At 35.2% G+C, this 60948-nt stretch overlaps 1 protein-coding gene and 1 pseudogene across 44 annotated transcripts; both read left to right on the forward strand.

The window, feature by feature from the left end:
• The first annotated feature begins 5517 nt into the window (after positions 1-5517).
• LOC114264449 (pyruvate dehydrogenase E1 component subunit beta-1, mitochondrial-like) lies at positions 5518-9553 on the forward strand (annotated as a pseudogene).
• Positions 9554-21210: 11657 nt separating this feature from the next.
• Positions 21211-50301, forward strand: LOC114264538 (uncharacterized). Of its 44 annotated transcripts, none has more exons than XR_014330942.1 (7): positions 21211-21562; positions 23358-23415; positions 28602-28780; positions 28953-29010; positions 30677-30769; positions 38810-38924; positions 39053-39360. XR_014330942.1 is itself a non-coding variant. In XM_082871335.1 (6 exons), the coding sequence occupies exons 1-5, from the start codon at positions 21495-21497 to the stop codon at positions 38811-38813; spliced, it is 339 nt and encodes a 112-aa protein (XP_082727461.1). In that variant the 5' UTR covers positions 21284-21494; the 3' UTR covers positions 38814-38924; positions 39053-39360. The 44 variants fall into 44 exon arrangements, 8 of the variants coding, with proteins under 8 accessions (XP_082727461.1, XP_028060988.2, XP_082727472.1 ...); XR_014330962.1 differs by having other exon boundaries at positions 21266-21562; positions 28602-28827; XR_014330951.1 differs by having other exon boundaries at positions 21282-21562; positions 28562-28780.
• The last annotated feature ends 10647 nt before the right edge of the window (positions 50302-60948 follow it).

The raw sequence follows: 60948 nt of genomic DNA on the forward strand, positions 1-60948 counted from the left end.
ACAACCCCCAACATATCAAAATGCCAAAATTTAAAGACAAAGCTCATAAGATGGAGTAGGATATCCCTACCTCGAAGTTAGAGCTCAAACGGAGAAGAAGACCAAACTTCAAAGTGCTCCAAGCTCCAAACTCCAAACTTTTCGGATCAAAATGTAGCCCTCAACGATCAACACACTTTTTACAAAGACACCAAGGGAGTGAATCACTCTAGCTAGATCAAACCCTAGAGAGAAGGGAGATCCTAGAGAGAGGAGCTCTCAAAAGATATTTTTAGGAAGTAAGAGAGAGAGAGAGTGTGTGTAAAAAGTGATTCAAAATATCACAGCTGCCAACTAATATACGACTCTCCCGCTCGAGCGGATAACAGGAAGCTCGAGCGTCAAACACAAAAACTGGACCTGCTCGAGCGCAAGAAGGCCAGCTCGAACGCCAAGACACAAGAATAAAATACATCCGCTCGAGCGCGAAAACCAGTTCACTCGAGCGTAGATTCTCCTCTCCTAGTATTTTCACAGACAATGAACACCCTGCTCGAGCGCCAACAGACCCACTCGAGCGCGACCCGCTTGAACGTAAGGAAACCCGTTCGAGCATGAAAAACACATCTGCAGAAGTTTTGCAGAGGCACAGATACTGGAAGTAGAAAAACTCCACTCGAGCGTGAAATGGTCCGCTCGAGCATACAACCAAAAATCCAACTCCGCTCAAGCGTACCACCAAAACTCTGGGTAACAAGGAAAGGGGTTAACGCTCAACCAACCTGTTCGAAACACGCCCAACACATCCTAAAACTCAGACATATGGAATTAAAGGATGACAACAAAACATACAACCACCAACTCCATGGAACCTAAGTCCGGAACACTGCACATAAAGGGATCAAACCCGAGATCGCTATAAGTCACACAAACACTAACGCTCACCACCTCACCGTCGGTAGCCACCGTCGCTCACCACCGCCGCATATCACCACCACCCGCAAATCGCCGCAAATCACAGGTTTCTCTCTCTTTCTCTCTCTGTTGCTCTAGGTCTCTCTCCCTCTCTGTCGATCTTGGTCTCTCTCTCTCTCTCTCTTTCTCGCTCTATCGATCTCTCTCTCCCTTTCTCTATTTCCCCATTCCTCACGTCAAAAATCATATTAAAAGAACACCCCCGCCTCTCACACCATTTTGGCCCTAATCCCTCATATGTTTCTCATGCCTCTCTCTCTCTCTCACACACACACATAACTACTTCCTCTTATTCCTCCTCCTTCACGGACAATTTTGTTGGTCCCATTCCACCGTTGTACCGCTTGAAATCTAAAGTCAACACCGCCGATTCACGAACTTCAACTATTTCATTCTCACCAGGTAAGTTGATTTATCTTTCTCTCTCTGGATCTTATTCTTTGCCCTAATTTCTCACAAATCGACTCCCTCTCTTAACAATCTCTACCTTACACACTTTCACCGCCCTGTAATCACCACCGCCAGCCAATCCAACCTGTAAGCCCACTTTCCATTGCTTTTGTTGTCCCTCTACATCCTCTCTTGCTTCCTTCCATCGTGCCCTAATCTCTCTCTCTCTCTCTCTCTCTCTCTCTCTCTTAGCCACCATATTTCGTTTTGGGTATATGTTAATTTCAAGATTTGGTAATTCGAGGAGTATTTTGTGTTGATACTTCACATTTATGTTTCTTTGATCAATTGCAAATTCAGTTAAATACACAATATATTTATGTTGGATGTACACATGAATTATTGGAAGAAAAAACCTTGTGTGAACTAAGAATTTGGGTCTCATGTTGTAGTCTATTTAATCAATTTATTAACTTGCACTGCTATAATGTGTGTAATTTCTTATGTATGATTGGTTTTGTATATTATTTGAACAAGAGGAAAAGGACTAACAAGGCACCTCACAACAGAAAAAATGTATGGAATTAGTCCACCAAAACAAACATTAATCATCTTAAAACCTCTTCATTAATGTTTAAGGGTAAAGGGGTAGTAGTTCAAACCTAGTTTCAGGTTTTAAGTTTTAGTTATTATTATTATTATTATTATTATTATTATTATTATTATTATTATTATTTGTTTTGGTTTATAGTCGATCCAATACACACGTTAGCCACTTTGGAATTAGCAACACAACTTAGCCAGAGTGAGTCAAAAGGCAGTGCAAAAGTTGCGATGCTTCACGCCGGAGGTACAATGGGCATGTTTGGGTTAGCACAGAGATACAAGAATTACTTTGACACGCTCAAAGGAACTATTGTTTGAGAGCTTCAAATTACACATCAAATGAATGAATTAAATGGAAATCCAAATATATTCAATTTATCTAAAGTTTTTTTAGCCTAATTATTTGCTACCTTTTGTTTTCCTTTATGCTCTTTTAAACCCATCCAATGGTTTGTTATTCAAGTCTTTCCTTCAAATTTTTAGCTCTGTAAAATTGGAATTGTGGGTAAAACGTTTTTAGGTACATACCATAGCAAACTCATATATCTTTCAAAGTATAAGACAACATATGATGATGAATCTTAGGCCTATGCTTTTGTTTAATATAATATTCTTATTTTAAAAAAATTAATTTTTTTTAATAACATTTATATTCGTATTTTTATGTGAGAGGGGATAAACTTGGAATAAAATATACCATCATAGAGAGGAGAAGAAACCTTAGTTTCAAATTTATAAGGTTCACCATTCACATAATAAGTTTTAAAAATGAAAAAGAAGACAATATGCTTCAATGAGAAATCTGTCTTCATGTGGGAACTATATCCCGAGATGTAATTCGCACACGTACATTGGGAGTCAGAGTCGAAAACGCCTTAAATTTGGTCGAAAAAAGGCGTTCGAGGGGCGAAAATGCAAAACAAACCCCGAACTACTATATGGATGTCACGGGCAGCTTCCTCATGACAAATAGGACTAGTAGGGATAGACGGGATGTAATTAGCTCACGTACATTGGGAGTTAGAGTCGAAAACGCCATAAACTTAGTCGAAAAAGGCCGTTTGGGGTGCAAAAATGCAAAACAGCCCCCGAACCACTCAATGGATGTCACGGGTAGCTTCCTCATGACAAATAGGACATGTGGGGATAGATGTCATGTAATTAGCATACGTAGGTTGGGAGTTGGAGTAAAAAATGCATTAAACTTAGTCGAAAAAAGACATTCGGCGTGCGAAAATGCAAAACAGCCCCCGAACGACTTTGTGGATGTTACGAGGTAGGTTCCTAGTGACAAATAGGACCTGTGGGGACAGACGGGATGTAATTAGCACACGTTCATTGGGAGTTAGAATCGAAAACGCCTTAAAGTTAGTCAAAAAGGCCGTTTAGGGGGGTGAAAATGCAAAACAACCCCCGAACTACTTTGTAATTCGCCTTTTAGTTTACATAGGTCATTCGTCCTTTAATATACTTTTTCTAGTTATAATTTATGTGATTTTGAAGTTCATTTAAGCCTTGATAGAGTTGTTTCTGTGTTATTTTAATGTTTTGTGGCTGAATCTATGTTGCCCCAGTTGCTTTCTATAGGCTTGGTAGGTCCACTACTTGGATGTGTTGGATGATATTTTATAAGTGCTATTGAAGTTTTGTTACTGTTATCATTATCGTTATGGTTTTATAAAGGAAAATTTTGATTGTTTATGTGTTGTGGCAACTTATTGCCTTTTGTGAATATTTGTGTTCATAAGAAGAGTTTAAATTTAGCTTGGTTGATTGAATCGTGGACTGCTGAAACAATTAGTCAAGATTAAAATGACTATACTATTTGAAACTAATTAATGGATGTAATAGGTGGTCATTATTATGTACGTGGTTCCTTTGTCATGTCTTATGTTTGCTAGGTATGTACTATGTTTGCTAGGATGTGTGATCCTTTTATTTGGCTCTAGTTTTTGGAAATTATTTTCTCTCTTGTTTTTATTTTTAATTTTTTTTCGTTGATGCTTGTGACTCTCAATAGTAACTTGGGTTATTTGCTCTCAAGGAACCACAAAACACGCCGAGTCATTCAATGTCTCTCAACTACCAAAGTTTAAATTCTGTTTTAAATTTTGTAGTAATGAGTGACTTTATATTGCCAGAACTTATGTTTAGAAACAAATGTTTCTTTGAGTGTTGAAGTTCATGCATAGTTGACAGAATTGAACTTAAAACATAGGAAACCCAATTGAAATAGTTGAAATGATGATGAATCAATTTGTGTAAAGAAGACAATTCAAATAGTTGAAATGATGATGATTTTCAATTTGTGTAAAGAGATATTCCTTCCCCACACGCTTTTACTGATCCAAAGAAGAATCAAGTATCTAGGGAAGTGTCAAAACAATCCATGGACCACTCTCTAATCTCAGAACTAGAATCACCGCTGATTACAAACATTTCTTTTCCCAGAGTCCAACCTTTTACTTTCATGGCTAGCCTTTCCAAGAACTTAAGTGGCTGGAGATAATGGCTGAAAACCAATAGCTTCTCACCACCTAATTCGCACAAGCCTAACAAATTAAGGAAGAACTTTGCCTTCACTCATTCTCTAATATCCAACTTCTCTAAGACCTAGTCCATCTGGGCATTGTCAAGCCCCTCTCTTTCTCTGGTTGACATGTCTCTAGGTGAACTCTTTAGGAGAGATCTCAATTGTGGATGCACATAAAGTGCGCTCCCATCCGAGCTGATTTTGAACTTTTCCCTTCACTCATTCTCTAAAGTCTCACAAGAAAAACAAAACTTCCAGCACACACTCTGATCCAAGCTGAATTTGAACTTCCTAACTAAGTTCTTCAGTTCTTCAACTTCACGCTTCTGTCTAGGGCTGAGGTGAAGAAATACAGTAAAGTCAACAAGTCCAGGAAATTCATCAAGAAAATCTCCTTTGTAGAAATGGAGAACCTTGCCTGTCATTTCACGTAAGTCTTGAATGACAGTTACCTTTCTCTTGAAATTCTCATCTTTCTGTAGTGCTTGCTCTACTGATTCATAGAACACATTGTCCAAGCCCTTTTCCTTCACATGCTTCCTCACGCTCGACACTCTGCTTAAGATCCGCCTCATAATCATGCGAGAAGTATCCATCCTCAAAAATTTCGAGAATTGTTTGTTGTAGTCAAAATTGCTAAGACTGGTCACAATGCATGTCACAGTGAAAACAAGTTCAGAATTAAAATAATGTGTATTAGGCTTTATGAGTATCTTATGAATACTTGAGATGATCTGGTTTTTTCATTTGCTGCTTTTTACATTTTTTATTTGTTGGTTTTTACAAAATAGACAATTATGCTTTTCAATCTAAAATGAGGGAGACAATGCATAAACATGGTTCTCGAATGTCTATGTGTTATTTTCCTAACATTCAGTGCTCTGCTGCATGATGTCCTTGGTAGATTATTTGCAACCTTGTTAAGTTATGGTTTCATGCTGCAGGTTGTTGAGGTTGCTAAGACTGCAGCAAAGAGCATTGCGGATATGCAGAATGTGGTTGAGGAGGACTCATAATCTTTGAAGGAGGATGATATGGAAGGATCTGCAATTCAAGGAGAAAATGAAGATGAGAATGATAAACGGTGTAAGGCTACTTTGGATAAATTGGAGAAGGCTAGTGAAGATACAATCCTTGGCCAGGCATGTCACAAATATGAGAATTTAAATAAATTGTATCTTGGGATTGTCTTTTCTTGGATTTCAGAGGTGCATAATTTCCTTATTCATACCCTCCATATTTGTTTACAGAGGTCATTCGTCCTTTAAATTCTCTCTCCCTAAACTTGTGTTGGTCTCATCAATCCATGATTATGGGAGGATGGACTGTGTATTGATTTAGGCTTTACTCTTTTTTTTTGCCTATCCTCAGATTTCTATCTCATTCTTTTTCTGAGTTAAAAATTAAACTGGGGCACTAGTTCTACCTCCGATTAGGGATTGTGATTAGGGATTGTTTGGGAATATGTTATTTTAGTAACTTTTTTACTTTTTATGAAAAGATGTGCAGAAAAAGTAGAGAGGTGATGTGACCCAAAAAATATAAAAAGTCAAAAAGTATGCTATTTTAGTAGCATCTCAAATTTTTTGACTTTTTAATAAGATTTCACTTTGTTCTTTCTTTATGTGCCCTTTTCTTATTGTAGGTTGGGGAGTACCAAGGTGCATACATGGTTAGACCCCTCTCTCTCTCTCTCTCTCTATTAAGAATATAGATGTCCATGGTCATATAACCATCAATTTATACTACCTTTGTATAGATTTCCAAAGGCTCTTGGAGAAGTATGGACCCGATAGGGTTGTTGATACTCCAATCACACCTATTATTAGACTTGTTCTGGCTTGCTCCTTTTGTTAATTTCCATGCTTAATTTACCAAATTATTTTCATTCTCTCTTCTTAGGTAAACTTGCAAATTTGAATTCTTGAATTTCTACAATGATGATTGACTTTTGTGAGTGTATATACATATGCTTTTTGTTTTTCCATAATTCTTCTATCTCATGTATACATGCTTGTTTTGCAAGCATCGAAGTAGGTGCTGCTTATTATGGTCTTACGCCTGTTGTGGAGTTTATGACATTTAATTTTTCAATGCAGGTCAAAGTTGTTTTATATTTTTGTCATCCCCAATACCTTGCAAAGAGAAATTTTTTGATATTCTATTTATATTTGTTTTACTTGGTTACGATGGTCAAACTTACTTTGGAGCTTTAACTAATAGTTAATTAATTTAAAATCTTGTATCTCAGCTCTTGTTGCATATAAGTTTCTCTTTATAATTTGTTGGGCGCCTTTCGATCACAGTTAATGTCTCCAAGGGATCTTAATCTTCATTTTGTTGCAGGCACTTGACCACATCATTAATTCGGCTGCAAAATCAAATTACATGTCTGCTGGCCAAATAAATGTACCTATTGTTTTTAGAAGACCAAATGGTACTGCTGCCGGTGTAGGTGCCTAACACTCCCAAGTATGGTTCCTCAAGCTTCTTTTGCAAGTGATGGTTCTTTACTCGCTTGGTTGTTTTCTAAACAAATGACACATTATTAAGCATCATTGCCTTCAGCTTTAACGTAATATGAGAGATATATAGTAACTACATATCTCTAAAGCACTATGTATAGATGATAATTGAAGAGTATTAAATTAGTGTCCAATTTGGAGGTTGCAAACAGTTGTATCAATAAGTTTCAACCTACCAATTGTTAATACAGAGAATGTCAGATTTCTTTTTTTCTTTCTTAATTTTCACTAGGTATTTATTAGGTTTAAGGTTTGAGTATCTCCAAGTCTAATATTTGATTTACACAGTATCGTTTCTTGCTCTGAACATGTTGAGTTTCTTCATTACTAATATCAAATATGCTTTCAATGATAAAATTCTAAATCAGCGACACACATAACCATTGAGGACATATATGGAATGTCATGTAGTGTTTCGCAGCATGGTATGGTGCCTGCCTTGGTTTGAAAGTGCTGGCCCCACGACGCCAAAATTGGCTTTAGCGACGGTTTTTTACCGCTGTTAAAGGCTGTAAAACCGCCATTAAAGCCTTTAACGGCGGTATTAACAGCGGTTTTGTTACCGCCGTTTATGCGCGTGTCAGAAAAAGTACAACCGTCGTAAAAAGATAAATTACCGTCGTTAAAAGTCGACCAAAAACGGCGGTAACATAGGACCAAAAACAGCGGTTTTTTACCACCGTAAATAGGTTCAAATTTTTTAAAAAATAATTCTTTCTTCTTGCACTCCCCAAGTCTTGAACCCTCAACCTCTCATCCACCCACACTAACCACTCTACCATAGCCACTCTTCATGAAATATATTCCCTAAATAAATATTTAAACATTACTTTTACTTTATTGTAGATGGTTTCGCCGGAGCTCGCCGGAGTTTCGCCGAAGCACGCCGGAGTTTCGTCGGCAAAGACCGTGTCATTAACGGCGGTAATGATTGGGCATTAGCGGCGGTTTTGTTACCGCCGTTAAAAGTGGGCATTAACGGCGGTTTTTTTAATGACGATAACAAAACTGCCGTTAATGATACCTTTAACGACGATTTTCGTTACCGCTGTTAATAGTACCTTTAACGACGGTTTTCGTTACCGCCGTTAATGCCCTGTTTTGACGTAGTGCCCCATACTAATTTGAAGATGCTCGTGGGCTACTAAAAGCTGCCATTAGAGACTCTAATCCTATTGTTTTCCTTGAAAATGAGTTGTTGTGAGTACTCAGTGCAGCATTAAGTTGTAATATATCAACCTTATCCATATATATCATTATTATTATCCTATGTGACTTTTGTGCTTCAGATATGGTGAGTCTTTCCTTATTTCGGCAGAAGTTCTTGATTCTAGTTTTTGCCTCCCAATAAGGAAAGCTAAGGTACTATTCTTTAAGATTATGATAGTTTCTGCGGCTACTTCTGCTGTCTTGTGTTGTTATTTATTTTATCATGATTCACTATTGTTGTTATTTAAAATTTATTACCTTCTGTCTCCTAGGTTGAGAAAGAAAGAAAGGATGTCACGATTATAACTTTTTCAAGGATGGTTGGCTATGCTATTAAGGTTTGTCTATGAAACTTTATATACCTTTTGAGATGTGATCTTTGTCATTTAGATATATAACCTAACGTTGCTTGTTCCATGGGAGGACAGTGCTTTTGCACAAGAAGTGATCTTAAGTTGAGAAAATGAAGCTATAGTTTGAACTCGAAAAATTTCAGGAGCATCTCTGTATTTGGTATAGTATGCTAATTAGTAATTACCCTGCATTCTACAAGGTATAGCGGTTTTGACTATCACTACCACGCGAAATACAGAGTTTTAAGGCTTGAATTAGTCTCTATGATATTGTGACATTGCTTTTCGCTTTGTGGATGAAATTACTTTGAATTGCAGCTAAGCATTCTCATATAGTCTTGCTGTAGTTCCTTAGTAAACACTTTTGTATTCATCTTCGATGAGAACATTAGTGATCTCTGTTGTTTGTTGACATTGCGTATCTTTCAAATTCTCGTTCTTATTGCCTTTGGTTACAGTTAGTCAATTTTGTGCCCCCCTTTTAAATGTAACTGTGTAGTGTGATGTTCAAGCAGCTGAGATTCTTGCAAAGGAAGAGATCAGTGCTGAGGTATAAAATACATTAAATGAATATGGTAATGTTGGTGTAAGACCTAAAATCAATTCAAGTATCAGTTTAAATATGGTAGTGTTGGTTTACTGTTTAAACAGGTTATAAATCTTTGCTCAATTAGGCCACTAGATAGGGCCACAATCAATGCTTCAGTTTGGAAAACAAGTAGACTGGTGACTGTTGAAGAAGGGTTCCCTCAACATGGTGTTGGTGCTGAAATCTGGTGTGTAACTCTTCCCACGTGCTTTCCTCGTGCAGAATTTGATTGTGATATCTAATTTACTTGTACATAGATGGATATACATATACATGCACACACACATAATATTGTTGTTTTGATTATGTGCTTGTTATTTTAAATAGTGCATTAGTTGTAAAGGAAAGGTTCATGTATCTTGATGCTCCGGTAGAGAGGATTGCTTATTTTTGAAAATTTAAATAGTGCATCACCTATTTATGTGCCATTGTGTTATAGAGTGGAAAAGTTTTTACTGCAAAGGGAATGCAAGTGCTTGAGCTTGTAGACAAGGAGACCATGGATCTTTTGAGTACAAAAACTGGTATTGAAGTTGATAAGAAGGAAGCTCAAGCACAAGATGATAAGGATGAATTGTTTGAAGAAGTGACATTTGATAGATGCTTCTACATATACGGAGGTCTAGAACAGTTGGAGATCACCTTCTTTATCTTCTTGGTTGAATGTCTTTCAATTCAATGCCATCTGGAATAATAGTTCTGGCTTAAGATTCTAAATTGCTATTATTTGCAGAAATTGGAGTCTTTGTCCAACCACTAGGCTTTGTTATTTAACCAAAGAAAAGCGAAGCAATTATCTAAATAAAAGTCCTTTTATGATGGAAAGCTAAAACAAGTGCAACACTCAGTTCAAGTTCTGAAATTGAAGGAAGTGCCACAACATCAGAAAAAGGAAAGAAAATAGAGACTGGAGTTGAGGGAAGTGCTAATGAGATAAAGTATCTACATGACTCTAGTGTCAAAAAGGCTGCTGAAATGGCTACGGGGTAATCTTGCCTCAAACAATCTATTTTTCTCCCTTCAGTTTTCAACTCTATTAATGCTATTAAGTAGGTATAACTTGTGTTGTCTACATCATGAGTGAAGATGTTGGGGTAGGAGGTGGTTTTGTTGTTTTTTGACTTCTTAAGTTTGTAATGGCCCAATTTCCATTATATCGTAAGGATCTATTTGGTGATTGGTGATTTCCTATACTGTGCCACTCAAGGTTGTAAGTACTCAAGGGTGGTCTATACAATAAAGAACCTATTTAGAGTTGGGTCTCAACTTTTAAAGTTTTGGTAAAGATATATTTACCCTCATTTGATTTGGCCTCAAAGCACTTCGTGAGGAGCAAAAAAGAGATCGTGAAAAGTTGATGAGAGAGTGAAAGGAGCATGAGAAATATTACAATGAGATGTTGAAAGAGCGAGAGGAGCGCGAAAGATGTTACAATGAGATGTTGCAACAACAGCGTAGGGACAAAAAGATCGAGAGGAGACAGATAAAAAGGTTGATCATCTAAATAATGTAGTCACCAAACTCACATAACTTTTGGGGATCTGAGGTGCTGGACTGACGTTTACTGTTTGGTAAGAACAATTTTATTGATGTTTAAAATAATTTGTTAAAATTTGTTAGATTTAACAATGAACTAGTCAATTGATATTTTTACATACTCTAGCCTAAACCGTACGTACCATTTATACTTATCGGAACAATATTATCTTTTGTCTAGTATTCCAATGGGGACAAACAGTACATAAATAGGACAACTAGGTTGGGAGTTAGAGTTAAAAATGACTTAAAGTAAGTTAAAAAGGGCGTTAGAAGGATGAAAGTACAAAACAGCCCCCCAACCACTATTGGGATGCAATGGACAGCTTCCTCGTACCAAAAATGACTTGTGAGAACTAATGGTATGTAAATTGGACACTTAAATTGGGAGTTCGAATCGAAAACGCCTTAAAGTTATTCGAAAAAAGTGGTTCGGGGGGTGAAAATGCGAAACAGCCTCCCAACCAATATTGTGCTATAATTAGAAGCTTTCCCATGCCAAATATGATCTGTATGGATAGACAATACGTAAATAAGACACGTAGGTTGGGAGTTAGAGTCGAAAATGCCTTAAACTTAGTCAAAAAAGGCATTCTGGTGGCGAAAATGCAAAACAGCCTCCCAACCAATGTTGTTATGTAACAGAAAGCTTCCCCATGCCAAATATGGCCTGTAGGGACAGACAATACATATATAGGACATGTAGGCTGGGAGTTAGAGTCGAAAATGCCTTAAACTTAGTTGAAAAAAGGCATTCGGGGGCCAAAAATGCAAAACAACCCCCCAACCAATGTTGTGATATAACCAGCAGCTTCCCTGTGCCAAATATGACCTGTAGAGACAAACAGTACGTAAATAGGACACGTAGGCTGGGAGTTAGAGTCGAAAATGCCTTTTACTTAATCGAAAAAAGGCGTTCGAGGGGCGAAAATACAAAACAGCCCCCCAATCAATGTTGTGATGTAGCGGCCAGCTTCCCCTTGCCAGATATGACTTGTAGGAATAGACGGTACGCACATGGACACGTAGGTTGGGAGTTAGAGTAAAAAATGGCTTAAACTTAGTCGAAAAAAGGCATTTGGCGAGCGAAAATGCGAAACAGACGCCCAACCAATGTTATGATGTAACAAGTGGGTTCCCCGTGCTAAATATGATCTGTAGGAACATACAGTACATAAATAGGACACGTAGGTTGGGAGTTAGAGTTGAAAATCCCTTAAACTAATCGAAAAAAGGCGTTCGAGGGGCGAAAATACAAAACTCCCCCCCAACCAATGTTGTGATGCAACGGCCAGTTTCCGCGTGCCAAATATGACCTGTAGGAACAGACAGTACGTAAATAGGACACGTAGGTTGGGAGTTAGAGTAAAAAATACCTTAAATTTAGTCAAAAAAAGGCGCTGGGGGGAAGAACATCCAAAACAGCCCCCAAACCAATGTTGTGATGTAACCGATAGGTTTCCCGTGCCAAATATGACCTGTAAGAATAGACGGTACGTAAATAGGACACGTAGGTTAGGAATTAGGGGCAAAAACACCTTAAACTTAATCGAAAAAAGGCGTTCGGATGGTGAATATGCAAAAATAATTATTAATTATGTGCAATTATTACTTGTAAAATATTACTTGTTGCCTGAAATATGTGTTCGAGTTTTACATATTTTTCTTTTATATAAATTCAAGTATGCAAAACTAATGATTTATTTGAAAATATTAGTTATATTCAAGTTTTATATTTTCTTTTATAATTTTAAATATGCCAATATTTAGTCAGTAATAATGATTAATTTTATTTGTACAGATGGTTTTTGGCGTGGAATTGTGGATATGATTGTTTTTGACAAGTATGAAAGAAATTGTTTTTAGTCTACGGATTAATATTGTTCGTACACATTAGTTTTATGGCGTGGTACAATTTAGCTTTTGACGTGGTACAGATAATTTTTGATGCAGTACAGATTACCTTTTGACGTGGTACAAATTACCTTTTGGCATGGTACAAATTAGTTTTTGGTGATACTGATTAACTTTTGGATATTAATTTTGTTTAATCTTATGTTATGTATGGAATTGTAGTTTTGTGGTTGGATTATACTTGGTTTATATGGAATTTCTATTGCATTTATAATTTGATGTTAAATATGAATTTTTTTTATGGTTGAAAATGAAATGTGTGCATGTTGTGGAATGGTTGCTAATTTCATTAGTATATGGAATATTTTATTTATATACAAGGTACAAGTTGCACTAATAATGAAATAAATACAAGCGGTCAAGAAATTAATTAAAAAAATTATAAAGCTTTTCACGACTAAATATTTTGGTAGCTAATAATGCAAGCAAAGGTTTTTCATGACTAAATGTTTAGTAGTAAAAAAGAAACAAAAGACTTTTGGCGTCCAAATAGTTAGTAGTCAAAACAAATCAAGATTAGGGAAGAAACTATTGCTGACTAAATAGTTTATTCATGAAAGAATATGGCATCCATCGGTAACTAAAATGTTTGGTCGTAAAAGACCATGAAAAGAAAATATCTAATCTTTTGCCGACTAAAATGTTCAGTCGTGAAAACTAACAATGACTAAACTATTTGGTTGCTAAATGTATTATTATTAGTGACTAACATTTTTAGTCGGTAATTATATTATTATTAGCGACTAAAATGTTTTAGCAACTAAATATTTTAGTCGCGGAAAGAGAATTTCATTTTGATTTAATTACTTATGGCGATTAAATATTTCGTCGACAAAACGTTATGTTTGGCGACTAAGTTCATTTTAGTAGCCGAAGATAAGATAATTAGTGACCAACATCAATATAGTAGCCATTGACTATTGCTGACAAGGCTTTGGCAACCAACGAGGTGACGAAGAACTTTAGTCGCCATAGCGGTTGGGTGAAGGTGGATGTGGTGGTAGGGTAGTAGCAATGGCGGCGGTGGTGTAGAGAGCGACTGTGGTGGTGGTAGAGTAATGATAGTAGTGGAGTTCAAGTGGTGATAGGGCATGACAATTGTTGTAACAGTGGTGATGGTGGTGGTGGTGGTGGTAGTGGTGGTGTAAGAGGTGGTGTACCCTTTATCCAATCCATTTGTTTCATTAAATTTTAAGGTTATAAGATAAAAGTCATTTAAATTATGACGAATTTCTCACATTAAATTATATAATTATTTAATGCTAATTGAATTTATAAATATTTATACATAAGTATCAACATATACCATTATAACCTCACAATCGCTACAATTATCACCAATATTGTTGCTACCATCTTCACCGTCACTGTCACTGTCACTGTCACCACCACCACCACCACCATTATCAAGCCACCATTGTTATTACCACCATCTTCATAATCATTGTCATCATCACCATAAAACATACCATCATTTGACTACCAATCATAGTTTTTATGATCATTGTCACCACCTCTCCACCACCACCTCTACTACTACAATCATTCACCTCCATAATCATTACCACCATTGCCAATGATTTTTTAATTTTGGGCTCTCAAAAATCCAAACTAAAAGTAAGTTATTTTATTACTCGGGCACATGGACACGTGGTATTCCTGATCTATTGGATAATTTATGTAAACAGTAACAATTTTTAATTAATTTGTTGTCTAATTAATTCTAAAATATTAAATTACCAAAATTTTAATATTTTTAAATAGAAACTTGATAGTAATAATTATTTCATTGTCTTCAACTAGCGAAATTTCGTTCTCTTCAAATAGTGAAATTTAGCCTTACTGTTTAGGTGAAATTTAACTATTAGCAAAGTGAAATTTTTAGTAAATGAGTAAAAATTATAAAATTAAATACCAAAGACGGACTAATGAGTAAATGCTTAGGTGAAATTTAACAATTAACATTATAACCACATCTGATTTGACATTTCACTTTACACGTAGTTTATCCATTTAATCTAATTAGATATGTGGCATGGTTAACGATTTGAATATTATCAAATTGGTCCTTCATCTAATCTAATTAGATATGTGGCATGATTAATGATTTTTATATTATCAAATTGGCCCTTCAATCTAATGACGACGTAGCGCATAGAGATGGCAATTTGAACCCGGCCCGACGGGGACCGACCCCGATTTGAGCGGTTTTTCCCTGAAAAATATCCCCAACGCGGCGGGGATGGTATCCAAAAATTAATCCCCGACCAATTTCGGGCTGGGGACGAGGATAAGTGTTCCAGCCCCGTCCTCGGCCCGTACCCATCCTCGTCCCCGTCCCCGTCCCCGTTTGCCCGAAGTGAACTTACTATTTTACCCTATATATATATATATACACACACACACCAAAGTTTGGTGACCAAACCCTCTCATCTCACTTCTTTCTTCCTCTGTCTGCGTCTCTCTCTCTTCCCTCTCTACTCTCTCTCACTCTCGCACCTCTCCTACGCCACTGTCCGCGATCGCCGCAGTCCGCCACGCCACAGCCACTATCTTCCCTCTCTCGCACCTCTCATCTGCTACACCACCGCCACTGTCTTCCCTCTACTTTCTCGCCTCTCTCTCTCTCTCTCCATATTCTCTCTACGTCCCCCGCTAGATCTAGGGTTTCAAACCCCTAGATTTGAGTTTGGCTTTGCCGGTGGCGTCGACCACGACCATACCGTCTCCGACATGAGCGAATCCGTTTGGCGTGAGAAGCTTCGTTTCGTCTCCGGCGGCATAACTAAGATGTAATCTCATGGTTAGATCGGAGATGCCGATGGTGTGTGTATGTATGTATATGTCCATATTTGTCTATTTTTTTTGGATCTTAGATCTGTAACCTGGTTATGTATGTATGTATATGTCTCTCTTTGTCCTTTTTTTTTTTTTTTTTTTTGTTGGATAATGGATTTGTGATGTTGATGATGATGTTGTTGTTGATGGTGTTGTTGATAGTGGATCTGTTGTTGTTGATGATGTTTTTGGGTCGGAGAATTTTCGAGGTCGGGGAAACCCGATCCCCGTTAGGGGACGGAGATGGGGACGGTGATAGCTTCCCTGTCGGGGATTGGGGCCGAGGTCGGGGAGATTTTCACAATTGGGGATTGGGGACGGGGAGTGTGATCCCCGGTCCCGCCCTGGCCGTTGCCATTCCTAGTAGCACAACCATGTCAACACCATTATTCTCGCAACTTATAGTTCATGTATTAGTATATTTATTGAATGGTTTAATTGTATCATTTTCAAGAGGAGTAAATTGATACTTCGTGATAGCTTTAGGGAGGACAAATAATACAAGGGGTGTGGTACATTTTCGTATAGTGAAAGAGAGGCCTACAAGGACGTAGAATTGCAGAAGAATCACGAGATAAATGAGAAAAAAATATGTTTTGAATTTTTTGACAATTGCCTCTACAAATTTTAATTTTTCCATTGATAAAATAGAGAGAAATAGACATAAAGAGAAAGGTGAAAAAAATAAATAAATAAAGGCTTGTGATGGATGTAGATCAATGTTAGGGTCATACATTCATTTAACTCTTGCAATTGGTTAAGCATGCAACTAACATGAAATTTCTTCAATGTTAATATTACCAAGTTTTAATTGTAGTTAATATTACCAAGTTTTAATTGTATTTTATAATTATTAAATAAACAAAAAAATTAAGATAAATTACTGTAGACACCCCATTTTTGACCGACCTTAAAACTCAGACGTCACCGATTGAGCGCTTGGTGATGTTGCATATCGTGCTCGTTCAGAGGTTTCAGAGTCTCGACTGCGAGTCTTGCCTCCGAACTTCCAAGCTCTTTTGTGTCTTGCCTCGGTTTGCGAACCAGGCTCCCTTTTCTCTGTTTTCTCTTCCCGAAGGGAGAGAGAGGTCTCGTAGATCATCTCTCAATGGCCGTAGGCTACGTTTCGTGGTCGTAGGCCATTTTGCCCGTTTGGAGTCCGGTTTCTGATTTTTCGGAGCCGTTGGCCGTGTGCCTCGGTTCGGGACCGCTTAACCACCTCCGTTTGCTCCGATTTTTGGCATGCATCTTATTTGCTCCCTTTTGAGGGATAATGTGGTTCAAAAAACCAACTTCGTGGTCGAATACCACTTCCGGTGCCTAAAAGTCAATTTTCGGGGCCTCGGGCTGCGCGTTTCGGCCCCCGAACCTTCATTTTGCATCGGTTTGAGTTCATTTTTGGCAGGGACCTCTGTTTCATTGTTAGAAAGGTCGTAGAAGGGTGGGAGGCCAGTAATTGTTTTGACAACCAGTTTTGTTCCTCCATTGCCCTCCGTCGCCCGTTTTTCCCACTTGAAAACCAATGTTGACCACCCTAAGGCCACTTTTTCCAGCCCCAAACCACTTATTTGTGTTGTACATACTTGGGAGGCCACCAATATCACATGGCCGGCCAGTAATTCTGTGTGACCCTTTTGAACCCCTCCTAAAAGTGGATTTTTCTCTCTCCAGTTTTTGACCACATGGTTGTGTTGTGCACACATGGGAGGCCACCAATCTGGGGTGGTCGGCCACTAATACCTCTTGACCTTTTTGACCCTTGGCCGGACGACCATGGGAAGGGCCGGTCGGCCGGCCACCTGCAACTTCAATAACCGGCTGGCCATGATCCCCTCCTCTGGTACATTACAAATATGTATTTTGTTTCCGCCCAGATTGTGTATCCGGGGGGCTGCACTTTTGGGGGGAAACTTGAATTCATTTCCCCCCCTTTTTTCCCACACTTTTGCCTATATATCAGGCCCTCCAGTTCCTATTTGAGGGATTACAAAAATTTGCCCTAAGCCTCTTGTATTTATCCTCCCTCTCCTTCTCTTCTAAGCACCAAAACCTCTCAAGTCCTACACCTTTTACACTACACCTCATAGCACAAGGCCTCCATACTCCATACCAGCAGCTTGAGGTTGTTTTCCAGAGTCTAGGAGCACCCAAACTTGGTCCAAAAGGCTGTCAAAGATTGGTCTTCAAGGGTAAGTCTCTTTCTCCTCTTTTTGGCTCTATTTTTGCATATAATCTAAGCTATATTTGCTTGCATATTTGGGCTCTGACCCTAACTGAAAATAGCATTATTTTGAAGTCTTTTTCATGTTTGTTTAAGGTCCTCTCCCTGTTTGAGGCTTCCTTTTTTCACTTGCTTCTTTACCTCTCTTGTATGCCTCTATCTTGCATAGTATTTTAGACCTATTTGTAAACTGTTTTGAGCTCGGTTATAAACTGTAAAGTGGCTTATTTTGAGCCCTTATTCAACATTGTTGAAGGGCTCTTCACTATTTGATGCTTCCTTTTGGCACTTGCCTCTTTATCCCTCTTTTGGCCTTATTTTAGCATGTTTTGTTAGCCCCTTGTGCTTGTATTTTTGGGCTTTGGTCCAAACTGTAAATGGCTTTATTTTGACCCTCTCTTCATGTTTGATCAAGGGTTCTTTGTTGTTTGAGGCTCCCTTTTTTCTCTTTGTGTTTAAACCTCTTTTTAGGCCTTATTTTGCATAGTATTTTTAGCTCGCATGTGCACTGTTTTGGGTTTGGTCACTAACTGGAAAATACTATGTTTTGGGCCCCTCTTCAACTTTGTTGAAGGGCCATCCTTTGTTTGAGGCCAGAAACTATCACTTGCTTCTTTGTCTCCCTTTTGGCCCATTTCTTGCACAATGTTTTAGGCCTGTTTGTGTTTAGATCCGTGGCTTGTTACAAACTGTAAATACCATGTTTTGAGCCCCTCTTCAACTTTGTTGAAGGGATCTTGGCCATTTAGGGCCAGAAGCTGCTACTTGCTTCATTATCTCCTTTTTGAGGCCATTTTTGCATGCTAGCTTAGTCCTATTTGTGTCCATTGGTTGGCCTTGATTAAAACTGTAAATATGCTTTTTTTGGGACTGTCTTGATTCTGTCTTCACACTTCATGTTCAAATTATGCATGCTTTGTATAGCTATAAGTCATTCCATGCGCCTAAATTCATGTTTCGGGTCTCATTCCATGTATCGGGTGCTATGTTTCCTTGTTTCGGGATCATTTTGCATCGCATTTCAATGCTGAAACTTGCATGTTTATATGTCATATTCCATGCCTTGCCATGTCTTGTTAGAGTGACATTTGGTGCCTTAGGGTCGGTCCTCGGTTTACGTGCATGCATGCACGCATTTCGAGTGTCTCATTTTTCATCTCATGGCCTCTTATGTGAGTGTGGCTGAGGTCCACTCATGTTGGTGTAAGCTCATTGTGCATTGTGTATGCCATTTCATTTCATTTCATAGCATTGCATATGCTAGGTTGTATGTTAACGCATTGTGTATGCTATGTTACCTCGTGCATCGTGTATGCCATTTCATAGCATTGTGCATGCTAGGGTGTATATTAGTTGCATTCATGCATTTCATGCATATTGCATTGTGTTTGGGATAGAAGTTAGCCTAAGCACGGGAAACGAGGTACGTTCCATACTCCGAGTGACGGAACGTGTCTCAATTCTTGGTCGCCGACACTCCGGATTATCCATGATGGAGCCTAGGTTTTGTTGTGTTTATATGTGCATTCATTTCATATCAAGTCGTGCAAATCGATTCCTCGGCCATCATGCATCGAGATGCGTGATTGGTGGCACGAGGATCGAGGACTACAATCCCCGAAGAGTAGTCTTGCATACATGTGTAAAAATACATTGCCATGCCCCTTTCTTGCTCTCTGTTGCAGCAAATCAACAATCAGCAACCTTCCAGAGCTTGACACGCATTCCAAGAATAAATTGCAAACAGAGGCTAATCGGGGCACCGCCGTGGATTTCCGCACAAGGCAACCTGAGCATGCATCATTCATTATCCGGAGCGGAGTCAAGGCAGTCCCTAGTTTGCGTGCTAGTTTACAGCTTTCTTAGATTAATTTGTTAATTAATTAGGATTTTGTAATTTTTTGGACTGTATTATTTATTTGGGACTGTATATTATTTATTCGGACCCTCTGCGCGAGGGCAATGTTGTAATAAGTGTGCGTGTGTGTGATGTATGTCTTCCAACCCCACGTCTTTCTCTCTTTTATTTACCAGCTTATGATGGTTAGATTAGGGCATGTTTCAATTAGCATACAGTATGATAGCATGTTTGCATTCATTCATCTGTTTTGCATGCACCGGGCTCGGCGCATCATACTAACTGCATCGTATTTTCAATTCCAAGTTAAATACATGTTAGCTGTAGCATTTCACATGCCATCTTTAGAATAGCCGAGCCTGCTGTAGTTGCATTTTTACATGTGTTGCATTAGGCATTTCCATATAATTAGGATCACGCATGGATTTCTAATTAGCTTATGTTTTGGCTTGGAGTACTCAGTAAGTTTTATGCTTTAGCATCCTTGCATGCGTGTGAGTGACTGCCATGAATAGCATGCTTACCATGAGGCTATGTGCTTATGTGATATAAACTGTCTGAATGCCTGTGGGTGAAGGTTGGGTTATTTAAATTGGAACAATTCATCAAATGTGTGTTTTAAGCCCACTAGATAGTGGCAAAATCATGTTTTCTAAGCCCACCTGAGGGTGACAAATCCACGTCTTAGCCTACTTGTGGGTAGCACCATCAAACCATTTTCAAAATAAACAAACATGAAATGTTTTGTTCCAATTCAGACGATCCAGTCTATACTTGTATGCTATGCGCATCACATAGTAAATCTAGGCTAATAATCGGAATAAGAACGCATAATGTTTTCAAAAATAGATATCATGGTTAGTAGAGGCCGATCTTTGATCGGGCGAGTGGGGGTACTCACGAAGTAACCTTCTCCAATCGTACCCAAGTTCCCGAGCCGAGGCAACTTTGATAATGACGGACACGTGGCCTTAGGCAAACGAGTCAGGGTTTCCTAAATTTTCCCAAAATAAAATATTTAGGTGGCGACTCTGTATCTGGCAAAGCAGTCCATGTTTGGCACTTCTTTCAAAATCTATTTTCTCAAAACGATTTGTCGGATTTGGACTCTTTGGTTCAGATTTAGAACTGTGACAAATTGAGAGTCCGAACTGTAGTGAGCCCAATATCGAACGGAACGGGGGACTCGTTCCTCCCGGGACGTTCGGGGACGTCTATAATTACCAATATGTCATACTTTTGGGACTTATTATCCATTAAGTCATATTGATAAATTTATCAATCTTGTAGGTAAATAAGTCTATTTAATAGGACTGTTGGTAAGTGACCAAAAAAATTATTAATTAACTATACTAGTTCAAATAATTATTTGATTAAATTATTAATTTAAAATGTTAAATTACTTTAATGTTAATATTAATTAAATTTGTTATTATTTGTAATAACTATTGATAATTAAATAATAAATTATTAGCAACATAATAGTATTAAATAATAAATTATTAGCAACATAATAGTAATTATTTTTTAATATAATTATTATTTATTGATTAAAATCATAAAACTCCATAAATCATTTTTGCATTTACAATATTAATTAAACTTTAATAAAGATAAAAATACAAACATAAATAATAAAACTTAAAAAAATGTATAAACAAATTTTTATTACAAAATTTTGTCCCAAATGCAAATTTCTTCCGGCAAACACCCCAAAATTTTACCTAAATCAAAATTCCATCCTAAAATTTAGGAGCCCCCTAAAATAGAGCAAAAACTAGCTGGAGGGAGACACAGAGATGCGTTCGAGAGAGAGAGAGGGAGAAAGAGCGAAGACGAAGAAGAGAACATGAAGAGAAAACGGAGGGAAGAGTAGCCCTTCGGAGCGACAGCCATTTCTTCGCTCGAGCAGTTCTTCGGAGTTACCTCCTTCGCAGCTTCGTTCGTCTTCGCTTCTCCGCCCGGTCGATGAAGACCCACGAACGAAGCAAACGGAGCCGTCTCTCGTACCTCTCCCTCGCACCGCCCAATTTCAGGTACATGTTCAGATATTAGGGTTTTGAGTTATGATTCGCGGCTTTTCAATTTCAAAATTAGGGTTTAGGGTTTTTCAATTTCAAAATTAGGGTTTAGGGTTTTTCAATTTCAAAATTTGGGGATTTTCAATTTGGGGTTTAGTGTTTAACTTGGATGCTTGATCTGAATGTTTAAATGGGACTTAATAACATCAATTTACTAGGACTTTTTTTTTAGATAAATAACTATAATAAAAATTATTTACTAAGACTCTTATAAAGAAAATGTTGAAAATCATACTCCTAATGTCCACTCTGGCTTTATGTTTTTGACTGAACTGTGTGGCCTAAACATGAAAATTTACAACCAAAAAGCATATTCTGTGTGGCCTAAACATGAAAATGTTGATTATTATTATTTTTTTAAATTTCTTTGTAGATAACTAAGAGTAGTTGTGAACCACTTTGATTTTGGTATTCCTTTACTTTTACTTTTACGTGTTTCAATCATTAACTTTGTGACCTCTTTGTAGAAGGTTTGTTTATGTAGTGTTGATTAAAAAAAATTTCTTGGGTTTCTTTATGGATAAGTAAAAGAGGAGTGCAGAGAAGTTGGGCAGAATTATTTGTGTTTCTTTATGATTTTGATTTCATTTATTTGAAAATGAAATGGGTTGAAATTGTTTGATTTATGTGAAATAGGTTACTATGAGATGAGATAGGTCTTTTTCTATGAAATGGTTGACTTCTATGAAATTGTTTGATTTATGTTTTTATAATTTCTTATACTTTGTTGGGTTTGATTTTTGAATATTGCAAACACATTAAGATGGAAGTATTAATGGTGCATATTTAACTTACCCCAATTTTAAATTGAATGTGTAAATTGCAAGGGTTGTGAGCAAAGGTGTAATGTGGCAACTTGTTTCTTGAGTTTATTAAACAAATAAACAAATTTGTAAGTGTGTTTGTTGTTTTCTTTTTCCTTTTTGGAAAAAAAAAAAAACTACTGTTTTGTTTGATTGTTTATTGAGTTCAACAAGGCAATGGTGGCAGTGAATTCTATGGATGTCTCTAACAATTATCCTAGATCAGTAAGGCATTGCAGGAATTTATTTTGGTGGCAGGGAATTCTATTTTGATCATAGATTGCAAATTTGTTTATAAAATCTATTTTGTGGCAGTGAATTATATTTTTTAGTTCAAGTCTGATTGTAAAATTTGTTTTGATCTTAGAAATTTAATCACCGACTCTCCCTCTCTCTTCATTTTGGTTTTGCTCGCCATCTTGACTCACACTCTTCATCTCTCTCCATTTCGGTTCCTTCCTCATGCTCTCTGATGGTTTCTTTCACCCTCACCAGTCACCATTTTCTCTGGTATCTCTCTCTCTCTCTCTCCCTCTCTCTCTCTCTCTCTCTCAGGCGATTTCTTCATACCGTTCTATCTACACCCACACTACCATTGTATCACTTTGTTTGGAAATTTCCCCGGAATCCATAGTTGCTTCCGCCAATTTCTACACGAACCCTTGTCTCGATCTCTACCCAGCACCGGTTAATTCAATTTCTCTCTCTAACTCCCTCTCCTTTTCCCGATTTCTAAACCCTAGCTATGTTTATGTTTTCTACAATAGTTACCATCAAATCTCGTTTTTTGTAGTAAAAAATTTTGTATTTTGGTGCTATTGTTTCCAACTCTATAAATTCAAACCTATACCCTAATCTCTAGTTCTCTCTATAGATATTTGTAGATCTATTTATATGATTGTCCATTTTTGAAGTTCTAATTTTTACGTTTTTGTTATTGTTTGTAGCCCTAAGTTATTTAATACAGTGGATCATGTCATTCTTCCTAATGGCAATGGCCTAAAGGTTAGTTATTTCTATAGTCCTATCACCCAAGTTTGATTGTTGTATGCTTGTGTAATTGAATAATATTACAATTATGTTTTTGTCATTATCGATTTTATCTTATATTATTTGTGGGATTTTGTAGTGTCGTTTTCATATTTTGTCTCGTATTGGTTTTTGTAATATCACGTGTCTATATGAGATGCTTATTAGGTTATTTGTTCTAGTAATTTTCGGTTCTCTTTGAAGATTAGATTTTATAATTTTGTAAACTCGTGTTAAATAATATTTGAATTTGTTCTAAAAGGAAGTTGCTAGGAGTAAAAAAAGGATATCAAAGCATTCCTTGTGGGAACTATGATGATTTAAATGAAAGCTTTTGGTATTACTCTTTTTTTGGAGATCATTTTGTCCCTGATTTTATATCAAGTTAGCGTTGCCGTTATAAAATTACAAGTGACTAATGTACCGGCAATCAATGTCATTGCTAAGTCTGTAATGGTGTTAGGCCGGTTTTCTTTTGTTTGTGATAAGCAAATATATCCCCTTAGGACTAGACTATTTGTTGAGAAATATTTATCAATTAATTCCATTTCTATTCATGTTTTTTGAGAAATTCTTCACTTCATGCTCTTCTTGGTTTACAATAAAATTGAATTCTTCCATCGACTTAAAATGCATGTATGGCTTGACACGGTGGATTCAATAAAATTGAATTCTTCTTGGTTTATTTTTGTCTCACTTAATGTAAATTTTATTTTTATTCTTTTGATTCGGTGACTTTTTACTTGTTGGTTTTGTTATTCTCTTTCAAGGTTTGAGTGGACCAGTGTGAAACTTTTGCTTCGTGCTTCATATATATTTGCTACAAAACTTGGTTTTACAATGGAAATACAGCTCCTAGGGACTAGTTTTCAATAAGCTGTTCAAACAAAATTTTAAGAGTTCATGCTTTGGTCGAGCATCATTATCCATTCATGGCAAACATAGATTTTTTTTTCCTGATTTGCGAAAATTAGGTAAATGTCAATTAGCTTACATACAAGAGATGTGCTTTCATCAAGCAATAAATGTGCTAAAGTAATAGGGTGAACTAAGGAAATCTAGAAATATATATATATATTATCATCATCTAAAACCTAGCCATATGAAAATCATCATCTAATATTGTATCAAAAAATTCACGAGGAAGCAATCACTCAAGTTCAACATCATAGCATCATAGGTTGAATTTCACAAATAACTAACACAAAAATTCAACATAATCACTCAAAGAACAAAAAGGACACAATTTTAACATCTCATGTTTGTTCAGTCAGTCTATTATATTTTATATATAAAATAATGTAACTGGGAGACTGTATTGGGTTTAGAAAATTAAGGAAATGCACTAACTTAAACTGAATGCCAAGGGGAATAAGCATGATATCAAGTCCTTAATTGAATCCACTCAATGCTTAGCAGAGGAACTATCACTATTGGAATCTGCGAGTGGAGTATCAAATTCAATTAATAAATGTATTTCACAATCAACCATTAAAAGGAGTAATTTTCTTAAACGGAGCATTTTAGTCTTTTCAATTTGTTCTGTTTTGTTTCCTATTCAAATAGAGCAGCTCAATAAAAATTTCAAGTTGAGGCTCCAATTAAATAACTCAACCAAACAATTTACTAGTTCAAGAAATTATGACCAGAATAATACAATTCAAAAGAGATCAGAGCAGAATATAGACAAGTAAACCCATTAACATGACTTCTGACAATTTGAGCTACTTTACAATAGAAATCAACTCATTAAACACTAAAGTGAGACTTGGGGGTGAAAGTGTTATCCACTCATATGCTTACACCCTGTCAAAGTTGATGGGAGATATTTGATAGAGGATTGACATTGAAACTTGACCGAAACTATGTAAATGTTTGATTGTCACAATTGAAACTAAAAACAAGGTGAAAGCTAGGTCAAAGAAAAGGGGTACAATGTGCATGAAATTGTATTCCATAGAAGGTAAGGCCTACTCTAAGTTGTAGCTTTACAATGACATGGCATATAAAAGGCCCTTGGTTATTATTATTAGTAAGATAGATTCCTAGAATATCTTGCCGTTTTTTCTATTAGTAAGGTTGTCAAAAGGTATCGACCAAGCCAAAACTTGAGTTTGATTGTAGGGGCACACATTAGCATGCCAACAACATATAAAGGCTTTTGTTGCTTGCTTAAAAAACTATAAACCAAAAACTTAAAAAAAAAAAACATATATTTCAACTCATTAAACACATGGTCTAGAACATATGCATATATGTATGTGTGTGTGTGCACATAGTGTGCAATTCATAAGTAAACTAGCATTTTGATACACAAAAGAAAACAAATAAACAAGAGAAAAAGGACAAAATGAATTAAAAATCATTGAGCAAATATAATCTAAACCAGATACGCAAACACACACAAATGTAATCATTTAGCTCTTCAAGTAATACATTTACTTTCATCATATATTGTAAAACTGCATATAAATCCAATCCAAGATTACTTTGAGCTACAAATTTTCTATAGATTGAATATAAACAGATAATTTATTATTTTTTAAATATATATTCCACAATCATTGCCATTGGATCCGCAATTACGTTAAAGTCCCCATGTTTTGAAAAATAGGTTTTAAGTTTTAACTAGGGCTAAAAAAAGAGACCATAGCCTCTTCCAATTCCTAGAATAGAAAGCAAACTTCAAATGGGGAATGACCATATTATATGAACCCAACTGTCTTTGTATTTTCGTTGGAAAAAAAAAAAAATTATCTTCGTATTTTTGGGTCATTTTTGGTTTTAGACCAAGAAATAAACAAAACACTATCAGCATTACGAATTACAGAGCTATTTTCGTTGATAAGGTTTTAAAAATGGCACTGTTGGAAAATAAAACGAGTAATGCTATGTAAATATAAAATTCATACATAAAATTGAACGATATGATTGCTCAAGCGTATTGTTTTGACATTGCTTTTGTGACATTCTGTATAACAATTATGCTTGTAAATCATTTTTCATATTAAAAAAAATGCAATTAATACATGCAAGAGCGGGAGAGAGAAAGACAAACAGAGAGAGAGAGAGAGGAGCTGTTTAGTCAAGACAGCAATTGGTTGAGAAGGTTTCAACTTTTTTTCATTAAATTATTCATTGGCTCAGATTAGTTTGTGGAGATTCAATGGTTAAGATATAAGGTGCACATGGCAACAGGACCCGAAAATCAAAAGTAACAAACTAGTGAAAAAAATATTCTTTATTTTTTGCAAGAAACATTTATGTATATTTTGCAAGAAATTGAAAAGCAACCTACCATGTTGCTATGGGTTGTACACAAAATTTAACAATCTTACATTTTCCAACATTATCATTTATCATGCTAAACAACAAGGGAAAAAAAGATTTCAAAATTTTCCCTTCTCACACTTTCCACTACTTCAATCCTAAAGTTCGACACTACTCTTTCATAGTTACTAGGAAATCCATGCTTAGAGGAAGACACTAATTCATGTATTATCTTAGTATCAATACACTTTGAAAAAAGTATGCGGAGGAAATTCATTTTATTAAACATAAGCTTCATGTTGATTGCATTTTAGCTAAAATTAAAATCATATACTTCAATTCTTTTTAGCTTTTCACACTTTTTTGTTGGTTGGAGTCTCTTCCCCATTATCTTGTCAACTGCTTATGCGTAAACAAGGATACAAGTGAAGTTCAAGCACTATTTGATTAGCATTTTTAGAAGTATTTCTATTGTATGTGAACTGCGTTCGCTTATATATATATGTTTTTAAAAACCAATCAAACAAATGATTTACTTGAGATGGCTATTTACTTCAACTAGAACAAGAAGTACTAAACATTACCAAAAATACTTACAAATTGGGAGGTCCCAACCACAAGTTATTGTTGCTTCATGCGAATATCACTAAATATATTTTGGGATAAATCTTCGGATGACATGTTAAGTCAATCACAAGTTTTTATAGTTCCAAAATACTTTCATTTAAGTCGCCAACGAACTAGGCATTTTTGCAAACATCTTAAATGCATTTAAAATTCAAATAACATAATTAGCCCCATAATTTTAACGCCAAAATTTCTCGTGAAATATTTTGCAACAACTCAAGAACAAGTCATGGAAGCAACAATATGGTTACAAAATACTACATTGATTAATGTAAAAATGGATTATTTCATTACGAATGTCAACTGAGATATATAAATAGCAAAGTAGAATAAAATCCTTATGAAGCCTTGCTTCAGTACAAATTTTGAATTAGTGTGAGCCAAGAGAGACTGGAATAGAAATTCAAATAGAACACTAGAGACAGAAAATAGGGTAAAAATTAGAGAGTATAGTTTTAGAAGAGGGAGGATTTCAGAAATATCCAAAAAAATGGGGAAGAAGAGAGTTTTAGAAGAGGGTTTAGGGTTTCAAAAATAATTAAAGGGAGGCATACCTTGTTGATTGCTCTTCAAAAAAAAAAAAAAAACAGAGGCTCACTAGGTTAGATTAGGGTTTTAAACCGAACAACCACTTACAACCTGTAGCAAGTTGAGCCAAACGAAGAGAGACGAATGAGCGCAGTAGAGACAGAAGAAAGAGAGAGCAGCAGGGGAAGAGATCAATCCAAGGAGGGACTTTTTCAGTAGAGGGAGAGGGAGAGACGAAAGCAAAGAGAGAGAACACTGTGGAAGAAGAAGAAGAAGAAGAAGAAGAAGAAGAAGAAGAAAAAGAAGAGAGAATACGTTAATACTTTTGGAGATGGTGGTCAACCGGTTTCTTCGGTGTCCAATTTTTCAAAATTAAAGAATTCAATGGTCAGGATGTATTTGTGTAATCCAATGGCCAATAATAAAGTTGCATATGGTGTGTAACCCTTAAGGGGTTGCACACTGTAACAGGACCCTTTCAAAAAATATATATCTATGCTACTATTATATAAGAGGGGGTTGTCGCCTTGTATAGTAACAATGGCTCTTTTTTTTTTCTTTCTGTTTTGACCTTCAACTTTATTGATTTTAGCTTTTGTTTTATTGAAGAGTTTTGGGTTAATTGGTAAATTCATAGATTACTCGTTTGTTTTATTGACCTTCACCTTTATTGAGTTTTGCTTTCTCTTTCTCTCAGTCCTTTACATGCCTTTATCTTTCTCTCTCGACCATTATAGTGAGATCACATTCTGGATGACGATCAATGGCTCACGATGATGATCTAAAAGCCATTGGAGATAGGTTAAAGTAGACGATCTTGATGGCGATCAGTTTGCGATTTGTACGACAATCTCAAAGCTGTGTTTGACCAGATCTATGGGTTCAACTACGCATGATTCAACCAATTTCAATTGAGGTATCAAATAGACTCTCTGTTTTCAAGCCATTGTTCCTACATTGAAGGCAATCATCTTCAACCGAAGCTCTTAACAACCTGTTTTGTTCAATTATCTATGTGTTTTATTTTATTTATTTATTTCTGTTTTTAAAAACATAACTACATTTTTTGGTTTCCTTCTGATTTCCAGGGTCAATCTTTGAAGCTGAAACACAACTAGAATAGCTAACAATCTTCTTATTTAAAAGGTAAATAAATATTATTATTGATTTTTCATTCTTTCTGGAGCTTTCTTTCTTGTTCTTACTTTTGTTAGTATCATTTTTCTCTGCTTTTATTGCTTTGGTTTGTTATTCATTGTTCTATTTTATTTATTTATTTTTTTTTCAAGGGAAGTAAACCGAAGTCTTAGATTTTGCTTTCTTTTGACTACAGATTTGTTTTCCATATATATATATATATATTTTGGTTTCATGTTTCTTAGCTTCAATGTTATACAATGACTGTAGATAGAACATATGAAAGTTAAGGAGTTTCACTCTTTGTTACTTTTTATCAAGGCCACTTTAATCTTTCAAGTGGGTGTTTGGGAAGTTGCTATTTTAGTAGGCTATTTTAGTTTTTGGCTATTTTAGCAGGTTAAAATTTTTGTATTTGGGAAGATGATTGTATTTTTTGGTAGTTGAATGTGATGTTTGTGAGAGAAAAAGTAAAATGATTATGGGTTTGATGTAACATTTTGTCTGTCTTATTGGCTATTTTAGCCTATTTTATCCTTTTGTGAATTTTAGCCTAAAAGGCTAAAATTTCACTTCCCAAACAAGGCCTAAGTGAACTTTGCAAATTAGGTATTTATGAAGCTGACCACGCAATTCAAGTAGTTTCTAAACATTTAATGGGTACTCTTTATTTCTTATTATTGCAATTTCTTTGTTTGTGTATTTTTAGAAAAATGTTTTATTTTTTATATACGAGTATTGATGGTTGCTTTCTAATCTTTTTGATTTTTGAATGTTTAGGATTGCATTAACTTGGTGATTCAATTTGTCATATTTGTGGGCTAACTTTTTGTTGGATTTTGAGGGATAGATTTACAATGTTTTTGTGCTTGTCATTTTGTATGGATAATTACTAATTTCTCATTATGAAATTTTTTGTTGTAATGATTGAGGTGCTTGGTTTCTCCCTCATTGTTATGGTCAAAAGGGCAATTCTAACTATGCTTACTTTTAAACATTAGCTTGATTCATTTTGATATTACATTTAAATCTAGGCTCAAGATAGAATCTTTTTATTTTTTTCCCCATTATATCTTTTAGGAGGTGTTGCAGTCAAACACCTTGTATCAACATAGCTTTTCCATAGCTGCTTGAAGTTCAATAACATTATTTAATTGTTCTTTTACTGAAAGTTAGAACATATGTTAGTTTGCAGCTTGTAGATACCTAAAAACAAAAATATCCCTTCTTGAGTAGAAGGATAATGAGATTCCTCATTACTCAGTCACTTGCGATTATTAACTGTTACTATTTTTTTTGAGTCATAGTTTGTGTGTTCAACGTTTGATAAAAGTTATCTTTAGAAATTATCTTATTTTTTTATTTGTGTCTTGCCCTTTTTCATCGTGTTTTGCTGCATATTTTCAACAATATAAGATACATTTAATGGCCATCTGATTGAATTTAATCATATGCAGATGTGCGCATACTTATGCGTGGACAAAACTGCTTTTGTCCATGCGTTTTATTGCAAATTATGCATTACTGTTGTATGATCTTTCTGGTCCACACTCTGAATCTTCGAAGCTGAACTTTTTGATATTTGTACTTTTGAAATGCTTAATGTATGCTAGATTGGGCTCTTCTTCCTATCTACCTACATTAATACTTGATACTTTTTCATCAAAAATTGCAGAGACCATGGACTTTGGTTATCCCCAAAATATTACTCCAAATATCCTTAAGTTTTACATCACTCATGAAGTACACTTGCCATTCTTGTCAAAAGGTTAGATGCTTGCTTTATATTTCTATTTTAGCACCATTCTCCATAATTGGACCAATGCTAATACTTTTTTTTTTGTTTTTTTGGTAAGACCAATGTTGAAGGTTTGTTCTACGGGTGAAAAATGAGATGTCTTAACTTGTTTTTTTATAAGACCAATGTTAAATGTCTATTCTACCGTGGTCAGATGATTAAATTCATAGTTCAAGTCACTATTTTGTTTAAATTTAACATAATTATTATAGTTTCCTTTTAGTATTTTAAGTAGAAGAGTTCAAGTAAGATTCTCTTCTGTAGGGATAAGGAACACAGTTTCCTTTTCAAATCTTCTAGGTAGAAATTGGTGTTTTTCCTGCCAAGAAAAATAAATAATAAAATTCATTGTCCACTTACCTTTTCTTATTTTCACTTGATATTCAGTTTTGCTAATACTTTTTACATAAATGTTCTTTATGTGTGCATATATTGTGTTCTTTTGGCATCTCTGGGTATGAAGTTCAGATCCATGAGGCTTTGTAAATGAGTTTTGATTTTCTTTAAAGTTACATGTTTTAGTTATGGCTCAAACTACAAATTTTATTTATCTATGTGAGGAAAAAGTGTTTTCAAAGTGCATAGATATGTGATTTTTCTTTTTCTTATTCATGTATCTTTTTTTTCTCAATCAATATTTTACAATTTTTGTGGTTATTCTTTTTCTTGTTCATGTGCATAGATCTGGGGTTGATGGAATTATCCATTGAGCATAATATTTATATACATGCATGGGGTAGTTTAGAGCCACCATAGATTGTTTTGTTGGTTTATATATTTTCATTTTATTTGTAATGTGCTTTGTTATAAGGACTCTACCATGCCCATTCTTTTCAAACCTGACATGTTTCAATTTATAGCTTTGACAGGGGTTTCTCATACATATTATTTTATACACTTCCCAAAAAAAAATATTTTTTCTTAAAATTTCTCTTCCTATTAGCTCTTCAATTTCAAGTACTCCTTTTATTTGTCTATCCACATGTTGGTTAATAATAACAAATAATATATATTATTTATTCAATCTCACCAGTGTATTTACATTTTTATTCTTCACATATGTTATAAGACCCATTATTAAACCCATGGTCATGGGTTCGAGGACCGTCCTCTGCTTTGAATAATTTTTACAAAAACTCTAAAAATATGGGACATGTTTGTGTAAACACCACCACCAACCTTCACTTTATAATAGTATAGATAGATTGATAGATTATACATGTTCCTTTGGTTGGTTTTGTGATTATTGTTTTAGCAATGCTATCTGACACATTTGTACCTATATTGTTGGAATTAGAAGCAACCTTCTAAAATGCTTATCCATGCATTTTTGCAGATCAATAATGTTGCAACTTTGTCATTTCTTTTGCATGAGATAATAGCAACTGAAGTTGATTTGTTCGCACCATATGTGCACTTGGATTTTAGAGTCATTTTAGTATTGAGCACTATGTATGTGGTTTTCTTTTCTTTTTTCTTACAAATTTTCTGAATTTTGCCTTTTTCCTTGATAGTTAATTTTTTTATTTTTATTTTTATTTTTTTGGGTTGATGACTTGTATCTCAATGTTAAGGGACAAACCTTTTGGTTGTAAACTATAATAGAATAACCAATAAGAAGGATTTGCCACTTAATGAGGTACATTTGATTTGATTTAGGTAAGAGTGGCCTTTTGGATTAAGATTAATTTGGAGATCATGAACTAAAATCTTGTTTTGTTTTGCTGCTCTGTTTTAGGGGTGTAATTGAGAAGCTGTGCTTATTTTTTAAAATCATTTATTTATTTTGTTTTGTTTTATGCTATTAGACTTTAGTGCTCCGCATATTTTGGTTTTTGTGCGCAGTTCAAGTGGAATAGCTTGCTAATAAAAATAGGTTTTCTCATGCATAGAGAAACAAATGGTCACTTGATTGAAGAGTTTGTTGCTGATGATGTTGTTGCTTTTAGGTTTATCAGTTTGAGGAATTTTAAGATGTATATTTAATTTTAGACTGGGGTTCATTTTGTTTTCTCGTAATGTTTATGCGGTTTGTCAGTATGTGTCTTGGCCAATCATGTTTTCTTGCTTTTGGGTTGAATGTTTAATAATTGTGTTCTTTTCACCTTAGTTTTGTAAAATGTTATTATTACCTTATTGCTGGGAGAAAAAAATCATAATAATGAACTACTTACAATTGCCATGGGCACAGGTCATTGTGCAACGCACAACGCCCCATAACTAGTGTATACATATGTATAGCAGACCTATGAGTTGTACTTTTTTTTGAGTAGCCTATGAGCTATACCTCACCATCGTAGATGATCTCTGTAAATCTCGTCCCACACCTTTCTCCCTCGTATGTCTCACCCACCCTCACTCTCTTTCCACTGCAAACCCCGCCCCCACCATCTCTCCGACAACCCACTGCCCCCATTCTCCCCCATTGTCACGATCCTTACACTACAGCACCCTCAATACTTTAGCGACCTCACCTCCGACTGTCGAAGTTGGTGGTTAGGGTTATGTTGTGATTTCCACATTGCAAGCCCCTCACACTTCGGCTCCAAGAGAGGATAGTGGGACTCAGAGAGAGAGAGAGAGAGGGGTCAATGGGGAGGGTAGCTAGGGAGTGACTACCTATTTGGTCGCTGGACTTTAAAATGGCCAGAGAAAATGCTAGCCAAAGCTGTTGGGTTGGGGTAAGGGTAAAATTGTTTTTTAAAAAAAGCACTTTAATTCATTTTGGGTCACACCACCTCTCACATTTTTTACACTTCTTTTTATAAAAAAAAGTCAAAAAAAATAAAAAATCAACTTTTAACTATCTTCTCAAAACACCTCTAAAGGTCACAAGTGTGGACTCTACGCCGATGTGGGATATGTGGTTAGATATCCCTAACACTATCCAAAGTAAAAAATGTAACCATCCTCAAAATAACACGTGTTAGGGTAAATGTGCTATGTTGTGTCTATGTAGGGTAATATATACTAGTATATACATATAAGCTTGTCCCATCATTTCTTGTCTCTCGCTCTAGTCTTTTCATCACTCTCTCTCAATTGTAATGGCTAAGAGAGCTTTTCTTGTTGCTGTCGTATTTTCCATCATTAAGCACCATTTTGGAAGAGCTTTGAATGCTGCAAAAAGCTTAGGGTATGATTATTTTTCATTTCCTTTCGATTTACGTGAATTTTTTGACCTTTTTTTTTGTCTTTGTTTTTGATTTTTCATATGAAGAATGCGATTGTTTCGATAGACAGAAGATGAAGAAGTTAAAAAAAATTATGTATGGAGAGCAATATGAGTTTCTTCATAAGAACTTTGAAAAAGGATGAGCTCAAACTTGATGAGGAGAAGGATGAGGAGACTGATGGGAAGAAAAAGGAGGACGAGCTTGTTGTTAAGGAGAAATATGAGATAAGGAAGAATGATGAAGAGGAGCTTGATGAAAAGAAGATGGTTGAGGAGGGGGAGATGGATGAAGAGAAGCTTGTTGAAAAGAAGAAAGATGGGTTCTATTTGTCTTCAATGGAATCTCTCTCAAAGGTTATGATTATTCAGGGCATTGGGGACATGACTTTGAAGAGTCATTAAATCCTTTCTGTTGCAGGGAAGTTTTCTAAAGAGTCATCGGTAGAAGTCATTAAATTGATGACTGGCATAAGTGCCAAGGAATAGATGAGAGTTGTTACGTTAATTTTGTCATATATTAATGTCATGGACAAGAAGATTGATAGAAAGTTTGACAACCTAACTAAAAAAATAGATGTAATAGATGGGAAGTTCGACAACTTCACTAAAAAAATAGATGTCATGGATGGCATCCATTTTTTCAGTGATGTAAATTTTTCCCTAACATCTATTTTTTTAGTTAGGTTGTCAAACTTTCCAACAATCTTCTTGTCCCTGATTTTAGTATATGATAGAATTCTTGTAATTGCCCTCATCTGTTTCTTGGCATCTATGCTAGTCATGGATTTAATGACTTCTACTGATACCCTCTTTAAGAGACTTTTCTGCAGCAGAGAGGGTGGCTAGACTCTTCAAAGTCATGTCCCCAATGCCTTGAATAATCATAACCTTTGAGAGGGATTTCATTGAAGACAAATAGAATTCATCTTTCTTCTTCTTTTCAACAAGCTCCTCTTCATCCATCTCCTTTTCCTCAACCATCTTGTTTTCATCAAGCTCGTCTTCATCGTTCTTCCTGTTCCCATATTTGTCCTTAACAAGAAGCTCCTCCTCCTTTTTCTTCCCATCAGTTTCCTTCTCATCCTTCTCCTCATCAAGTTTCAGCTCATCATTTTTCAATGTTTTTATGAAGAAACTCATATTGCTCTCCATACATAATTTTTTTTAACTTCATCTTCATCTTCTGCCTATCTAAACAATCGCATTCTTCATATGAAAAAAAAAAAGGTCAAAAAATTCACGTAAATCGAAAGGAAATGAAAAATAATCATACCCCTAAGCTTTTTGCAGCATTCGAAGCTCTTTTAAAATGGTGCTTGATGATGGAAAAAACAACAACAACGAGAGAAGCTCTTTTAGCCATTACAACTGAGAGTGTATGATGAAAAGACTAGAGCGAGAGACAAGAAATGATGGGACAAGCTTTATATGTATAGACTAGTATATATTACCCTACATAGATACAACATAGCACTTTTACCCCTAACACGTGTTATTTTGAGCATGGTTACATTTTTTACTTTGGATACTATTAGGGATATCTGACCACATATCCCACATGGTGTATAGTCCACACTTGTGACCTTTAGAGGTGTTTTGAGGAGATAGTTAAAAGTTTACTTTTTTAAAAAAAATGTGAGGTGGTGTGACCCAAAATGAATTTAAATGTTTTTTTTTTAATAACAATTTTACCCTTGACCCCAACCCAACAACTTCGGCCGGCATTTTCTCCGGCCATTTTAAAGTCTGGCGACCAAATAGGCAGCCACTCCCTAGCTACCCTCCCTGTTGACCCCTCTCTCACTCTCCTCTCTTGGGGCCGAAGTGTGACGGGCTTGCGAGGTGGAAATCACAACCTAACCCTAACCAAAAGCTCCGACAGTCGGAGGTGAGGTCGCTGAAGTATTGAGGGTGCTGCGGTGTAAGGATCGCGACGGTGGGTCACCGGAGAGTGATGGTGGGGTTTGCAGTGGAAAGAGAGTGAGGGTGGTGAGATGTACGGGAGGGGAAAGGTGTGGGAGGAGATTTGCAGAGATCATCTGCAATGGTGAGGTATAGCTCATAGGCTACTCCAAAAAAGGTACAATTCATAGGTCTGCTACATATGTATACACTAGTTATGGGCCGTTGCACGATGACCTGTGCCCATGGCAATTGTAAGTAGTTCATTATTATGATTTTTTTCTCTCGGCAATAAGGTAATAATAACATTTTACAAAACTAAGGTGAGAAGAGCACTCGTATTAAACATTCAATCCAAAAGAAAGAAAACATGATTGGCCAAGACACAAATTGACAAACCACAAACATTACAAGAAAACAAAATAGACCCCAGCCTAAAATTAAATCTACATCTTAACATTCTGATAAACCTGAAAGCAACAACAAACCTTCAGTCAAGTGACCATTTGTTTCTCTATGCATGAGAACTTTTTTTTATTAGCAAGCTGTTCCACTTGAAGTGTGCACAAAAATCAAAATATGCGGAGCACTAATGTCCAATAGCATAAAACAAAATAAATAAACGATGAAAAAAAATAAGCATAGCTTCTTAGTTACACTCCTAAAACAGAACAGTAACACAAAACAAGATTGTAGGGAAGTTTATTAAAGAGGCATCGGTAGAAGTCATTAAATTCATGACTGGCATGAGTGCCAAGGAATAGATGAGAGTTGTTACAATAATTCTGTCATATACTAAATTCATGGACAAGAAAATTGATAGAAAGTTTGACAACTTCACTTAAAAAATAGATGTCATGGATGGCATCCATTTTTTTAGTGTTGTGTACTTTTCCCTAACATCTATTTTTTTAGTCAGATTGTCGAACTTTCCATTCTTGTAATTTATCTTTTTGTTCATGAATTTAGTATCTGATAGAATTCTTGTAACTGCCTTCATTTGTTGCTTGGCATCTATGCCAGTCATGGATTTAATGACCTTTACCGATGCCTTTTTAAGAGACTTTCCTGCAACAGAAAGGAGGGTAGCTAGACTCTTCAAAGTCATGTCTCCAATGCCTTGAATAATCATAACGTTCGAGAGATGGAACGGACAATAGGACACCTTAGTGATCTATGCGTGAGTTGCTACCATGGATCTACGGGAGGGAGAATTTTTCTGTAACAAAAAAAAAGAAAAAAATATGGAAAGCTTGGCAACTTGAGTAAAAAAATGGATGCTATAGACTGAAAGCTTAACAACCTTAGTGGGAAGCTTGATGCAAGCAACACCATGGCACTCCATCATTAGCTATCATTCCGCTGGACTCTCCGCTGGACTCTGGAAATGGTGGTTTATCGGACTCTGAAAATGGTAGAAATGGTGGTTTTACAAAGACTCTGAAAATGGTAGAAATGGTGGTTTTACAAACGGCGGTGGAGATTTGGGTGAGTGAATCATTATCTTTGATTTGAAGCAGTATCAGTATATTTTAAGTTTTCAATAAAAAATTCTCATTGACGAATTGTCAGCTTAATTCAAGATTTGTTTAAACTCTTGTCTAGGTTTATGTTTATTTCAGTGTTTACAACCTATTTATATTAGTTTAACTCTTGTCTATCTTTGGGTTTAAACTCTGGTCTTTCTTTAAGTTTGAAGTTTTTATTTTATTTTGTTTGATAATTTTAAATTAAAGTAAAATTATAATAATAAAAAAAACATAAAATAAAATATGATGAGAAAAATGTAGTGTCAGTATATAAAATCAATTGGTGAAATCTGTACTAGAAGGAAACAAAACACCTTTGAAGGAAGAGGACTGGGACATGCTTCTCCACTCAATGCTGGAGCAAATATATTGGACTTAAATAATATTATTTATTTATATATATGTAGACTTACAAATAAATAATTTAATTAAAAATTATAAAATATAGCATGACCATAATTTGTGTATTACCTTAGATCAATGCTAGTTTGATTATAAATAAATAAATATAATGTCAATTTTGATTTCCTTATAATAGTATTTTAAAAATATAAGATTATAGAGTTTCTTGTAAGCACCATATAAGAGAAAAAAAAAATGAACAAACACTTCTTTTAACCATACGTGGTGTTGTTTGGTTCATTTTATTTGAGTTATTTATAATTTGTGTACTTCAAAAGTTGTGTCAAATTGTTTAGTGTATGTTGACTTTACAATTTATTAAGTAAAAATAGTTTAAATAAATCAGAAAAATTAATTATTTAATAGTTGGATGAGTGGTAATTTTAACTTTTACTTTCGTGTTTTTACTTGTAATTTATAACAAGTGCACCAAATTAATTGTGGTCGAATATTTGTAAATTTTATTTAATTTGTCTGTTTTTGTTTATATGAGAGGGAAGCTGTGGGATCTACTTGATTAGGGGCAGCTCTTGTATTTCGGTAATGGGTTCATATCAAAGTACTTTTTCTAAATTGTCATGTATGATTTCACTATATGGATGTTTATGTAGTGATCTATGATTAGGGGGGAATTCTATTTTCACACACCAAGTTTCCTTACTCCGCACACTTAATAAATTTTTTTAGAATCACAATTTTATCCTTTAACAAAATTACTATCTCACCCACCACCACCGCACCCACACATTTCACAATTTCTTCATACACATCTCACTCACTACCATCTCACCTGCCACTTCACCGCCGGCCGTCGCCTCCCGTTCCTAAACCTCATCCTTGGAGTTGTGACCATGCATCTAAATATTTGAACTCATCCTTTGTATATGTGTTGCTAAGTATTTAAATTCTCAATGTTTATGAATTGTAAATGAACATTTCCATATTTTTCTAGAATGATCATGATCTATATACCAATGCAATTTATCTAATTCTGCATTCTAGATGAACTATATAAACACTTCACATCCAAAATTTATTGGTGAAAGTAAAGTTTGTCGAAGAAGCATTTCACCAGATCAAGTCCAGTAGGGTAGCTTCACCCATTCCTAGGCCAAAGGTATGTGTATAAGGTGTTGTTGATAACTGTAAGTTTTGTAAACGTTGCACTTGCATCGGCACCTGCTGTTTGAATTGTTTCATCTTCTTCCTACTACAAATCAAAATTGGGTGCTTTTGGTCTCTTAGGATGTGGATTTGGAAAAGGCACCAACATCTGAATGTGCATATGTTCTATTGGCTGAGAGGCTGGAAAGGGGCGGCGGTTGATGTCATCATTGCCGCCGTCGCCAGTAGCTGGTGTAGTTAGGGTGAATGTTTTTGGAGTGAGAAATGATGGAAGGAGAGGATGTGCACAGAGAAGGTAAGGGTATATTTAGAATGTGAAGTGTGTGGACTGAGATAAAGTAAATATGTGGATTGAGAAAAGATGTATACAAAGATAATTTGGTGTGGAAATAGAATTTCCCATGATTATGCCGTGATTTTTCAAGAAATAATTTTTTCCCAATTTGTTTGTTTGAAAAGTTGAAACCCCAAAATCATTTTTTAATCTTAGCTGGCAAATGTTGATCAAAATGTATCCTTCTCTCTTTTTTCTTTTTTCTTTTTTTTTTTGGGGGGGGGGGGTGAATTCTCTCAGTTTCTCTTTTTTCTTCACTTGACATTATTAAAATAAAATACGAGGCTAAAAAGTAGAAAAATCTAAACATTAATCAATTGTTTCAGTAATGAAAATCTACCTTTGTAATGCCGATATTAAACAATAAAACTTCAATAGATCAGTTCCTAGATTTATTCAGTATTAGGTAGTTGAAAATTCGATGAAAGCACTCCAACAACTTCTATAACTCGAACCAAGCCCCATAACTAGCATACTACAACATCCTAGTACCCATTTACGGACAAAAATTCAATCAAATAATCGGCACTCAAATGGTATAGAATTGTGAAACAAGAAATTAAACAACTGTATTTTTACATTACAATATCCATATCTGGTAAATCATATGAATAAGTTGAATAATTTATTCTACACTTGATAATCCAACAGTTCGGATAAAATAATGAACAAACGTGAACCCAATTGAGATTTCGATTTTGCTATTGAGAGAGGCGTTGTAGGGTTGTGCATAGGTTGAGAGTGCATTGAGTGCTAGTTTCCAACCCAAAACTGCAACTTTTAGTTTTAGACGCAGAATATAAACCATCTTAGTCAAAGGAATTGCCAATCACAGTCATCTTCTTGTGTGTCGCCCTCTGCATTATTATCGTGCACAATGTTAGAAGGCTCGTCCTGTTGATTTCGACTAGTATCACTCAACATGTCATAGTGATTGGCTGCCCTTGGTGAATGGAGTACCCTTTGATGATTCATCACCTAGCTTTGAAGCACGGTTACAAAAATCATCAAAATCATCTGCCAAACCCCCCCTCCCCCCCCCCCCCCCCCCCAACCCCCAAAAAAAAGAAAAAAAGAAAAAGAAAAAAAAAAAGAATGTCATGGTCAAAAAATGCTTCAATCCTTGAGCAATAATAAAATGAATGTATGGAATTTAATCAAGAATAGTCAGCTAGCGTGCATACCTTTGTCCCTGTAGTAGAACCCAATTGCCAAGGATGAATGAATTGACGGAGTCAAGGGGTACGTGCTGTTCAACGCTGGAATCATTATCAAAACAAAAAGCAACATAAATAAATGGAGGATGATAATAAAGCAATCACTGTCTCAAAACTTACTTGCAAGTTGCAATGATAAGATGAAGTACCGGCCTCTAAATTATCCCTCCTGATATCAACTAGCTGATTATGCGACTAGCTAAGGAGAAAACGGGGTATACATTACGAATACTCACACATCATAAAGCAAGAAGGCAACAACATAGTTAATGCCATTTTTTTTATTAGCAATAACATATTTCATCATTCCAGGTAATTAAAGATCATTATTGGACAATAATCAAAAAAAAAAAAAAGAACTAAGGAAAGCAAATCAAAATAGGGGAAAACAATGACGTTCATTTTGTTAGGACTGCCATTAAAAACCACCTAGGCATTTAGCATTTATACTTTTCTTTTTAGTATACATTTTTAAGGCTAAGTATATTATAGGCTTGATATAAAACAGGTAGTTTCAAAACAAACCCAGTACAACCTTCTATACAAGGGCATGAACATATTTTCTAACAGTGGCACTTTAAAGGTTGCCTACGATTTATAGTGAAAAAGGACTTTGTCAAATCAATATTCTTAAAACAACTCGTACTGTGAGCTTTGATTTAAACTACGGTTTTGTATCATTTCACCTAGGGGTATAAATTTGGCCTGGCCTGGCCCGGCTTACCCGGGTCCGAGGTTGGAGAGGCCCATGTCAGGCCGTGCATGGTTCTGTCAAAATTTGGGTTGGGCCACAGGCCAAAAAAATAGGCCTTGGGGGTATTTGGGCTTTGGGCAAACCGGTGGGTCGGGTCTAGGCCCAAGCTCGGGCTTGGACGGATTTTTTTTTTCTTATTTTTTCTACGTAAATTTTATTGTTTTCCACTAAAAATCAAACTGGGCCTCGAACAGGCTGGGCTTGGCATCGGGTCAGACTTTGAGTAGGCCTTGAGCGGGACAACGGGCCGGGCTCGGCTTCAAAATGATAGCCTAGGCCCAAGCCTAGGGTCTCAAGCTAGGCTAGAGCTTGGGCCTAACTTGGTTGGGCCCACCCTGGCTCGCGAGCAAGCTTCAGGCCTCCCACAGGTCACGAGCTATTTTTACTCCCGTTTCACCTATGAAATTATGACCTTTTTTTAATTACTTATTACAAATAAATCTTGTAGGATGTTCGCGAAAAAGAAAAGAAAAGGTGAAGTGTGTAGACCATATTCAAGTTGACAACAATTAGATTGCCAGCCTAGATATGCACATATTTATTACTACATAAACGAGTCAATGTGGAAAAGCAATATTGCACCGGCTGAACTTCATGTGGATCAAGGTAGAAAGCCTCTTCATCCTGCACGCCTACAATGAGTTGAAGCACTAGGTCTACCACCAAGGATACCAAGGCTCTGGGGAAACGTGAATGTCGAGTTCAATAAAGGAATATACCTAGCAAAATTTTAAAAGCAAAATAATTCTGATTAACATACAAGACAACATTAAACCAAATAAGGCAAGGAAGGAATAAGACACATAAGGTAGTAACTTCAGCTTTTTTAGTTTTTCAGTGATTATATTAGTGTGCACAGCCCACATAGAACAATTTGCTCGAAACAAAATTATGACACTGAATCATATAGATCAACATACCCCGGTAAACATATTAGGGGAGCCATCAATTCTCAAGCATGGCAAATAAACCCCTAATAGCCATAGAACAAGAAACCTATTAGGGGGGCCACCAATTCCCAATGCATGGCAAATAAACCCCTAATAGCCATAGAACAAGAAAAAAGTAACCTTGTAGAAACTATTAAAGTACATGAATACTTGCTACGATCAAAATTGTTTGAAAAATAACTCGTAAAAATTGTGTGAAAAATGATGAGGCCAACAAAACAAATGATGATGAACATGAAGACAAGCATCAAAAGTACCCAAGTACCAGGGGTTGATTTTGTCAAGACCAAGAACCAAGGAAGCCAACAAAAGAATGTGTGTTCAATTAGCCTGGCCTTTTGAAAACCCAAAACATTGTCTAGAAGCATCCTCGATGCAGACAACTGGAGCTCCACCTCTCTTCCCATCTTCATCACCAGAAACAACATAAATAACCATGGGAAAAGACTGGTCTTCAAGTTCACTCTCCTCTCTCTTAAAGAGGGCTAGAGATTCCCAAGTGTGACACATGGCATAATGGCCAACCCATGATCCAGCAGCAAGGTCATAACCATTTCCTGCTTGAAGAGGCTCTAAATGCACTTTAAATTGTTGGTTGGGCACCCCATTCCTAAGTGAAAATTTGAAATTTTTTTAATCACTTTGAACACCGCAAATAATCCCAATCTAATCCTCACCCACCCCAACCAACATCTACTGCTGTTGGGTTGCCTGTGTCACCGCCTTCTGATGCCAGACACCCCTTCTCCTCTCTCGCTGCCACTCCCCTTCCTTTGTCATTCACTGTCGCTTGAGATGTTTACAATCATGCTATTTCATATCTTGTGAAATGCTTTGCAATTTTTTAAATATTAAAATATTAGTGTTTTGCTTGTGGCAGATAAAATGTTGCTTGCTTGCAATAAAGCTTTGGATTAGATGAGATTGTAAATAGTTTATTTTATTTTATTTTATGAAATTCTCTTGCATGCCTAACAGGCTAACCTTATAATTATCTTGAGAATTCATCAAGTATATTACAAACAGTTGAGTGACTTCATTCTTCTAATACTACATTACTTATGGTATTAATACTAAACTTATCTAGAGTTTAGTACTATGCAAAACGAATACACCCATCTCTAATCCCGTCCTATTTATCCCTCAATTAAACACCGTGGTGGACTTACATGTTCTCTTCACTCTCAAACTACTTTTTAATATCCCAATCAAATGTGCCCTGTATGCGGCCAGTGTGAAAGAATTAAAAAAAAATTGAGTTCTAATTTAGATACTGAGTTTAGAAATATTCCACTTTATAAACCTAAACCCACCTAAAATTGAAAATATTCAAGCAAAAATTACTAGACAGTGGCAATTGAGAAATTTAATTACATTATCAGAGTGTTTGCATGGTTTTGAAAGATTTAAGGTTTGGAGCTAAAGGTAAAAAATAAAATTGTTAAAGAGTGGCCTTCCACCTTAATTCCAATTCTATCCTCATTCCTAAACTTTTGAAATCTTAATTCTAGCCAGTTTCGGTCTCCATTACCACCACCTCTGACAACCCCTCTCTACCCTTCCTATCCACCTTTACCACCTCCTAACTCCTCTCCACCCTCGCCACCCCCTTTTCTGTTTCTTTCCTTTTTTCTCTTTCTCGCATGACTCTATTTGTCACTCACTCTAGAGTCACAGGGAAAAGGTAGGGCCTAGGGAGAACATGTGGATAGGGTTCCATAGGAGATGGGCTAGGGTCTAGAATTAATAACAAGGGTGATTACATTAAGGTAAAATTTTAATAAAAAAATTATTAAGAAGTGGAGGTCCAAATTGGAACAGACCAAAGGGATAATGTCACGACCCAAACTTGCCCCTATAAGTTTAGCGTTGTAACCGGCCAGTAATCTGTGATTACCGAAGGCTTGTTTAACAATAATGACAATAACGCAATAAAAGGGGTTGGCAAAAGCCAATTAATAATAGAATATATCGTCCAATGAGCTGTGAGGACTTAAATGAACGAACAAGCTTATATATATATGCCGATAATCACATAAGTCCATGTCCAAACATATATATAGGTGCCATAACTTACGGAATTAAATCCCAATGACAAAATGGTCAAAATGAAAGTTTGGAACAAAACTTCATAACATAAGGTCAGAGCCACAAAAGGGCAAGGTAAAAACACCCAAAAGCCTTAACACATGTTGGTTTGGAACCTCGTTGTGAGGCACAGTAGTTGGCTTGACAAAACGGGGGTTCTGGTCAATGCCGCTAAGCCCGATCTGGTGCCTGATCACCTACATACATATAGATATAAACGGTGAACTAAAGCCCATTGAATAACAAGTGTGTAAAGGGTTTATGAATGATGCCCTTATAACAATTCCAAACAGTCGATTTTAGTAATGAATCAGTTCAATAAGTAGTATTCATACATTTCAGCGTCATATGAAATCATTTCAGTCATAGGTGGTACATCCCATAGCAGAACAGTACAGTAGGTTTTAAAGACTGAACAGTCAGTTGATGGCCATCAATACAGTAACAGTAGTTCCAAAGATTAGAACTGACAGAGATCTTTGTAACGGTGGCGATAACAGTCAGTTGCTATGGATGCCACAAGTACAATTCATAAAATAGGACAAACATTCATTCAATAAACAATAGCATTTAAGAAAGTAGTACAGTTAATCATTCAAAAAATAATTATAATTGAACATAGCTTTACAACATTGTTACTCATTATGGGTTCCTTGAAACATGTGCTAAAATGCAGTAAAGATGCGGTGTCTGACCTAAACAAACAAGTTCAAGCATAACGATTCAATACACAATTCATTCATTCAGTCGGTTCTATTCGTTCTTTACTTATTCGGTTTCTATTCGTTGCTTATCCGTTTGGTTAAAGTTTTGTTCTTTAATTCATTCGTGTTCATGAGATGTGAATGCACATGAAAAATACTTTAAAACCATACAAACGAAGGCTCGAAAGGTAGAAAAATGGAGTGAAAACAAACCGGATCTACCCTATTGGCCGCACGTGCAATGGCCACGGTCGCTCATGTGATGGCCACAGCCGCTCAAGCGTGCAAAATGCATGATGCAAGGGAGGGTTGGCAGCTCGTGCGGCAGCCCAAGCCGCTCGAGCGCACAAAATACATGCCGCACAGGGGATCTGGCGGCTCGAGCGGTGGCCTAGGCTGCTCGATCGGTCTGGATTGACATGATGTTCGAAAATCTATCCAAGTTTTAGAGCTCTCATTTTGCAAATCCAACTTTATTTCCATGCATGTCAAGGCCAAGAACTCTTCAAAATACTTTGAATTCAATTCCAATTTCAACAAAATAAATAAATAAATCATAAATTCAAAACAAGGCTCAATTTCCATGCAATGAGCAAATTCTTTAAGTTAACATAAAACAATTCTTACACTTGTATTCTTGTGCTATAAATCTTCAAAACCCATGGAATTTCCCTTCAATTTGAAAACCCGTGCAAGAAGTGATGAGTATGAACACAAATAAAATCATGCATGTTCATAATTTAAACTAAGTCTTCCCATTTAGGTGATCAAACCCTCCAAGGAGTTATAAAAAACATGATCCATGTGTATCAACAATACCAATTCCAAACTTCATGAGGAAAGTTCTTTGCAACTTGTAGAATTCACGAAGATTTTGCAAGAAAATATATATATAAACCAAGGTGTCATGAATTCATGCCATGCATGTTGAATTTAAGGCTAATTTCCTTCAATTCTTTTCTAACTTAGCTGACATGTTCTAATTTGTCAATTACCATTATAAAACTTCCTATTAACCCTGAATTCATCCTAATTAAACTTATATCTTAGAAGATGATGAGTGTAGGAGTTTCAATTTCAAGAAATTGGGTGACAGTCTTACCTTAAATTGATGAAATTGTGAAGAGCTAACTTCAACTTCAATGTTCTCTCTCCCCTTTCTTTTCTTCTCTTCTTTCTCTTTGTTGAACACTCACTCTCAAAGTTTCTCCCTCTCTCTTTACGTGTATAGTGTATAATGAGGCCCACTTCAAATTCATGCAAATTAAATTAATCCTCATCATTTATGATTTAAGTCAAACTAAGTTTAATTATACTAATGTGAATTAGGCTCTAATTGCCTATCCCAATATTAAATTCCAACTTGTTAAAATTACTGAATCAGACAGGTTCAATCATAGCTCTACCTATCTGTTCACAATAACCATAGCACATATATATATATATATATCACACATGGCTCATAAGTCATAATTAACACATAATCACATGTTCAATGCAAATCACATAATTAGCTTAATTAATCAAGGAGGTGGTTGTCATAGATAATAACAGGTTTACCGACTCACTCAAATAAGCCCATCGAGTAGTATTTCAGCTAGATCAACAAAAAGGAGCTCATTTCTAAGCCCAAGAACACACTTCTAAAAATAGAAAAGGAAAAATTTTGGTTCATTCAAGTTCATTTAGATATATATGACAACAATTATATAAATATATCACAACAAACTCTTAACTAGCAAAGCTACTTAAAATGAAGCATTGCTCTAATAACTAGATAATTACTCCATCCATAGATATAACAGAGTCTGATCAGAGGCATAATTTATAGATGTCAGTGTGCTCCAAACATTCATGATGAAGTAGCAGTGAACAACATTTAGATATTAAGGAGCATGCTCAAATTCGGAACACTTGTTGCAAAAGTATATACAATTATCTTTAGGTCTAGTCTGGCGGCACTGCACGATTAAATAAAGAAAAACAATTATTACAAATTTGAACAACCTCTTGACAATTTATATCTCAAATTACCCTGAAATGCTAAGTTGAATAGAAAAGAAAAACTTTTTCTCGACTGTAGAACCAATCTAACTCTCACTAGAAGAACATAAATGTTACTTTTATTTTACAAATCATAATTTCTTATAGCTCAATGTTCGTAGTTTGAGTTTTATTTGATGGTGTTAATAATTTTCTTATAATTACAAAAGTATGAAATATAATGAGACATTGAGAATATTTCTATCATTCATTTTAGGCTATATTTTGATCTTATATTTGTACCGAGAAAAGGGGGGGGGGGGGGGAGATTTGTGGTAGGGGAAATGTTGTTTCATTAACTTTTCCCTAAAAATCCATAGCTTTCTATTTCATTAGCATTTCCCTACACAAATCCCCACAAATCCAAGATCCAACCGCATCCTTAGAAAAATAAATCAAACTAACTAGAATATAAAGAAAACAAATGAGAAAAATAAATAACGGCCACCTATTAATCAATTCCATAAATACATCATCATACATAACATACAAAAGAGTTCATATTTTGCCTAATAAAAAAAATTAAGATGCGGTATCACATGTGCACATGAGTTCATATAATCCATCCATAAGTTATTAATCAAATGCAAATGGATTTTGGTTTCTCTTTTGGCAAAAAAAATTAGTTATTTTACCTATGATAAAATTTTTAAAAAGTGGTTGCGGTGACGTGGTAGTAGTTGCGGGGTGTAAAGGTCGTAGTGTAACGGTTGCGGTAACTGGAGCCGTGGTTTTTTTTTTTTTTTTTTGGGTCACAATTTGAAGAAAACTTACTGATACACATACATTTTTTTTTTTCAAAATCACATTTATTGGGATTTAAATTAAATTATAATCAATTTTTGTTAATTTTTAAGTATGATCCAATATATTTCATATATTCAAATCACTATAAAAGTAGTTTTTTACATTTTATTTCAATAGTTAATGATTTTGAGAATAATTGATTTTAAATGTCTACAAATTATTTTGTACTAATACCCGGACTAATTGAATAAAAAATATTCACAATAATTAAATAAAAGGATTTTAAAATAAAAATTGTGCCATAAATTAAAAAAAATTATAAAGAAAAAAAATTCATATAAGATTTTTTATTTGGGCTTGGATCATTTGAGTATTTGTTCTTTTTTTTTTTTGTTTTGTTTTGTTTTGTTTTATTTTGTTTTGTTTTGTTTTTTTTTTTTTTGTGCGGAAAAAAAGAAGCTATTCAATGTAGCGATCCTGGTTTTGACACGTCTCTTTGTGGTGTTCCAGGCTCGAGTTGGTATGGTTTTGAACGGGGTTACGTATCTTAGTTTTTCTATATTCCCCTTCTTTTGGTTATCGGGTTGTAGTGGTGTGTTTGGAACATGTAATGTCTCCAAACCTTTAGATGCGAATCCAACTCGAATTGTGCCTTGCAGAGTTGTATCAGAAGTTAATTATTTCATGTTTTGCCACTTCGCTGAGTATGTCGAGGATCGAGTTGCCTGGTCAGCTCACGGGGGTCCAGGGGGCAGCGCCCCTTGGCGGGTCAGGGGCAGTGCCTTGGCGAGGCCGAGGGGCAGCGCCCTCGAAGCAAAAATGCAAAATGCATTCGAAGTTGCTTGCCCGCTCGAGCGGCCGTTTATGCGCTCGAGCGAAGAATGTTTGGTTCCAGAAGTTTGACCTGTCTGCAAAAGTACTGGGAAAGTGTATTCGACGCTTGAGCGGACCATGTTATATTAGTTCGTGAATCTGATATTTCAGATCACTTTTTCAGCTCTCTTTCCCTCTCTAAAACTTTCCAAAAACTCAGATCTTGAGTCTCTCTCTCTAAAAACTCACATTCTCTCTAAGATTTCATCTAGATCTATTGTGTTCTTCACCCTAGTGTCTTTGAGAAAAAGGTAGAGTGCTTTAAGAGCTTCATTTTGATCCAAGAAGAACTTGATTTCGTCATCTTTGAAGTTCCATCTTGTTGCTTGGGTTTTCTACACTTGAGGTAGGGATTTTCTTAGAATTATATATATATTTTTGCAAGATCTAAATGATTTTCAAAATCATCCTTCGATAGCTTTGAAAATTGATTGTTAATTCAAAAAGTTGAGTAATTTTGAAAGTGGGTTGTCTCTTGTTATTTTAAAATGATCTTATGGGTTTTGATCTTCGTTGATTAAAGAAAAGATGATTTTGAAAAGTTTTCTTTCAAAAGATTTGAGTTGTATAGTTTTGGTGAGAAAACCTAGAAATTGGGGATTTTTAAAAGAGATTGAAAATCCATTAATGATATTGTTATATTTATTTTGTGTGTCAAAATAAATGGATGTTTGAAAATTTTCTTATTTATATTTATATAAATGATGAATTTCATGGAATATGAGAATTGTTGTTCATTTTGGAAATTATTGTTCAAAATGATAAAATGGTCTTGAAATGACTAATTGTTGAGGATACTTGAGAAGAAGGAATTGTGTTATTCCTTGGATGATGAATTGGAATAAAAGTATTTATATTCATCTTGTGAAATTGACATATCAATTCATTTGATTTCATTAAACTTTGAAAGTTGATTTGAAAACTTGCATTGAGAAAAGAATGTTGAGAGACAAGTTTTCATGGAATGGTTTTGGGATAAATACGTTGGTAAGTCTTGATAGGTGGTGTAGATGATATTGAATAAGTTGGCCTGAGAGTTCGGGGTGAAAGACTAAAAACTCGCGCGGATAGGTGTCGAGCCTTCCGATTAATACCTGTAAAAATGACAATTTGGTAGTACTTGTATAGTCTACTTGCAGACACCGACTTAGGGATTACCAGAGTCGTATTTACCGCCCTTGAAATAAATTGTTAAGTTTTGAACAATTGAAATTGCATAACATCATTGAGCATGATGGTTTTCAAAAGATGAAAATGTGATTTACTTTAAAAAAAGGAGCATAGCATGACAGTGCATTTCATCTCTTGAGACTTGTATAAAATGTATATACTTTGTTAAGGATTTCCTACTGGGCTTTATGCTCACCCTATGAGATTTTTGTGCAGGAAAAGATGTGGTGATTCCGCCTAACTAAAGGCGAGGAAATATGTGTTGAGAGTATAAGGCTCTTATTTTGCTGTAACTCTGTTTGTAAGCCAAGGGCTATATTTGTGTGGATTTGAATAACCATTTTGTGTAACCAGGCCTAAGCCTTGGAAACTTGTAAACCCTTGGGAGTATCTATTTGTTTATTTATTTGGTTTTGGATTAAACGTATAATCGCATTGAGGAACTAATTGTATCATGTAATGCAAGTGTGGAGAATTATTTCTGTTTTCCTTTAAGGAGCCATGATGGTTGTGTTATCATTTGGGCATAGGAAATTGGGGCGTTACATTCAAAATATTGTAAAATGGTGTAACGGTATCTAACAGACCGTTACGGCCGTTACGGTACCGCTACGGCCGTTACGTAACACCGAAACGATTGTTGGACATGTAAATTTTCATCACACCGCTATAGTGGCGGTAACGGGTAACGGTAACTATCATAACCGTTACGTAACGGTTGCAGCTGCTTTTAAAGCATTGCCTATGATTTTAAGCAAACTATGAAGAATAAAAGGGTTGATTCTCATTTTACGTTATGAATTGAAATCCAAGTTTTAGTATAATAATAACACAATATTGGCTCGCATATGTATCGTATGTTATCCTTTCTTGTGAGTAATTGAAGAAGAAGATGAAATTGAGATCAAACATTGTGCTAGGGATACATCACTTTAGTTAAAGTTCAAAGATTTTATGAGTCAAGTTTAAGAGGTTTTCTGTCAAGATCTTTCAATCATAAAATTGCAAAAAAATACTCTTATTGGTTACTAGGGGCGAGTAGCGGCTATTCCGATCTGCTCAAACCAATCGAATTGAACTGATCCGTTGCATTTTGGATGGATGTGTGATAACAAGCGGATAGTTGCAGATTGATTTTTTTCAATCCGTCTAGTTTTGGACGGATGACGAATTTGAGGTTCCTTTGGCCACAACTGAACTGCCAAACCGCGAAAATCAAATTAAATAGTTTTTGAATAAAAAAAAAAGTACTGAAATAGTTTTGATAATGCTTGGTTTTCTTACATGTATTTGTTATTAGTATTTGACAATTTATTTGATAATCTTTTGGTTATGTTGAGTTGATTGTTATCAAAAAAAAAAAAAATTGTTGACAAGTTGTTGTATTATGTTCAAAATTTGTAAAAGTCTAAACCGCCAAACTGATTCACATCCATCCGTCAATTTTCTCAATCCGCATCTGTGAATCCAGTGGACGGATGTCAGATTAGAGATTTCCTAGCAGCAACCGAACCACGAACACCCTATTGGTTATTATTCTAAAACAGAAATACAATTTTAGAGAATAAGATTCATATATATATATAGTGATCCCGGTTTTGACTCGACACTTGTGGTAGTCCGAACTCGGGTTATGGTTTCTAAATGTTGTTCATTGTCTTTTTCTTTATTCCTCAAATTTGGTTATTTGGACGTGTTGAGTGTATTTGGAACAGGTTGGTTGCTTGGTTTTCAAACCTTGTATTGCCCAGAATTTTGGTCCTCCACTCGAGCGGCCTTTTTTGCGCTTGAGCGGTATTTGCAAACTCTCAGTACTTTGCGCGTCTGCAAAAGTACTTATGGGGTGTTTTCCACTTCGAGCGGCGTTTCCTATGCTCGAGCGGGTGGGAGCTTGAGTGGCCTTTCTTGCGCTCGAGCGGTTTGTCTGTTGTCTGCAGAAGTTTTGGAGGTGTGTATTTTGCGCTCGAGCGGGACTTCTTACGCTCGAGTAGAGCAACTTATTATGTCTGACACTCGAGCGTCAACTCTTGCGCTTGAGCTGATTGTTAGTATATCAGATCGCGAAAGTGACTTTTTACATCATTTTTTTAGATCTTTTCTTCCCAAAACCTAAAGTTGAGACCCTCTCTCTCTAAGATACTCTCTCTCTACATTTACACCTAGATCTAGTGATTTCTACACCCGTGTGCCTTTGTTAAAAAGATAGTACGTCTCAAGAGCTTCCTTTTAGTCCGATTGAAGTTTGATTTCGGCATCTTTGAAGATCCTCCATCTCTTCCTTTACTCTTCTAAGCTTGAGGTAGGGATATTCTACACCATAATATGATTTTAGCCTAGTTATTCATTGTTATGTATAAATGGTGGAATATTGGGAATATTTGTGGGTGAACCTAGGGTTTGGGTGTGGAATGAAAGAGGGGTTTTCAAATGTAATTGGTAAAAATGGTTTGGGTATAGATGTAAAGGTTCATTGTTGAAAAAGGGTTGATTTGGAAACTTGGGTTAATATTTGGAAGAATGGGAGTTGTGCCCTAGATGGGTCAATTTTTATTTTTTATAAATAAACGAAATTGATTATGGTAACATGGAATTGGATAGTTGTTGATATAAATGGCAGAGCCGGGTACGCGTTATCTCTCTCCTTTGGAAATTTGAATAAATTATCTGTCTTGAGATTAAATATTTGTTTAGAAATATTTGTATTAGGTTATCGGTGGAGGATAGCTATAGTTGTTGTAGAAATTGCATGAGGATTAGGTGAATTGAATCTAATTATTTAATTGGTGTCGTTGAACATGATGATATGTTAAGGCATTAAATATGTATAGTTGATAGTTATTGAATATGACGGTACTTTAAATACATTGTATATGTATAATGTTTTGGGAGAAGAAAAGGGGTGTACTCCATATTTTGGGAGGAGATAGGGGATGGACTCCATTGAAATTAAGTTGGCCGGAGTGTCCAAGATGAAAGTCTCGAAATCATGTGTATACATGGATGCCGATCCCTCAGACGAAATTTTCGTAAAATGACAAGATTGAAGTGCTTGTATGATGATTGTGTTGATTGAGAACCATTGAGATGTAAGTCTCAGTTGGGTTAATCGGAGAATTATAAATTTGGCCCACGAATTGAAATGAAACGAATTAACTTGAACTGAATAGATGGGAATGGATTGAGATGTGAACATTGATACCGTATGGTCATGTGGAGAATGAATGTTTTGTCATGAATATTGAATATACACTTGACACTTATATATTCGTTAAACCTCATATATTGTGTTAAATTATTTCTACTAGGTTTTGGCTTACCCTACTTGGGAAACCACTTTCAGATATTGGTGACATGCTTCCTCTAAGGACGTAGCTTGGGAGAACCTAGGAGCTGGAGGCTCTATTTTGTTGTTTTGTACCTAATGTTTATTCAAGCCGAGGGTTTATACGTACAGAGCTTATGACTCTCTTTTGTTGTAACCAAGTAATGTCTTGGAAAGATGTAAGCCTGTAGGACATTTATTTTATTGGTTTGTAACTGGTAGTACATGCTATAGATTCAGGACAACATTTATGAATGTATATTGCATGTGTTATCTTTTGTAATACGAACTCTGATGAACGAAGGCATATCATTTCTTTTATTACTTCTTGTGTGTTGGACTAGTTGTACTATATTGGGGGGCGTTACAATATATATATATATATATATATATATATTATAAAAGATGACATTAGATGATGTCAGCATAGTTGCTTTTTGTAACAAACATCACCTAATTTTCTCTCTCTCATATACCACCACCACCACCACCACCACCACCACAATAAAAAAAAATTAAAATATATAATTTAATCATAAATTTTAAATTTTATCTTATATATATTAAATAACTTATTTTTAATTCAGTAATTAAATTTTTATCAAACAGTTTTTCAACTTAAAAATTTAACGTTCAATTTTTAATACTTAATTTTCAGTTTTCAACTTTATTAAACACCACCATAGAAAGGAGGTTAATTTTTTTTCAATTTATAGTTTAGATGCTTCCTGTTGATTTTTTTTTTCCAATTTAAATCTATAGGGGACCTTCCAAATGCACTTCATAAAATTCTTTGAAAACTTCGTATTTAATAAAATTTATAATAATGATTATACCCTTAATAATATTTAATAAAATTAAATCTCTCTATTGATGTTGTTGCAATAGTAAACCATATCCTCAATAATAAGAATGAAATCTATTGTAAATCTTATATATTTATGCGAGTTCTTAAATACACCCTCTTAATATTAAAAAAAAAACACATTAAATAATGTGTAAATTAACAAAATTATCCATGTGAAGTTTGTTAAAAAGTCTTGTTTAGTTTACTTTTGAATACTGTACTACTTCTAAATTTCTCTCTCATTTAGTTCACTTTTGAATACTGTACTACTTCTAAATCTCTCTCTCTCTCTCTCTCTCTCTCTCTTAATGAATTGTTTTCATATATTAGTATTATTTGTTATCTTTTAAATGCATCTATTGGTCTTTTTATTTTGAGAATATTTCATTTATAGCCTCAGTTATTCCTAAAATACCAATCACCCCAATCTTTTTAGTTATATCAATTTTACATTTTGAACTATTTTAACGCCTACAATCAATGAAATTGTTGACTTGGCCTTCTAAACTTTTCTTTGAAGAGAAAACAGATGAAATAAATAATTGGATGGAATGCCTAGAGAGGAGGCGCTGGAGACCCTCACTCTAGGCAATTTTTAGTGCCTCTCTGACAACTTTTTGGTCTATCTCCGGTGAGCTTCCAAAATACTTTCAAGGTGTAGATTTGGATTTTTTATGCCTAGAAAGAGGAGTTTGAAACTTTCTCTCCAATTTTGGCATAGATTTTTAGATTTTCGATATCCATAATAGTTCCTTCTTCTCTCAATTCTCCTCCCATATTGTTATGGGTGTGCTTTCTCTTCAACTATTGCATCTGGCAGTGACCAAAGTACGGGGTCAACATCGACAATGGGTTTGATATAGATCTTACTTTTCTAAACCACATATGTGATAAGATCAATAGATCATAGTTATTTTTTTGACAATTTTGTATTTTGTTGGTTGTAGTTCTTGTTAGGTTATAGATTGTTTGTTTGGTCTTTTAAGGTCATTTTTTTATTTTTTATTTTCTTGATCGGTACGTTTGTATGTTGTTTACTTTTATTTTAATATAACTGTTTTATAATTTTCTTTTTAAAAAATTAATAATAATAATTGGATAAAATGAGTGAAGTATTAAATTTAGTTAGAATAAAATAAAAATATATAATTATTTTTTATCATTGGATGAAGAAAAAAAAATTATATATTAAAATAATTCAGAATTTACTACCATGCAAAACAATCACAAAATTGAATAATCCAATAGAACCTAAATGTCCCTCACTTCCAATCCCTTCTTCATTATTCCCTTACTCTCTACAATCAAATTGGACTCATATTCCGTCCACATCCAATCTCCTTTATGTGTTGTATTTGATTGAGAAATTTGGAAAGAAAAAAATAGAATAAGTGAAATATGAATAAAACATACTTATATTTTACTTAATTTCACACACCTTTTCCTTTTTCATTTTCAAATTTTCCAACCAAACACAACATTAATAGCCCAATCAAATGTGCCTTGGTAAGCAACGAGTGTGAATGAATCAAAAATTCAAGTTCTAATTCAGACATCGAATTTAAAGACATTCCACTGTATAAAGTTGAATCAACTAAAAATATAAAATATTAAAGGAAAAATTACTTGATAGTGGCAATTGAGAAATTTAATTACATGACAGTGACAAAATTTTTAGAATTTCAACACACAAAAAAACACTACTAAAAAAAAAATACAAATTGTTAGGGCTAGAACCCAAGGAAAGAGAAGGAAAAACTTTTGGTTCATTCCAGTTCCTATATATATTATGTGTAATTTAAACAAGTAAAAATAAAATTAATTAATTAATTAATTAATATCAAAATATAAGTGCTGCTCAAATGCTAACAATTTTATTTTCTAAACTCAAGATCAAAGTTTCAAGTCTTGTGTGTTTTCTTTGTATAACTATTTTGTTTTAAATAGAGAAATGACATGTGGCATGAGAAGAAACAAGAAAAAGGCTCAGACACCAAATTCAACCTTCACTTGATACTAGTAATAATAATAATGTAGATAGTATAGCTATATCACACCAATTATATAAACTAGCAAAGCTACTTAAAATGAAGCATTGCTCTAATAACAGGATAATTACTGCATCCATACATAGATATAACAGTCTGTGATCAGAAGGCATAATTTATAGACATCAATGAGCTCCAGACATTCATGTAGTAGCAACAAACAACGGCACGATATTAATTAAGAGCTTGCTTAAATTGGGGACACTTGCTGCGAAATGTTTACAGCTCTCTTCAGATCTATTCTAGCGGCACTGCACAATTAAAGAAATAAATCTTAACAACCTTTTGAATATGTAACACTAACTACAAATGCAATGGTTATTTATACAATTCAACGAGATTGAAGATACAAACCTAAGCCTTCGGATATTAACAAGGACATTTTATATCTCAATAACAATTATCTTGAAATGCTAAGTTAGGGGATAGAAAACAATTTTTTTTTTCTCGACTAGAGAACCAATCTAACTCTCACTACAAGAACATTAACGTTACTTTTATTTTACAAATCATATTTCTTGTAGCTTAACGTTTGTAGTTTATGAGTTTCGTTTGATGGTTATAACTACAAATGTAATGCAAGTCTAAAATACAATGAGAGAATGAGAATATTTCTATCATTCCTTTTAGGCTATGTTTGGATCTTATATTTTTTAATAGAGAGGAAAAAAAGAGAGATTTGTGGTCGGGGAAATGTTGTTTCATTAACTTCTCCCTAAAAAAAACATGGCTTTCTATTTCATTAGCTTTTCCCTCCACAAATTCCCACAAATCCAAAATTCAAACATAGCCTTAGGAAACTAAATCAAACTAACTAGAATATAAGGAAAACAAAACAGATAAGAACAATAAATAATGCCCACCTATTAATCAATATGCATAAATCACACATGAAAAGGGGTCATGCATGACATAGGAAATAGTTCATATTTTACTTGATAAAAAAAAGGAGGGGGTGACCAATAGTAGCAATCTTCGTTGGGCATGGCCAAAGGAGCCCCAACCCGCTGATAGGCCAGACAGGAGGGACCTAAACAGGCCCGACAAAGAGATCGTATCACACACACAAGGGGAATATGCAGGCACTTCCTCAAGACAAGCTTGACCCATAGCTTGACCCCAGCCCCATCAGTGTCCTAGTGAAGAAAAGTCAGAAGCACAGGTGGATGGAAACCATGGAGACTCGAACCCAGAGCCACTTGCTCACCAAACCCATTGGGAGTGAGCTCCCACCCTTACTGGTAGGAAAGAATTCATATAATCCATGCATAATAAGTTATTAACCAAATGCAAATGGATTTTGGTTCCTCCTTTTAGCAAAAATATTAATTATTTTACCTATGATTTTAAGCAAATTATGAAGAATAAAATGGTTGATTCCGGTTTTGCCTTATGAATTGAAATCCAAGTTACTTTATAATAATAACATGGATGTTAACTAAAGAAGAGGATGAAATTGACATCAAGCATTGTAGTAGTTGGAATAGGTTAGTTGCTAGTTGGCCTAGAATGTTGTTGCCCAAATTTTGGCTTCTTTGCTCGAGCGAAGCTTCTTGCGCTCAAGCAAGCTTTGTGATCTCCCAGTATTTGTTCAATCCTGTAGAGTTTCTGGAAGGGTGTTGGTGTTCGCTCGAGCGAGAACTCTTGCGCTTGAGCGACGGTCTTCTATCTGCAAAACTTCTGGGAATTTGTATTCTGCCGACGCTTCTTGCGCTCGAGCGAGGACACTTATTATGTCTGGTTGCTTGAGCGATAACTCCTTCGTTCGAGCGAGCCTCGCGTATATCAGTTTGCTGCAACTCATTTTTACATCACTTTTTGGTACCTTTTTACTCAAAAACCCAAGATCAACTCTCTCTCTCTCTCTCTCTCTCAAATCCGACTTCTTTCTAGAAATACACCTAGATTTAGGGATCTCTTTACCCTACTCTCTTTGGTAAAAAGATAGAGCATCCCGTGAGCTTCCATTTGATCCGAATAAAGTCGAGTTTGGGCGTTTTTAAGGTTTCTCCACTTCTCCTTTGGGCTTCTACACTTGAGGTAGGGATATTTTACACTTTGATATGATCTTTAACCTAGGTATTTGTTGTTATGTACAAAGGGTGAGATTTTGGAAGTATTTGAGTAAACCTAGGGTTTGGATTCAAATTGAAAAGAAGGGTTTCTATGTTGCATTACATAAATGATTATGGGGTTTTGGATATGAAGTTATTATATGTTAGAATGGTGGATTTTAGCCTTTGGGTTAATATTTGAAAAAGGGGGAGATTTGCCCTAATATGTCTTGAATGATTATTTTGCATAAATAATGAAATTGGCATGGAAATGTGAAATTGGGGGAAAGTATAGATGAATGGTGTTGTTGGATTTGTTTAATCACTCACCTATGAAAATGTGATGAATTATCTGTTATTAAGATTGAATATCTATATTGGGCTATCGATGGAGGATAGCTATGATTGTTGTAGAAATTGCATGAGGGTTAGGTGAATTAAAACTAATCATTTAATTGTGTCATTGAATATGACGGTATGTTAAGGCATTGTTATAATTGATAGTCATTGAATATGACGGTACCTTTAAATATATTGTATATGTATAATGTTTTGGGAGAAAAAAGAGGATGTACTTCATGTTTTGGGAGGAGATAGGGGATGGACTCCATTGAAATTAAGTTGGCTGGAGTGTCCAGGGTAAAAGTCCCGAAATCATATGTATACATGGGTACCGATCTCGCGAATGAAATTTTCGTAAAATGGTAAGATTGAAGTGCTTGTATGATGGTTATGTTGATTGAGAACCACTGAGTTGTAGCCTCAGTTGGATTATTTGGAAAATTGTAAACTTGGCTTATGCATAGAAATAAAACGAATTAACTTAAAATGAATAAATGGACATGGATTGACATGTGAATGTTGGTACATCGTGGTCACGTGAAGAATGTGCGTTTGTCATAAATATTGAATATGCCTTTGACACTTATAACTTAGTTAAACCTCATATACTGTGATAGATTGTTTTTACTGGGTTTTGGCTCACCTTATTTGAGAAACCATTTTCAGGTACCGATGACATATTTCCTCCAAAGACGTAGCTTGGGAGGGCCTTGGAGCTGGAGGCTTTATTTTGTGTTTAAATGTTTATTCAAGCCAAGGGCTTTATATATGTACAGAGCTTATGACTCTTTTTTGTTATAACCAAGTAATGTCCTGGAAAGATGTAAGTCCGTAAGACATTTATTTTGTGTTATTAACTAGTGTTACATGCTATAGATTCAGGATGAACATTTATGAATGTATATTGCATGTATCATCTTTTGTAATATGAACTCTGATGAATGAAAGTATACCAATTCTATTATACTCATTTCTCTTATGAGTTGTATTATTTTGGAGGCGTTACAAGTAATTTATGTTTCAATTTTTTTTTCCAATTTTAAAGCATGAAAAGCCAATTTAATTTAATTTAATTTAATTTTTTCACGATAATTCTCAGCAATTAAATAAGTCAATGAAAGTGAAGGCCCACAATGGCCTCATTTGGAAAGTTAGCTATTTTAATTGGCTTTTTAGTTTTTTTTTGCTATTTTAGCCTGGCTAAAAAAGTTGTGTTTGAGAATATAGTTGATTTTTTTTTTTTTTTGATTTGATAGTTGTGAGAGAAAAAATAAATGATTATGTGTTAGATGTAATATTTTGTCTTATTGATTATTTTAGTCCATTTTATCTTTATGGCTATTTTTAGGGGTGTGCGCGGTGTGGTTCGAGCAGTTTGAGAGTAAAATTATAAATCGAATGGCAGATTAGCGGATTGTCGGATCGATAAATTACGATTTGGACGGTTTTAGGTGGATTAATGGATTGAAAAATATTCTAACCAATTATCAAGTATTTGCATAATATATAACACTACTTTATATAATATTTTTTTATATATATAACACAAACAAATTTTACATAATATTTTTCATATATATAACTACTAATTTGTAATAAATTTCACATTTTCAATCTCTCTCACACTCATTTTTATTTTGATATTTCATTACAGGTTAAAAAATATATAAGTATTAACTATAGCAAAGCAGAGCGGTTTTGAAGGTAGATTATAAATTTTAAAATTTAATCTGCAGTTAACAGATAGAGCAGTACGAATTGATGAGGATTAGTACAGTTTTAACGGATTGGCTGATATTTTGTACAGTCCTAAGTATTTTAGCCCAAATAACACTTCCAAACAGGGCCAATGTGGTAGATTTATTCTCAAGAAAACGAAAAATTATTGATTGGTTCAGGGCATCACATGACAATGCCCCTTACCAATCACAATTCACCATGACTCCTTATGTTCTCCAATTGCGTAATATAAATTTTTGAATCCCACCCTTTTTACCAATCACAACACCATTGAGACACCATGTGACGGTGCCTCAGGACCTACCAATAACATCTCTAAGCAACTATATGGAAAGTATTGACAACTTACACATGCTCCTGTATAAGGCTCCTACTCCATAGGTATTCATAATCTTGATTTGTAAAAACTCAGAATTCATCTTTAGAGGTGAACATCAAGATTTAGGGCCAATTTGTGAACATAATAAACAGCCAAAGATCAACTTTTAATCCATTTTAAGTCACATCACCTCTCACATTTTTTACACATTTTTTCAACCAAAAAATAAAAAATAAAAAAAAACAAAAAATCAATTTTTAATCATCTTTCTAAAACACCCCTTATTGACTAAGGATAAACTAGACAAAAAACTAAAATAACGTGAAAAGAAGAATTAGACTTTCAAGATTTAAAAACCTAAGGGCTTTAATTTTAATTATTATGCAAATTTGTAGTGTTTTAAGCCTCTAACAGAAACATGTAGAGAGATTAACAATGTAAAATCAGAATCAATCTTAAATAAT

This window comes from Camellia sinensis, chromosome 1, assembly GCF_055761805.1.
Source record: "Camellia sinensis isolate YWXY chromosome 1, ASM5576180v1, whole genome shotgun sequence".
In the NCBI taxonomy this organism is placed as follows: Eukaryota; Viridiplantae; Streptophyta; class Magnoliopsida; order Ericales; family Theaceae; genus Camellia; species Camellia sinensis.

Bases quoted from the DNA above. Each gene is read 5' to 3' on its own strand.
- LOC114264538 (XM_028205185.2), top strand. From the start codon at position 21,495: ATGAAGACCCACGAACGAAGCAAACGGAGCCGTCTCTCGTACCTCTCC. The intron at 21,563-23,357 runs GTACATGTTCAG...TATTGTTTGTAG, and splicing joins CTCGCACCGCCCAATTTCAG to CCCTAAGTTATTTAATACAG. The intron at 23,416-30,676 runs GTTAGTTATTTC...CAAAAATTGCAG, and splicing joins CTAATGGCAATGGCCTAAAG to AGACCATGGACTTTGGTTAT.